The following is a 72,089-nucleotide window of genomic DNA, read 5'->3' on the forward strand; positions in this document are numbered from 1 at the left end:
ATTTTGAACGGAGTTTCTCCGGTGCTTGTCCCTGGGCTTGTTCTGTAGGACCAAAGGACACTTGGTAGTTCTTCTGGCCATTTGCTTTTGCTTTCTTTGAGTCTTTTCTCGATACCTCGTAGCAGGATTCTGTTAGTTATTTCTACTTGGCCATTTCCTTGGGGATATGCCACAGATGATTTCTTGTGCTTGATCCCGCGCTCTTGGAGGTAGGACTTGAACTCTGATCCAATGAATTGGGGCCCATTGTTTGATACTAGGACTCGCGGTATCCCGAACCTCATCAAAATATTTTCCATAAACTTTATGCAGTCTTGTTGATTGATTGTCCTCATTGTTTTTGCTTCAACCCATTTTGTCATGTAATCAATAGAGACTAGTAGGTACCTGAGGTCTCCTTTTGCTCGAGGGAAGGGTCCCATAATGTTAATACCCTAAACAGCGAAGGGGATAGGTGACAGGACTGAGGATGGTAGGACTGGGCTTATTCGGGACACATTGCTGAAGAACTGACATTCCTTACACTTTTTGACGAATTCTATTGCATCCTGATAAATTGTTGGCCAGTAGTAGCCTTGTCTTATAATCTTATGAGCTAGGGCTTTTGCAGACATGTGGTCTCCACATATCCCTTCATGCACTTCTGCCAAACAGTACTTTGCTTCTTCTGGGCCAATGCATTTTAGGATGGGAGATGAGAAGGTCCTGCGGTAGAGTACTCCTTCTTCGAGGAAGTACTTGGCTGCTTTTGCTTTCAATCTTTGAGTTTTTCCTTTGTCTTCTAGGAGCTCCCCTTTGTCCAAGTAGTTTATGAATGGAGTCATCCAGTTTTGACTGCTTTCTATCTACAAGATCTCTTCGGATTCAATGGATGGTTTGTGAAGTTCTTCGAAGTAGACTGAGCAGTCCAGATCTGATAAGTTTCGGACTAATTTGGATAGGATATCCGCTTCTTCATTTTCTTCTCGGCATATCTGAAGGACTTGGTGGCTTGGAATTGAAGCTAAGTAGCTCTGAACCAGTGCTTGGTACTTCGCCAGAGTAGGGTCATTTGTTATGTATTCTCCATTTATTTGCTTGACCACTATCTGGGAATCGCTGTATATTTTTAAGTCCTGGACCCTTAGAGTCTGGGAGAGCTTTAATCCTGCGATTAATGCCTCATATTCTGCTTGATTGTTTGTTGTTGGGAAGCTGGAAGATATAGCTGTCTGAATCTTGAATCTTTCTGGACTCTTGAGTATGAGTCCGGCTCCTAACCTCTTGCTTGTTGAAGAACCATCTACCTTTAAGGTCCAGGCTCCCGGACTCGTTTCCTTTTTTGGCTCCTGATCTATGTCCATTGGTTCCGGATCTTGGTCTGGGAAGTTGCATTCGATTATGAAATCCGCAAGTGCTTGAGTTTTGATTGCAGTCCTGGGGATGAAGCTTAAGTTGAACTGACTCAACTCCACAGCCCAATTAACAAGTCTTCCCGAGGCATCTGGCTTGTGAATTATTTTTCTTAGTGGTTGGTTTGTCACTACTTTGATTTCCCTTCCTTGGAAGTAGTGCATGAGTTTTCTTGAAGTTGTGACTAAGGCAAAGGCAAATTTCTCCAATCTTGGGTATCTTGTTTTTGCATCTTTTAAGACTTGGCTTACATAGTAGACTGGTTGTTGTTTTCCATTCTCCTCCCTGATTAGGGCAGCTCCTACGGCTTGTGCTCCTGCTGACAAGTATAAGTAGAGAGGCTCTCCTGGCTGAGCTTTAGTTAGGACTGGTGGCTAAGAGAGGTAGGACTTGATTTCTTCAAATGCTTTTTGGCAATCCTGACTCCAGTTCACCTCTTTCTTGTTGGTTGCTCCTTTGAGTAAATCAAAGAATGATAGGCACCTTTCTGCTAGCTTTGAGACAAATCTCCTGAGTGTTGCTAGTGATCCTGCTAGTTTCTGCACATCTTTTTGGGTCCTGGGAGCTTTCATCTCCTGGATTGCTTTTATCTTCTCTGGATTGGCTTCTATGCCTCTGTTGCTGATCATGAATCCTAAGAACTTGCCTGCTCCTTCTCCGAAGGTGCATTTCTCCGGATTTAGCTTGAGTTGGTTTTTCCTTAGATTGTCAAAGCACTCCTTGAGGTCTTCCACATGCCCTGGTACGGTTGTTGATTTGGAAATCATGTCATCGACATAGCACTCCAAGTTTCTCCCAATCTGGGACTTGAATATCTTGTTCATTGCTCTTTGGTAAGTGGATCCTGCGCTGGTAAGCCCGAACGGTAGCATCACATAAGCGTAGACTGCTCTGTGAGTTATGAATGATGTCTTGGGGATGTCCTTTGGGTTCATCTTTATCTGGTTGTATCCGGAGAAGGCGTCCATGAAGCTGAGCATAATGTGTCCGGAGGTGGAATCTATCAGTTGATCAATGTTTGGAAGAGGATATGGGTCCTTCGGGCATGCGTCATTTAGGTCAGTGTAGTCCACACACATTCTCCATTTGCCGTTGGACTTCTTAACCATGAACACATTAGCTAGCCACTCCGGATATTTGATTTCTTTGATGATTCATGCTTTGAGTAGCTTTTCTACTTCTTCGTTAATGGCTCTTTGTCTCTCCGGAGCAAAGTTTCTTCTCTTCTGTTTTACTGGTTTTCTGTTGGGGTTGACATCTAAGTTGTGCATTGCTATGGACTCATGTAGTCCTGGCATGTCCCTTGGACTCCAGGCAAAAACATCTTTGTACTCCCGGAGCAAGGATACTAATCTCTCCTTGAAGGACTCATCGAGTCCTGACCCAACTTTCACTTTTTTGCTAGAATTGCTTTCGTCTACTTCGACTTCTTCTGTTTCGACTGCTGCTTCGATTTTTGCTTGTTCTTTGTTTGAAATCATTTGGTAAATTCGGGCTTCAGAGTTCTTCTTCAGATAGATGTTTGCTTGTTCGGGTTCTTTTGTTGCTTTCATAGTAGGACTAGGTTGGTCTGGGACTTGGTTTGTCTTATCCAGTACCATGACTTGGTTCTTCTGGACTTGTTTTGTCCGCTTCTTCCCGTGTCCGGGGTCGGTGCTTCTTCATGTTTTGTTGCTTGCGAAGGACTGTAGCCTTCCTTTTGTTATCTTGATGTGTCTCTGCCATAACTAATCCCTGGTTGTAGAATGTTTCAGCGACCCCATAATCTCCTTTAATCTCTCCGACTCCTGTCGGGGTGGGGAATTTGATCTTGAGATAGGAGATTGAAGTTATTGCTTGCATCATGGTTAGAGCTGATCTGCCAATGATTCCGTTGTATGAAGAAGGAGCATTGATTACATAAAATTTGATGACATGAGTCACTTGGTTATGAGCAGATCCAAAAATGACTGGCAGTTACAAAGTTCCTTGGATCGGGACTAAGTTGCTGCTGAAGGATATCACCAGGTCTGGGAGTGATTGGATTGAGAACACTTCTTCGCCGAAGTCCGGGCTCTGGGGTGGGGAGTAGGATCCACCTAGGACCACATTGACTACATTTTTTCCCCTCTTCCGTGCTTCCCCTCTGTTGTCCCGAACTAAGTACTTGTTCATGTTCCCCTTCTTCACTTGGTCCTTAATGAAGTACTTGAGTGATAAGCAATTCTCAGTTTTGTGGCCATGGGTCTCGTGGTAATCACACTGCCTATTATAAGGCCTGCTTTCCGGAGGAGTTTGCATTGGTTTAGGAGGATAATAGAAAGGCTTGTATTTTACCTCTTTCAAGATTTCCTCCCGGGTCATGTTGAGAGGAGTCCAGTCCTGCTCCTGCTTTGGCTCCCGGGGCTGCTTCGCGGGTCCTGGGTCACTGCTTGACTCTTTCTTAGGACCAAGTCTCTGGAAAACCGGAGTAGTTTGTCTTTCTTGGCTTTGGTTATTTTGCTTGAATTTATTATCCTGATGGCAACCTCCTTTCGGTTGGTCATCAGTGTTTTTGCTCCTGGACCCCCCATTTCGGGTCATCCTCATTGCCTGGAGCACATCTGTTTCCTTAATGAATCTGGCAGCCATGGAATAAGCTGCTGCCAGACTTTGCGGCTCCTTATTGATTAGCTCCACAATATACCTCTCGTTGTGCTCTGGGTCCAGGTTTCTTCTGAAAATGCTTAAAGCTTCCCTCTCCTCCAAACTTGAAACTTTATTTATTGCTTCCTAGAACCGGCGCACGTATGCAGAGAGGGACTCATTGTCATGCTGCCGGATCGTCTCCAGGTGACACATGTGCGTTTCGTGCATTTTGTTTTCCCGAAATCTCCGAAGGAAGGAGGCTCGAAATTCCTTCCAGGAGTGGATACTGCGGGAGGGGATTCTGCTGAACCATCTCTGGCCCCCCTTAAGAGTCGAAGCGAAGAACCTTGATTTCGTCAAGTCATTGTAGTAATATATCTGCGCTATCTGCTCAAAGTAGTTCAAGTGCTCCTCCGGGTCCCCTAGTCCATCGAATGAGTCGAAGTTGTAATGCTTCAAGTTCCGCTGCCGGGGGATAGCTTCCAAGGAGTGGCTGAATGGAGTTAATGTGTCCCAACCTCTACTCCTGAGTCTCTGTCCATCTTTCTCTGCAATTCATAAATCATGTTTTTGAGGTCCTTCTGCCCCTCTTCTTCTTCGTCTTCAGAAATCAGCTCCGGAGTAGGATCTCTCCGGGTTCTTTTGCTCATAGACTTGGCCAATAGATTTTCTTCTTCTAGCTACATTCTCTTTTGGATCTTTAGCTCTAGCTTTGCTTCTTCTTCTTTCCTGATTTGCTCTCGGACTTCTTCCAACTTTCTTTGCTTAGCAGTTTCTGCTTCTTTCTTACTTTGATCTTTTTTGCTTTTCTTTCCTTTGGCCCCAATTCGGTCGAACACAGACCTCTTTGATTGTTGGGAGTCCCCGGACTCCTCCAGTTCCTCCTCTAGTTCGGCTTCTTCTTGGAGCCGGGTCTGCTCCTGCCTATATAGTCTGATTGCTTCCGCTAGTTCATCGCTTGTAAGGTTTGCCATGTGTTCTTCGGCTACCGGGACATTGGTGTACTTGTACTGATTGAGCTCTATGAGGGTCCTGGTATCCCTGATGTTTACAATTCTCTCCATTATAGGAGTGTGTAGTGGCTGCTCCTGGAATGTTTCTCTCTCGGCTCCCGGGTCGAGGGCCTGGGAGTGGTCCGGCTCCTGGACCTGAGTACTAGCAGATGGTCTTCCAGAGGTATTATTTCCTGGTCTTGCCATTTCTCAACAATATCAACAACAAATAACAATAATATGCCACAGAGAATATAGGTCTATGGTTGCTTTATGAAATTTGCAAAAACTACCCACAATAACAACAAAAACTAACAAATAGCTTCCTGGGAGCAGTTCAAACAATTTTATGGGACTATTCAACGATGAAGTACAACACAAATGCCATACTCAGACTAGAGCAATAACGATTAAAACTAACGATAGCTCACACAAACGTGGCTTAAATCAACAAAACGGGTTCACACAAACGTGACCTAAAATAACGAGCACACACAAACGTGGCCGAAATAAACAACATTCATGCTTATGGAAAAGGTTGGTTGGTTGCTCGGGTTCTTACAAATTTGAATAAATGGACTCTTTGAAGAGTTTGTTGATGAAGGTGAATCCAGGGGCACCGAGACCCAAGGATGGAGAGCCCCCTCCTTCTAGCGCCAAATGATAACTCCTGGTGGCGGGGCTGCTCCTTCGTCGCCGTGCCTGGATCCTTCGCTGCTGTGGTGGTGTAGCTGCTGTGGGGCTCCTACAAAATAGCACCGGAAGGGGGGTTTGGTCTCGCGGCGCCTCCGGCGTGAGAGTAAGAACTCGCTTTTGGGGAAGATGAAGATAGTAAGGAATGAGAGATGGTTTTGTGTATATGTCAGTATGTGAGAATGATTAACCCCAAAACCTCACCTTCTTGGGTTATTTATAGCCCAAGGGTAGGGTTTTGAGATTGATACCTTTAGATCATAGCCATTGGTTCTGGGAGCGGAGGACACCTGGCTGGAGTGGATACTTTACACGTGTCAGTGCGGGACTGGCCGAGGAATATTCTGAGGATCCTCTGACACGTGCCCTGATGATTCCCATGATTGGTGTGTGACAGTTGTCCCAATCATGTGCCTGGACCAACATCTCACGTGCTGGGATTTACCAAGGTTAGGCTTACGGGACTGAGCTGGTTAGGAGCGGTAGTGTGCGGGACTACTCCTTCTAGGAGCTGCGTGGAGTTAGGGGCCTAGGAGTAGCCCTCCCAGGAGTCATATGGAGTTAGGAGTTTGGGAGTAGTACTTCTAGGAGCTGTATAGAGTTGAAGGCCTAGGAGTAGTCGTCCCAGGAGTTGTGTAGAGTTGAAGGCCTAAGAGTAGTCCTCCCAGGAGCTATATGTACTATCAGATGATACTTACAACTTGAATAGCTTAAATTTGTTTGTTAAATTGTTTTGTTTATCGAAAAATTGATGAATGGAGAGTTTAAACGAAATATGAATTTTGATTGCATTTGTTATGCAATACAAAAGTTAGCGCTTTTCGAGAAATTTTAATTTAAGCCTGTTAAGTATATTATGGAAAGATGACTATAATTTAATAAAAGTAGAACAACTTACTATATTCACGAGAGGTTATTGTAGTCTAATAACATGCTAATTAGGTTTGATTGTTATCGAAATTTGGTCATGAAAAGTGTGTCTTATTAAGATGCCTTGTTAATTTCATGGCAGTTTAAAGCCAAGTAAATATTTTAAGAGCATTATGATGCATTTTTAAAATGATATTAAAATTTTAAAACTCCGATGGCAATTTGGTAATGATATTATAATTATAAGTGATAGTTTTCTTATATCGCACAAAATTTATGAAATTGCATACTTGCTTTATGTGGCCCTAGTAATTTACTATATGTGTAGTTTATTTATAATAATCCCAAAGTATAGTTTTCTAATTTCCATTTTGTTACTAGTTGAGTTAAGTTTTCTTTAGGATTAATATTTCATTATTTTTAACCACCCATTAAAAGCACCAGATACATGAGTGTATAATAAAATACTAAACAAATTTTCTAAAAACTTCAAATCGTGAAATATGGATTGACATTGGTCATGTTACGACAACTACTACTATGATTTTAAAATATTATTATTCACCCCTCCCCTCCCAAAAAAGAGATCCATATATCTATGGTTTGTGCCTCGGCGTGCTGAATTTTTGGATTATTTTCAAGGTTGTTGTCTAGTTTATTAGCCTTGCAAGGTTTGCTTATGTCTGCTAGATAGGGATCTGGATGTCTATGTTCTTGAATACATTATATTGCTGTGAATATTATCCCAAATAACATACTACTGAGTGATATGTTCTACTATATATGAGGGAAATGTATATTTTATTGGTGAAAACAAAATAAGGAATGACTAGTTGTCTTTGTTGGCTCTGTTTTGATATTTTCAAGATTTGTTTTTGGCAACAAGGGTAGATGGAGAAAGATGGATGAATTCTATTAAACTCGAAGCAAGATGTTACATAGGACAATATATATATATATTGTTATCTTTTGTCTAAATTTTAGGAGGATTTTTTTATGAAAATCATTTTTTCGATTATTATCTATAAATTGGTTAAACATACATTTTGGTTAGACTATAAATTTTTATAGATTAAAGAGACCACTGCAATACCTACTATTATGGGAATTGTATTTCGATTTTTTATCAACAAAATGTTCGTCGTTTTCGCAAAAGAAAGATATGAAACTTTTTCAAAATTATGAGATTTTAAAATATTTTTCTAAATTTAATTTTGATTGAACACAACCTTAATTTAAAATAATGTTTACGATCCTAATTAAATAATCCCGAAAACTTAAAAATTCAAGTCAGATATCTCTAAATTTTAATGAATTATTTAAAATTCAACTATGCATTAAATCCAAATTAAATACTTGAATTTTCATATCCAAAATCTTTCAATATCCAATATCTCTTCTATATATAATAGAAGAATAAGTGGATAATATTTATGAGATTAAAAAGTCTCATTGAAAAGACTAAAATACCCTTATTTTTAATATTTATATAAAAGATGTGTTTTGTAGGAATCGAACTCAAGATACTTCATTCACCTATACAACCTCATACAATTACACCATATTATCACATGTGCTTTTTATCATAAGTATAATATCTAAGTGTGTTAAATTAATATTTTGTTTAACTTTAAAGGTAGTTACTTGAATTTCGCAAAAAAGTAGTTATTTGAATATTAGAACAGTTAATTTTAAACAACTTAATTCCAGATATAAAGTTAGGCAGAGTACATAAATGATTATTATCTTATTTATTAATCATTTTTTAGTTTGAAAATATATCTTATATATTTTTAACATATATATTTTTTATTATAAAAAGTAATTAAAATGTATATATATATATATTTTTAAAAAACATTTAAAATAGAACCGCTTATATACAAATAATCTATATTGGTATTATATATTTAGATAAGTTCGAATTATAATGAGTCAATGCATTTTAGTTTATTTCGAATTTGAAATCAAAACTTGTCCTATAGTTAAAAAAATACTCAAAATTTGACAACACGACCCGGCCGAAAAACATCGTCAAATTCTACGTTTAGTACATTTAAATTACAAGCTCGACGATAATATCTTACCAATAATGTGAAATATTTTAATATCTTATGTTAATATAAATTAATGTATTTAAGGTATTTATAGGATCAAGTCAATTAATTATTTGTATTAAAATTACTAACTTCACTACTAACATATTATTATTTTTGGGAGTTGTCCCGGTTTTAAAAATATTGAAATTTGATATAAGATCTCACGAGATTTGTTAAAACTACGATGATAAATTAAATCTATTTATTATTTATTTTTACCTGAAAAAGACTAGTCTTTTAAAAAGAATTATTTTTGATAATCAATATTTATTGATCAAGAAAATATTGTACACATATATTTAATTATTTTAATATTTTAAAATTTTCAAATAAAAGTTATATCTATGCTATATTATAGCATTTGATTCAATGCATTTTTTACTATTTAAAGAAATATATATATATATATACATATATATTGTTCAATAATTTGAAGGAATTAACCACTTTAACTGATATTTATAAAAATTATAAAATTAAAAAATATTTAATTTTAGAATAATAGTATACAATGTTATCAAATTATTATATAAAAATATTAGAATCGTAATAAAAGAATTTAAAAATAATTTAAATAACGATATAATTACAATTTTTCTTCAAATTCTTGAGAAAAAATCATGAATATCAATAATAAGTCTTTAGAGTTTATAATTTAATTTTATGTTACAACCATGATTGGTACTTGATTGCGTAAAAATATATTTAGCATATAAATAATTAAAACCATCGTAATTTACTAAGAAATGTAGCATACGATAATTTACATGATGTAAGACATGTAACTTAATCTTACTTTGTTAAAAACTATCATTTTTTCATATATGCATACGTTGAATTTTAAAAAGTAACATTTTTTATTAGAATCAACTTTTATATTAACAATAGTGTAAATTAAAAAATATTTAATTTTAGAATAATAGTATACAATGTTATCAAATTATTATATAAAAATATTAGATTCGTAATAAAAGAATTTAAAAATAATTTAAATAACGATATAATTACAATTTTTCTTCAAATTCTTGAGAAAAAATCATGAATATCAATAACAAGTCTTTAGAGTTTATAATTTAATTTTATGTTACAACCATGATTGGTACTTGATTGCGTAAAAAATAGTTATGAATTTTTTGTTAGTGATAATGTGAATACCATAAATAAATTATTGCAATTTATTTATTACATAATTTTAATTTTTGAATAATTATAAATGCATGTTATTTAAGTAATTAATTGTCTCACTAGATGTTAATAATGAATATATATGTACATAAATCATATATTTAGCATATATAAATAATTAAAACCATCGTAATTTACTAAGAAATGTAGCATACGATAATTTACATGATGTAAGACATGTAACTTAATCTTACTTTGTTAACAGTAGTGTAAATAAAAAACTATCATTTTTTCATATATGCATACGTTGAATTTTAAAAAGTAACATTTTTTATTAGAATCAACTTTTATATTAACAATAGTGTAAACTTTATATTATCGTACATTATGATTGCAAGTCATTCGGACTTCAGTTATACATTTTTTATCTTTTTAAAGTGAGTAAGTTAATTGTAAGTTTGTCGTGAACTCAATAATAATACAGAACAGTACATATAGTTTATTTAAATAAAACTCAAAATTTTTGGTCAACTCTATATCAAACATATATGTTATTTTTTAGCTTTTTCTTTGTTAACATAGTAACTGCATTCTAAAGATTAAGTTTAATTATTTAATTTTAAACGTACATTGATTATCATGTTTATATTCATTCATTAAATAGAAATTACACAACACAAAGAAGAATATATATATTGCTTAATGAGTCATAATAGAAATGTTATGTAATTTGGTAATATCTTCTTTGAAAATAATACATGTTGATAAACAATCAACTTGTATTTAATATACATTACACATTATACAACATTTACAAATAAAAAACAACTAAGAACATTATAATTGCGCATGATGCATAATTTTTTTTTAGAAAATGACCGGTGTATCGCACGAGTTATTATGCTAGTTTTAACTAAAACACCTTCACATTTAAGTGACTCTTTCAATTCTAAACTTATTTCACTTGAATTTTTAAATTTAAAAATGCCTTTCAAAATTATAATTGAATACACCTCATTAATATTGTAAACAGAACTAAACTTTTTAAAGTATTGTTTATTAATTATGATTGACTATTTCTAAATTTTAATGGCTTTTTAGAAATTTAAATTATTTTTTTTCAAATTTTAATGGATTATTTAAATTCAACTTAAGTGTAAGTGAATTTTCAAGTCCAAAATGATATTCATAATATTTATTATATGCCGCAATCCACATTTATATTCCGCACAAAATCTATAATGAATTGGTTAAGTCCACCCTGAGTTTATAAAATATTAAAATGTCAAAGATTTAATAAAAAATGATTACCTTTTAATCTTCCAGAGTTTCTGAATACCGCTATTTATGGTTTATATTTGAATATCTCTGAATTTTAAATTTTATTAATATTTTAAAATCTAAATTGTATGTCATCAAATTGTAAAATATTAGATATTTATTTTGTTAATGCATCTAGAATTTAATAATTTCTAAAATCTCAATTAAATATCCTTAAATTTTCCAAATTCAAAAAAAGTCTAATGAAATCATAAATTGAATAACGAAAAAGAATACAGTAATGCAGCTCTATGCTGAGAACATACACAATAATCTGGGAAAAAAGTTATTTTAATCTTATCACTTTAAAATCGAGACATACCGGGCCTTCACCTAAAATTAACGAGGCTTGTAAACACGAAGGCAACGATTTAGTTAAAGCCCAATATCAACCTTGGGCCAGGGTTTAGTGAAAGCCCAAATTCAACCCTGCTCAGCCTCGTTTTCTCCGAATACGATATCGTATATATACGGTGGTGTAATATCCCTACAATTCGCCCCCGTCAATCACGGCCGCCACACTTGCCGGAATTCAAACGTCTCCGGTCTCATCTCCGGCGCTTCTACAGCTACACTCATCCGAATCGGTTCGATACACACACTTTTACATAAATATAAAAATTTCATGCAGTTTCGTATCTTAAATTATTTGTTTAATCGTTACGTATCTTATCAATCAATCATTTGTTTTACGTGTTATTTGTAAGCTGATTAAGTTTATTGATGAAATTTACAACTTGTGTATTTTCAATTGTGTTTGTTACAGTGTTTTGTTTATCCGAAAAATCGATCTCATGTCGGGCCTCCTACAGCTAAAGTCATCCCTAATCGGTACGATACACACTCTTGTATGTATGCATATATAAACATTTCATGCATTTACGTGTATGCTTGTATGTATCTTATCAATCACTTGTTTTAATCGTGTTATTTGTATGCTGATTATGTGTAATTGATGAAAATCACAACTTGTATAACGTGAAATGTGTTCATTACTGTGTTTTTCATCGATAAATCGATGAATGCAGAGATTAAATGGTTTGTAAATTGTGATTGTGTTAGTTTTTAAACTTTCGTTCGTGTTTGTTGAGTTTTTTTTTAATTTAAGTATGTTTAGTGGATAATGGAAAGAGGGCTATGTTTTAACAAAAGTAGAACAACTTACTAGATTCAGACCCTTGGGTGAATAATATTCGTGACTATGGTAGCTTATTAAAATGGTAATTAGGTTTGATTGATACAAAATGAGGGGAATGTATATATACAAAATTGGAAAGACAGTAAGGTTTTTGTTCCCCATGCTAAGGTTTGTAATGTATTCTCCCGTAGATATGCATGGCACAGGCGGAAGTACAATATAACTTACGCTTAAAGTTACTCCTATAACTATTATTATAACATTCATTCATATTATTTTGAACATAATAGCAAAAAATAGGTAATCTGAACCATTGAGCTGTATTCCAAAATCGCAGGACAGCCCCAAAATTTCCTATAACATTAATTTAAACCTCTCTTCTGGTTGTGCCACAAGAGAGTATAATATTACACAAGTTTTCTAAAGCACTTTAGATCGTGAGATTTGGATTAACATAGGTTATTTTATGACAACTACTACTTGGTTTTGAAACATTATTATTAGATTTTGAAGGTTTTTGATATATATATTTTTATTGCATATCAAAAGCGATGTTGGACATATTCATGAAAAAGATAATAAACAATGAATTATGAGTCCCAAGAATAAAATTAATATTATTCTCATGAAAAGCGTGTAATCAAAGTTTCCTAATAATGTGGTGATCACATTACTTATATAGGGATTAGAAACCTTAATAAAATAACCTAATTGACTAAGGTCTATCAAGAATTGGGCTTTATTATAAGTAAAATACTTATTTAATTAGGGTATCTAGTCCCTATATATGTACTTTACTAAGTAGATAAGTAGTAAATAAGTACTTTATTAAATAAGTACCTCACCTATGATAAAGCCCAATTTTTTATGGTCTTTAGTCTATTAAGTTATTTTATTAGGGTTTTCATTCCCTATATAAGTACTATAATCGGCATATTATTAGAAAGTTTTGATTGTACACTTTTTTGGGAATAATATTGATTTTATTCTTGAGAATCGTATAATTCATTGTTTATTATCTTTTTCATAAATATCTCCAACATCACTTTTCATAAGCAATAGAAATGTATATCCTAAAACCCTTCAAATCTAATAATAATGTTTTATAACCGGGGTAGTAGTTGTCATATAATGTGACCTATGTTAATCCATATTTAACGATCTAAAGTGTTTAAGGAAACTTGTGTGCTAGTGTACATTCGTGTATCCGGTGCTTTTAATACATGCTTAAGAACAAGGAAATAGGAGGCCTAAACAAAACTGAACTCAACTAGCAACTAAAAGGAACCTAGATTTCAATACTAAAAGGAATCTAGAAAGCTATACCTTAGGATTATTATTAATAAATTACACATATAGTAAACTACTAATGACACATAAAGCAAGTATGCAAGTACCCACAATTTCTCTAATAGGTTATAATGAAAATTCGTATTAATCTTATACATAATTGTGTAGAGTCTACTATTTGTGAATATTAATCTTCAAACGACATATTTCTTGCAAAGAGTATAAAATTCTCCTAGTCCCTGGAACAGAGTTTGTATCCTCTAGGATTAAAATATTTTCATTTGCAAACAAACTGCAGATGCATGCATTGCGAACCTTCCTCGCCTATATTGTTTTACCTATTTGTATCATATTCCGTACTTTGTTTACGATGTCAAGTGGGGGGGGGGGGGGGAGGGGGGCTGCAGTTCTCTTATCTCCGGCCTCTGAGTGGTGTAAAGTTTATCTGTAGGCGAGCCATTGATCATGCAGATATTTTGAAACTGCTAAAAACCTTGTAACCACTTGATCCATTTTAATTCAGGTAGCATAGCTGTAGGTGATTCAAGCGGGGACCCTCACTCGATTTAAGTAAAAGACCTTCTCAATGTCCATTTGAGGATGATACTAGTGTTTATTTGTTATGCTTAAGGCCTCGATGATTTCCGAGTTAATTAATATAGTTCTGAAACTGCCTTCCCTTTCCCTTTGATGAAACCAGTCTGTTCTTCAAAGATAAAACTATCCATAATCTTATTGGACAGGATATTTGGCAGGAGTTCAATCGTGCAGATAAGTTAATAGGCCTAAAATATTTTGGTCCGTGTGCATCCTATCTTTGAGGTACATGCGATAAAGGGGGAATATGGCTATTTTACTTTGACAAGTCTCCAACTTGCTAACTCCCCCGGTTGATAGAGAAAGCAGACAAGTTTTTTTTTCTTCTTTTTTTTGTGGATCCCCTCTGAGACAATAGGCATAGGGATCCAATTTCAATAGCCGAATTAATCTTCCTTTTGACAACAACGTGATGAATATTTCGATACTCACCCCTTCCCCTCCCAAAACAGAGATACATATATCTATGGTTTGTGCCTCGGCATGCTAAATTTTTGGATTATATTCAAGGATGTTGTCTAGTTTATTAGCCTCTGCAAGGTTTGCTTATGTCTGCTAGATATGGATCTGGATGTCTATGTTCTGGAATACATTATATTGCTGTAAATATTGTCCCAATTAACAGACTATTGAGTGATATGTTCTACTATATGGGAGAGACGTTAGGTTTTTATGTTATGAACTCGAACTCTATGAGATACCGATACAGTTCTTGTGCTGGGACAATGCAAGTGAATACGGAACAAGGCTTCTCACTAGATATGCAGAATGCAGTATTGCATACCTACAGAATAATGCAATAAAAATGAAGGTTTCCGATATACCGGCGGAAGCTTGTATTGCTATGCACTTTTAAGTTTAACTAGGCTATCCTAAAATCTTACCTTCTCAATATTTTCTTGAATGGCATACTTGTAGGAACACCGACAAATTTCAGTTATATCTGCACCACCAAAACCAACAGTATAACGTGCAAGTGCTAGAAGGTCAACATCTTTGGAGATGGGGGACTTCTGCAGGCATGGTTTGAAAATCTGAAGGCGAGAAGCATCATCTGGAAGCAGGATATAGATTAACTGGCCCAGTCGTCCAGGCCTGATCAGTGCTGGATGAATAATAATGTCTGGTCTGTTTGTTGCACCTATGATGAAAACAGTGTTAAAGCAGTACAACCAGCATTTTCATGTTAACTGCTCAACTGCCACGCTGTATAGCGAGATAAAATGGTGAAGGTATATCAGGAAAAAAACTGGAGTCTCCATTTTATGTTTTCCATGGATAGATCCAACCTACATAGTGCAGTGTGTGAGCAACAAAAAAATGGAGTCTCCATTTTATGTTTTCCGTGGATAGATCCAACCTACATAGCGCAACGTGTGAATTGTTTTATCTGATTCTTTTAGTCTGGTTTCAGCACTGAATGGAGCAGACTCATATCACAATGAATTTGGTATTCTGCTAAGCGCTATAAAAGCCCTGGTGAATGGAACCCCTCATCCTGATGATATTGGTTTGTAACTATACAGGTACTACCCTAGGATTTTTAAGTGCTTCCGTGAATTGTTTTTTAGCACTTTGCGAATTGATTAGGTAAGCAACTTATATAATATAAGAAACAAAAATGTCTAGATTTTAGGTGTGTCCTAGAACCAACAAGTCTGGTTAATTTTGCAAATGTTTTCCGCTCTATGTTTTAAATTTTATTACCTGGAAAATGTCTTGTTAAGATAACAATTATGTTAACTCATGTTGTTGTTGATGCTTTGATATATCTACCACAACTGGGATTATGATGGGTGACCTGTTTAAAATTTTGCTCTGATGAAAGGAGAGAGATTGGTGAGAATATCTAAAATATTATTTCCAGGTTTTATAACTATATGTTAGCTGTAGAATACCTAGGAAAAATTTGATTTTTCCCTGGGGCCTGGGTGAAGGGTGACATCCATATATGGAACAAGTAATGTAAAAGCGCACAAGACCGGGAAATCACTAACACGAAAGTTCAAACTGTATGTGTATTTTGTGTGTGTTTGAAACTTCTTGTCTTGTAGCTGCTCTTTTGATGGGGTGGTAAGTCTAGTGTAAACAGGCTTTTGTTAAGTACGACAGCACGTACTTGTGCAAGTCCGTGTATTTACTATAGCAGCTGCACAAAATATTAGTTTCGGCCAAGTTCTTCTTTTCTGATGAACATTGCCATAAGGTATTTAATAAATGAGTAATTGGCAGTTTGTAATCCACTTTTATTTTCATTTTTGCGATTTGGGTCTACATTATTTTCTCTGTCAACTTACACCCCATAAAATTAATTTCGCTTCTATTTGCACCCCATTGACGACTTTCCATCCATGTTGACCGTTAACTTTAACGGAATCGGGGGCATTTCAGTAAATTACTAATTAAACCAGAAGAAAATAAGAGTATTTGGCACTTTGTAACCCATTTCTTTGGGCGTTTTTTCAATTCGGGTTTATATTATGTTTCCTTGCAAGTTGCCCTTTAACTTTGAATTTCGCTTTGTTTTGCACCCCGGACCGTTTTTAACTTTTATATCAGGGTTAAAATCAAAACTTTCTGGTTTCCAAGAACAAATCGCCGGATCCTTAGATTTCCCAGTCCAAACCAACAAATAAATACATGAATCGATTGTAAATAGGGCTGAGCAAATCGAACCGAAAAACCGAACCGAACTGTACTAATTCAGTTCGGTCCTGATTTTTCAGAAATTCGTTCTATTCGGTCCGGACCAAATAGACCGAAATAAAATTCGGTTTGGACCGATTCTTTTAAAAAATATTTCGGTCTGGACCGAATAGACCGAATAGACCAAATCATAAATACTATAATTTTATATTATATATTTACATATATCTAAAAATTATAATCATAGTTTTTAATTTGTAATTATACTCGTACACTCATAGAACTCTACATATCACCTTACTTTAATTATATTTTAGATTTCATATTTTTTGGTTTGAAATTTTTAATAAAATTTTCTTTTTTTAAAAAAACTCGGTCCGTTTGATCCAAAACCGGGCCGAATCGAATTATTTGGGTTTGGTTGGTCCGGTCCGGTCCATAATAAAATTTCAGTCTGGTTCGATCCAAGAAAAAAAATGATAATTCAGTTTTTCGGTCTATTCGGTTCGGTGTGGTTTTGGACCAAACCGACCGAATGCTCAGCCCCATTTGCAAATAACAAGCAAAAGATATTTGTAATATCAAATTTCATGAAAAATGCCCGAAAATCAAACCCCCAATTCGAAATAAGAATCCTAGAATCAAGTTTAATTTTTTATTTAGCGAATATGGACCGGCCTATTAAATATTCAGGATCGAATATTTAATATGCCGATTCATATCCGCTAAAATAAAAATTAAACTCGATAATAGGATTCATATTTCGAATTGGTGGTTTGATTTCCGGGCATTTTTCATAAAATTTATATTACAGGTAGTTTTTACTTGTTATTTGTAATGGATTAGTTTTTACTTGTTATTTGTAATGGATTCATGAATTATTTGTAGGTTTGGATTGAAAAATCAAAGGATCCGGTGATTTGTTCTTGTAGACCAAAAAATTCCGATTTTACCCCTAATATAAAAATTAAAACGGTCCAGGGATGTAAAATAAAGCGAAATTCAAAGTTAAAGGTGCAACTTGCAAGGAAACATAATATAGACCCGAATTGAAAAAACTTCGAAAGAAATGGGTTAAAAAGTGTCAATTACTCTTATTTTCGTCTATTTTAATTAGTAATTTACTGAAATGCCCCGCTTCCGTTAAAGTTAACGGTTATCTTGGATGGAAAGTCATCATTGGGGTGCAAATAGAAGCGAAATTAATTTTTATGGGGTGCATGTTGACAGAGAAAATAATGTAGACCCAAATCGCAAAAATGAAAATAAAAGTGGGTTACAAACTGCCAATTACTCTTAATAAATTAACAAGGCATGTAAATTGCCTCAGTTATGGAAGTTCTCTCCCCCTAGAAACCAAACCTTCCTAGACTTGTATTGGCCCTCTTTCTGATTCTGGCCGCGCTATTAAAGTCCAAACTAACTCAACTACAAACCCACTTTAATGACCCAATTCTACTTCAGAGTTGTACAAGTGAAACCGCCTAGGTCTTCAATAGAAACCTATCACTCTTTACCACCAATTTCAGGTTTGAATGTGAGACATCTTTAAGAGAAAGAGCACCCAGGCATCGGATAGAAATAGGAAAGCAAGGCACAAGTATACAGAATGTATATTTTTGTAGGTCATATTGATCCAGTTGAAATGCATAGGCTAAGAAAACTTGCTGCCTTCTAGAAAATGGCTCCAGAACATGCATTTCTTGTAAGTTTATGCCCACATATGCTACACTTGCTTACTGTAAGTGTGTTGATTGGCCACTTCTAGTGCTTCTAGTTATTCAGAGATGTCATTTGATCATAAGTTGATTAACATTTCATGCACTAACAAGTCTTTCATGAAAATAAATTGCTGTTTTTCTACTAACAAGTCCCTGTAGTTGAAAGAGTTTGTATATTACATGTTCCATTCACCAAACTGAGAATGAAGATGTGATTGGTTCTGTTCTTCTCTTTGGTATTTCACGTGATTTTAAACTGGGCACACCATTCCCACAGTGAACTCGACGTGGTCTTCCTGTTATTAAAGAATGTGAGTATTTATCATTAATGGTTGACCGTTTTATCAAGTTATGAACTTCTGATGCCATCACCTAGAGAAGCTGTAGAATATCTGTGTGAAGTATTTGCATTCTTATGTGATATCTGCCTTTCATATAAATTAATTTTAAAGCAATTTTCTTTGCATTTTGGAGTCTATCTGTGCGGTTGAAATTGGGATGGTCCTAGAAACTTGTAGTTAACATGTTCATTAGGTTTACTAAAAGATAAAGTGATGAAAAGAGTTAAAAATATAGTGTACCCTTTTCAAATTCCAAACCATATACGATTGCTAGTAGGGCATCTGCTATAAGTCCTGGACCCCAACATTACGCTATAAGTCCTGTGAACAAACTGCATCAACAATATTATGTCCAGGATCGGTAACTCAAGGTATAGCAATCTGACACGCTGGCTTCTTTGTCAAGCTATTTTGTTTTCACTTAAACTGATATACTCTTGTCTTATTAGGTTCATATTCATTTTAAAGCCTGGGAAGGATCAGTCCGAGTCCATCGAGTATATGGTTAAAAAGTTTATGATTGTTTGTGGAAAGAATGAAAAGAAAAGGAAGTCTGAGAGAGACGGCGACGAGTCAAATGATGATATATACAAAGCAAAGAAGAACATCAAGTCCACAAAACAAAGAAGAAATCATATTATGTGGTCATCAAGGGTAAGCTTTGATAGCTTGCCGTTATGAAGTGTTTGTAAAGGATAACAATGCATTGGAGAGTTGCTGTGTCGCTGGTGCACCAATAGCTAGACACATCAATGATTATTACGAAGTTAGATTTAACTTTGAGAAATATATGTTTTTTATTTTATTAAATTTGTATATTGGAATGTTTTGTATTAGTTTGATAATGATAATCGAAGTTTTAATATTTTATTTATGATTGAACTGCTTGTTTTTGTTTTTGATTGGTCGGTGTGTGTATACATATATATATACGTATATAATTAAATATATAGCCATAGATATCAGTTTCAGACTGATATCTTAATATGTCTACCACATCGTTGCCATTTTCATAAGCGTTGTTATATAATATATTTAACATCGTTTCTTAAATTTTATTATGTCTAATACATCAGTTACTTTTCTAGAAATAATATATTATATCGTTTTTCACATCATTTCGGAACCGATCTTTTCTAGAAATGATATATTATATCGTTTTTCACATCATTCCGGAACCGATGTGAACAACGAGGATCTTTTACTATATCCACGAAGACATCGGTTTTTTGCATTTTTCATATCAGTGCATAACTGTTGTCTATTGACGTTTTTCTTGTACTACAAACCCACTTTAATGACCCAATTCTACTTCAGAGTTGTACAAGTGAAACTGCCTAGGTCTTCAATAGACACCTATCAATCTTTACCCCCAATTTCAGGTTTGAATGTGAGACATCTTTAAGAGAGAGCACCCAGACATCAGATAGAAATAAAAAAGCAAGGCACAAGTATAAGAATGTGATATGCCTAAGCTATCTTTTAAATCAGAGTTTCCCGGCCCAACATCACTCTAATCACGAAATTTTCTTGCCTTTTCACTTTGACACATCTTGGGCTTAATTTTCTAGTTTGATGTTCCTGATATTGTTTGTCATGATTCAAATTGTTAATATATATGTTTTTAATGGCAGAAGAACTTCGTTTCTTTTGTTATTACCCTGATATCTCTAATGATCAAGTGCAATTTATTTAATTTTCCGACTAAAGTGTGAATTACAATTGGGCTAGAAGGACCTGCGGTGATGTCAATCCCTGTTGGTGTTGGATAACCGGTGAAGCCTGTGTGAAGAAAAAGCTACATGTTAGCTTTTATTGTCATGGATAATGTATTTAGGAGAATCGTGATTTGTTGTCTTGGTTCTTTAGCTCCTGTGTTTCTGATGTGGTCGCATGAGAAATATTTTCTGGAATTTACACTAAGGAAATGACTGGAGTGTAGATTAAAAATTGAGAACCTTTACATAGTGATTCGTTTGATGGAATCCTTTACGAATCATGATGTTTTAAAAAGTGATTTTATATGTTACGAGTTGTTTAGAACTATTGTACACAAGATTTTGAGGATCTATTCTCTTATATTAAACGATTATATTTCTACTTCCATGATCCATTGTGGAGTCAGCTGCTCTTGATATTTTTCAGAGTTGTTTTGGGCTGAATAGATGGAGAAAGAAGAGATAACGCTACATATTCAAAATATTTTTCAGAAACTATGTTTAAAATTCAAATTAAATACTTAAATTTTCGTATCCGAAATCTTTCAGAAATATAACTAAATACTTTCAAATTTTAATAATTATATCATTTTTAAATTGAATACAGTTGGATTTTCAAATTAAAATATTACTTTCAAAATTATAATTGAATTCACCTCGTTAATATTTTAAACACAATTTATACGAAACTTGTTAAAGTATTGTTTAAAATTATGATTGAATACTCCTAAATTTTAAAGGGCATTCTATAATTTAAATTGAGTATATTCACATTTTAATGAATAACTTAAAATTCAAATTGAATGTAATTGAATTTTCAAGAACAAAACAATTTTCAAAATCTAAATTATATACTGCATTACTATTCTACATAAAATATACAATGAATTGGTTAAGTACATCCCAAGTTTATAAAAAAAATTATAATAGAAATTCAATAAAAAATACTATTTTTTAATATATTTCAAAGTTAGTAAGTTTTTGAATTCTGCCATGTTTAATAGATTGTTTATGATTTATATTTGCATATCTCTTAATTTTAAAATTTTATTTATTTTTTTTTTATCGTAGATAATCCGCAGCAGCTAGCCTTCGGGTGTTTAAATTTGAGTTGAATGTCATCAAATTTTAAAATATTATATAATATTTTTCATCAAATGCACCTAGATTTTTTCTAAATTTGAACTAAATACCTTAAAATCTATAAATTCAAAAAAAGTCTAATTTTAATTGAAAAGCGAAAAAATATATCTTTTCTAATAAAAATTCTAGAGGTCTAATAGAATCCTAAATGTCACTTATCATCATGTGATTACACAAAAGTGTGATCGGTTACGAATGAAAACGACCCATCTTTATTCACGTAAAATTATTCTAAGTTGTCAAGTCATCATGTTTATTCACGTAAATTTATTCTAAATTGTCCCGTAACACATCATTTAAGACCTTTGATATCACAGACACATTACTCCTGTACTAAACACAAAGTAATCTGAAACAAATGTTTTTTTAATCTTATTTTTTTAAAATGGAAATATACCGGGTCTTTGATGAGGATCAATGAATGAATATGTTAATTTGGATTTAGTTATGTGTGCTCGTGGTGATATTCAATTGGAGAGGACGCAAACATGGGTTATGCAGCTTACTTGGACAACAAGGAATAAAGGAGCGATGCATGAAGTTGGACAAGCAGCTGATTATTATATAATTATTAATTAGAATTTGGCTTACACGTTTTTACCTTTCACTTAAAAGGGTTTTTCTTATTTTAAGCACTTAGGATTTTATTTTTCTATTTGTATTTGGTTTTTGTCCTTTTTCTATCCGGGTTTGGTTTTTAAATTTGTTTCATGGAAGGATTCAGATATTGGCTTATTCAAGCTGATGTTGAATTTCTCTTGAAATCCTTTTCGGTTTGGGTTATTATCTAAGCCTATAAATACCCCTCTCATGTAATCTTTTAAGGCAGACAATGGATGATATAAAACTTTTGTTTTGAGATAAACTATGAGTACTTTTTCTTTCCTCTAAACTTCAATTACTGGATTGTTTTGAAGGTTAGATTCGGATTACTTAGTTTCTGGATTGATCTAAGCAATTTGAGATTCAAAGTTCACGTTTCTGGATTGATCGTGTTCTTTTGAAATATCATTTTCTTCTCTTCTTTTATTCTTCTTCTTTTCTTTCTTTGTTGAGAGATCCACATCAATTTGGTATCAAGAGCCAAGGTTTTTTCTCCAATTTCTTAATTGTTAGGAGATCTAGATTTCAAAAAAATATATACTATTCACGAGTACTGTTCACGAGTTACTGTTCACGAGTATTGTTCATCGGCGCTGTTCACGAGTTACTGTTCACGGGCACTGTTCATGCACAATATATTCCTTTGCATTATAAATTCGAAGACGAAATTATGACTTGGACATCTCTGAAGAAGAAACTTCGTGCACAATATATTCCTTTGCATTATAAATTCGAATGTATAATGAAGATGACATCCCTCTCTCAAGGTACTATGAGTGTTTCTAAGTATACTTCTGAATTTTCATAGATTGCGTCTTATTTGTGACTTGGAGGAGACAGAAATAATGAAAATTGGAAGATTTATTTGTGGATTGAATTTGCCTATTTATCGAAAGGTTAAATCAAGTCCATATATCTCGTTTAATGATGTATACAATCTTACTTTGGAATTTGAATCTTTTCAACAAGAGGAGAAATTGAAGTCTTTCCTTCACGAGTTCACTCTTTCAGAAGAAACTAAAGAAGAAGACTGTGTCGGTGTGAAGGATGTTGCAGATCTTGTTGTTGATTACCATGTTTTAATAGAAGTAGAACAACTTACTATATTCACCGAGGGCAAGGGATATTTGTGATTATGGTAGCATAATAAAATGGTAATTAGGTTTGATTGATATCGAAAGTCGTTGATGAAAAATCTATCGTATTTAGATGTCCTTGTTAAATTTTACTGATTTACAGTTTAAAGCTAGGTAATTATATGAAAATGCTTATTGGTAATTGTAAATGTGTCATATTTATGTGTAATCAACAAGTATACCGAAATTGGTGATTGTGATGCTAATTCCTGTGTTGTTTTGGGGGTTTGTCTGCTGATTAAGTGTAATTGATGAAACTTATATCTTGTAAAATGTGAATATGTTTGTTACAGTAAAATCGATGAATATAGTGATTAAATGGTTTCTGATTCTGTTAATTATATTCTAATTATAATTATAAGTGATATTTTTTTATATCGCACAAAATATATGAAATTGCTTATCAGTAATTGAAAAAGTGACTAGTTGGAGTGTATTTGTGAAAAAAATATATGAGATCATATCTAATGCATCATATTTATGTGTAGGTATACTGAAATCGGTAATTGTGTGACCATTGTTAATACCTGAACCAGGTAGGCGACACCAGAATCGGATCCCTTAAATCCCTTAAGAGTTAAAATATCCTGACGTGCATATTGTTCACGCTTAAGGTTAGATGTTAATCTTGTGCTATTATGTGCAATAATTTCTTCGGTAGAATATGTTTCAGTGTTGTACTTTATTGCATAAAATTTTTCTTATCACGTTCTCAAGAGAATTTTACACTCCTACGAAATTAACTATTTTAGAATGTGAGACATGCGAGCATTACTATTGTGATGATACCCCAAAATATCGCTCACATAAAAAGATAATATTAAAATTATTATAATTATGTAATAATAAAGTGTAAATGATGTGATAGTAACTGTGCTCATGTATAATGAGACAAAATAAATAAAATTATAAATTTTTAGATTTCAAATTTGGAAACAAAAATCACAAGATTATGTGGGTTTTTATTTGGGGTATATGGAGAGGTTGTAAGGAGTGCACTACTTGATGATTAACCCTAATAAATAGTTAATAATCAAAGCTTTACATGTTTTATGGATATGATCAGGATAATAGTAAAGATATATTTTCATAATTAGTAGCGGCCAGATCATTTGTTGGCTACCATGTAGAAATAACTATGTTTAAAGCGTTTGTTGTAGTTAATATTTTTCTATCATGTTGTTAGGTTAAACGTTAGAGTTTATATACTTAAAATCTTGTACATGCCTGCACATGTTTTACCTTTGGGATTATCTGTTAAAACTGAAATCGTTTGATTTTGATACCAGTATATTTATATTTTATATACTTTGTTTAGTTAATTAACTATGGTCTCTAGCTCCCGGATCTAAATTGGAAGGGACCTTTTCTTTGCAAATTATTGTAATCTGATCATATGTCCGAAGACACGAATAGTTACCATTGCCTAGCTTTTTTTGTCTTTCGATTTTAGGGGAATCAGTAAGATAATTCTGATAGAATTCCCTCTGCTTAAGGAAAGTTGATGGTTGGTTGTCATTGTCTTGACTAGAGTAAGAAGTTTGGTAATATATGTTGAAATGACTGAAGAAGTCCAAACAGTAAGGTTTTTAGTTACTCATGCAAAGGTTTGTAGTGTCTTCTTTGGCGGATATGCATGCCATCTTTTTTTTTGGACTCATTTATTCATTATTTTTTCTTCTTTTAAGTAATCTCTTCTTTTGGGTCTCTCTGTGTTAAGATGAATTATCCGACGATCCTTAAATTATTATGACGAGTGAGAAGAACTATACAAAGTTTATTGTGGTCATCAAAAAGAGATGACTTAAAATATTAAAAGATAAAGAACTATACAAAGTTCATTGTGATCATTGTGGCCTTGAATTATTATGACCCGAAATAAGAGATGACTTAAAATGTTAAGATGAATTAAGAGGCTTGACTTTATATTAGAAAGACAATGACATATAAGAAAAAGACATTGTCATACTATCTGATGCGATGCTACATTGATATTGTCTCATAAAAAAGATATGGACAACTTTGCTAAAAAAGAGAAATATTTTTAAAGGACCTTGAAGATAGGGTGGCGAAGTTGAAGTGGTAGGGCTAGGATGTCAAGCTAGAAAATGAGTTTGATGAAGAATTGGCTGATCCGATGGAGAAGTACATCAATATCAGTTAAGAAGAATGGCACTAGAAGTGTCCCGGGGAGAGTGGAAGAGAGCGACAACACAAGATCTAAAAGCTAAATGCATTCAAGAATTATGAAAACTAATAATTTTTTGATGAAACTCGTGATAGGTGCTTTAGACTTTAAATCAGAACTGTTTACCATAAACTTGAGGTGTAACCTAAAACTAAGTGATAACCAACGACAAGTTTCAATATGCTTTTTGTACGTCTTTGTGATAACAAGTTAATATTCACCTTTTTCATCTCTTAAGTTCAGTATTTTTTTATTCAATTTTTTACCAAATACTTGACATTATCTTGTGCTCATATTAATTTTATTGAATACATATCACACATTCATGTCATGCCAATGTTGTGTAATAAACCATGATGCAAGATAGACAAAATAGGTTATTTTAAAGAAAACCGTTCTAAAGAAAACCTGAAAAAAAACCTTCATCACAAAGACCGGTTTAAGAGAAAATCACATAAAAACCTTTATCATAAAGACCCACAAAAAGCAAATCAAAACTTATCTTGTTTAATCACTTTTGTCTGGGTTTCAACTTTCATCTCAAGTATATGCTAAACAGTTGTGATCTTCAGCCTAAAGTGTCATATCACGAGTTTCATCAAAATTTATCAGTTTTCATAATTCTTGAATGCATGTAGCTTTTAGATCTTGTTGTGCTACTACTATCTTCCAGTCTCCTCAAGACACATCTAGCTCTATTCTTCTTCATTGATATGACTGTACCTCTTCATCAGACGAGCCAACTCTTCATCAAACTCCTTATATAGCTTAACATCCTCTTATACTGTCATCGCTTCAATTCCGCCTTCCTATCTTCAAGATCTTTTAGAAGTTTGTTCCTTTTTTCATCAAATCTTACAAGCTATAGTCCAGCTAGAATCTCGGAGATGACCTACAATGAACTTTGTATAGTTGGAAATAATCATTGTCAAAACCACATGTGTTATGGTAACTAATCTAGAAACTGGCCCAACAATCACTGTGTCATACATCTTGGCTAATATTGCAGTAAATAGCGATAGACAAATATTTAAGACATGTAGAAAAATCCCACAAGAAATATCAAAGTGAGATATTAATTAATTTTTGTTGATATAAATTTTATAGGGATATTAATAGTGTTGATGGAAAATCCGATGGCAATTCTGTTATGATTTTCTAGTGATAAGAAATAATTTTATAGGTTCTCGGAAAGAAATTGGTAGGGTATACTCCAAACAGCTGTTAGGGATACGAAAATAGTGCGACCGCTCATGGTGACAATCATATGAATAAACAACTCGACAAGGATGACAATGGAAAGGTAAATTTTCAGTTAATATGATATTGGACAATGCACCCTTAATTTATTATGACAAATGTAGCTTCGAATGGAAAAGCGACCTACAATGCGATGATCAATTCTATCTCTGTTTATTTGTTCCTTATACTTTATCTTTTTAAAAGAGAGACGCGTGCTTTTTTACGAAGGTCGTAATGAATAGAAAGAAAACTTTGAGAAGATACAGAAAAACAAAAGAGAGAAGATTATAATCTATGTGGAAAATCCTTCATCGGCAGCAGATTGTTAATTCAGGTAAAATGCTAATAGTATGTGAACAACGTTGCTCATGTTTTTGCTTGTAAAATTGTAGAACATTAGACTTCTTGTATTCAGATAAAAAAAATGCATAAACATTAGTAACGCCGTTCATATACTATTTGCATTTCACCTGAATTGATGATCCGCTACTGGAGAAGGATTTTCCATATAGATCATCATCTTCTCTTTTTTGTCTCTTTACATCTTCTCAAAGTTTTCTTCTTTTACATTACGGGCTTTGTAAATAAGGCCAAGTCTCTCTTTTAAAAAGGTAATGCACAAGGAAGAAACAGACAAAGATAAGATTGATCATCACACTATAGACCGCTTCCCCTATTAAAAGGTACATTTGTCACTCTATTATAAATTATTGGTGCATTATCCAATATCATATTAAAAGAAAATTTACCTTTCCGTTGTCATCTTTGTCGAGTTTTTTATTCATGATTATTACTATAGACGACCATACTATTTCCCGATCCCTACTAGCACTTTGATTTATACCCTTCCACTTCTGTCTGAGGACTTCTCCGACACAGATTAGAGAGATTCAAATCCTTGGATTATGTAAGTTCATCCACACTTCAAATAAGCGGTTCAATCTAGAAATTTAAACAGTGCATAAGAAAAGGTCACAAGTTTACTTTGGAGACTCAAGAAATTATCTAGTTTTAAGTATTGTTCAAGTTGAACTAAATTGAAAATCCTCACAGTTGGTGCTCTTCTTAAGAGCAAACTTACATTGCATCCTGTTTTTTAGACTTACTGCTAGGGAAATTAAATGTCTTCGCATTTTTCAGTGGCTTAAAAGATAGACTATCGGAACAAAATTGATCTATTTTAGCCATTTTAAACACGACTGTATGGACTTGGTAGCCAAGTCTACAGTGGAAAATATGGAAGGAATGGAAACATTTATTTTGTGCTGAACTATAATTGGTCTTTAGATATATTAGTATAGGAATAAATTGTTTACTGTTGTTGAGTAATCCTTTAGTTGGTACAAATGGTACCACTCACAAGAAACTCTTAGTTGGCCAACTTGTAAGGAGTAGAGGCTTCCAGAGTGTGGTCAAAATTGTAAGGAGTAATCTCTTAGTTACAAGTGGTAATTTTCCAGTCCTTAAAAAGAAAGTGGTAGGGAATACACCAAACAACTGTTAGGGATACGAAAATAGTGTGGCCGCCCATAATGACAATCATGAATACACCTCGGAAATCCTATTTCAAAACCCAAAAGAACGAATAGGTGTAAACACAATGAATGTAACCAAATATGACTTCAAATATGGAGAACGCAAGCAAATCTTACAAGCAATAGTCTAGCTAGAATCTTGGAGATGACCCTATTGAACTTTACATAGTTAAAAATAATCATTGTTAAAACCATTTCTTATGGTAACTAATCAGACCTGTAGAAAAATCCTACAAGAGATATCAAAGTGTGATCCTCAAAAATTTTTAGTGTACCAAGTTGTGGCACCGGGAAAATAGCCACATCAGAAAGTCATTCAAACTATGGATTTAAATGATTGTTGTTGATAGTAAATTCTATAGGGATATTAACAGTGTTGTTGAAAAATCCGATGGCAAGTTGGTCATGATATTTTAGTTAGAAGTGATAATTTTCTAGTCCTCAAAAAGAAAGTGGAAGGGTATACACCAAATAGCTGTTAGGGATATGAAAATAGTGTGGACACCCGTTGATAGGGGAGGCATGGAATAATCAGGGTTTAGGGGGGTTTCACCGAAAACTCTCGCAAGAAAACAACTCAATATCAAAATCCAATCATAATAATCTGATGAATTACAATAAAAAAAGTCCTATATATAATAAACTACTTTCCTAAACAAACTCAAATCCTAATTAGCTAATATCATATATTCAAAGATAATAAATACTATATAACTAATTGGGCCTCCAAAGCCTATTATATTGTTGCCAAATACTCTCTTTGGGCTTATTGACCCATTGTCCTACATCAACTCTCCTCCGCTGAAAAGAACTCGACTCCGTCGAGTTAATAAAATCACAAGAAGAACTATAGAGCACCAAAGAACCTTGCATAAGTGGTACATGAGAACGATCACCCGTAAGAGTATATCGACGGCCACCCTTAACAACCGTATAAGTGTTACCACGTGCGATATGATGAGCATCTCGATCAACAAGTCATGGACGTCCTAAAATGACATCATAAAGCTTCAACGGAAGAACATCACACATCAGTGTATCATTAAATCTCCCAATTGAAAATGTCACCAAACACCTTTCCCGAATGCGTAACTTTGTATCTTCAATCCATGTTATATCGTAAGGTTCAGGATGCAATTCCACCTTTAAACCCAACCTACAAATTGCCTCCTTAGATATAACATTAGTACAACTTCCAGTATCAATGATAAGAGAACACAACTTACGAGCATATGTAACTCTAGTTTGAAAGATTTGTTGGCGTCGTAGGCGGAGATTACTCGCACCCTCTTGAATAACTCCAAGATTTGCTGCCTTCTCTAAATGATCTTCGACCTCTAAATCTTCTTTAGTCATCTCAACATATAAATCATCATAATTTTCTTTTTCCATCATATTGACTCTTTTCGAAGTGTTCATTTTAGGAGAACGACATTCAAAAGGTTTTTGCCCAATTCCTTGACAATTAAAGCATCTATTGGTGTTAATACCTTGTGATGAGACTGGAGCGCGATTAACTTTGCTATTAACTGTTTGTTGGCCTTGAATGGAATCTGGAATAACATATTCATTCCTCGACGGGCTAGAGAATGAACTCCTTCCCGATGCTCCTTCTCTTCAAATCATCCTCGACAGAGTGTGCAATCTGAATAGTATCCTTCAAAAGAAAGCATCTACTACCAGCTACTTTACCTGAAATATCATGATTTAAGCCTCGACGATACAAAGAAATTAGAACATCTTCATCCCAAGGAAATTCAGATTGTGCTGCCAAACTATAGAATTGTCGAGTATAATCTGCTACGGTCTTACTTCCTTGTACAAGCTCAGTGAACTGAAGTGAAGCACGTTGTTTATAATCTGCAGGCTTAAACTGACGAACCAAAGCAGCTCTCATGTCTTCCCATCTTGCCACATGATGATACCCAGATCTTTGATGTTGCTCCCACAAAATATGAGCAATTCCTCTCAATTTCGCAGCAATGAAAACAACCTTCTTATCCTCGGCAAGATTGTACCATTGAAAAAAATTATCAACACTATGTAGCCAATCTAGGAATACATCTCGTTCTTGATCCCCACGAAACTCAGCAACTTCAAGTTTCACTGTATTAATTTTCTGTTCAGGAACATTAGGTTTAGGTTGAGGCTGTACACCATGGCGGTCACTGATTAGTTTGAGCGTCGCTTGTACATCTTGCACTTGCAAACTCAGACCTGCAACTGTTTTTTCGAGATTCCGTAATCTCGTATTGTTTTCCTCGATAGCGCATCAAGGCGGCTGTTTACTTCTCCGGCGTTAACCATTGCGTAACCGTAAACTTAAGTGCTGACGAGCAGTTTTCAGAAAGTTCAGAACTGTTATAAAATTCTGAAAAAGTACAGGGGCTGTTCTGGAGTAGGGGCTGTTCTGGAGTCCTCTCGAAGATTGCGGACAATTTTGTAATATTCTAGAAGGGCGAAAACGGTTCTAGAATCGGATATAATACACACTAATATACGTGTATGTATATGTATGTATATACGATCCTTTGACAGATTTTCTCTGGCTTTCTTCTCGTCTGCTTGCTTCACAATAGGATGGATGGTGTTGGTTTACTGCTCTGTGTATGGTGGAAGGTGTTTGATTAAAATTCTAAAAGAAACACGTATATATATGGGTTGGAATATACGTATTTTCTGGTGTGGCTAGGGTTTGCAGATGGATGAAGGTTGGTTTCAGGTTTATGGGTTTGATTAGGCGAGGAAGAGGGATAAATTGGCTCTGATACCACTTTAATAGGGGAGCCAGGGAATAATCAGGGTTTAGGGGAGTTTCACAGAGAACTCTCGCAAGAGAACAACTCAATATCAAAATCCAATCATAATAATCTGATGAATTACAATAAAAAAGTCCTATATATAATAAACTACTTTCCTAAACAAACTCAAATCCTAATTAGCTAATATCCTATATTAAAAGATAATAAATACTATATAACTAGTTGGGCCTCCAAAGCCTATTATATTGTTGCCAAATACTCTCTTTGGGCTTATTGACCCATTATCATACATCACCCATGATGACAATCATGAATAAATTACTCGACAAGGATGACAATGGAAATGTAATTTTTCTTTTATTGTGATATTGGATAATGCACCCTTAATTTATTGAATGACAAATATGGTTTCCAATGGGGAAGCGGTCTATAGTGTGCTGTTCAATCCTATCTTTGTCTATTTGTTCCTTGTGCCTTTCCTTTTTAAAGAAGAGACTCGAGTTTATTCACGAAGCCTGCAATGAAAGGGAAGAAAATTTTGAGAAGAAACAGAAAGTCAAAAGAGAGAAGATGATAATCTATATTGAAAATCCTTCCTCGGCATCGGATTGTCAATTCAGGTAATATGCAAATATTATGTGAACGGCGTTGCTTCTATCTATTTATAGATTAAAGCAAGCCTCAAGGAGAATGAATATTCATTTTGATGAAACGGTCACAAAGTTTGGCTTTATTTAAAATGAAGATGAACCATGTGTTTGCAAGAAGGTTAGTGGGAGCCATGTGACATTCCTAGTATTATATGTAGATGACATATAACAAATAAGAAATGTCATACCTTCTCTACAAGCTGTTAAGACTTGGTTGATAAATAGTTTCTCGGTGAAAGACTTAGGCGATGCTACCTATATATTAGGGATCAATATCTATAGAGATAGATTGAAAAGATTAATCGACCTAGTCGGAGTACATACATTGATAAAGTATTACATCATTTTATGATGCAAGAGACAAAGAAATGATAGGTTTCGATGTCTCATGGGATAGTGATCTCAAAAGATAATTGCCCCATAAATCATTAGATGATAAGGGCCGTTTGAGAAAGTTCCAGATGCGTCAGCAATTGGATCTATAATGTATGCAATGATATGTACTTGTCCTGATATTTCGTATGCTTTGAGCATGACGATCAGATACCAGTCTAATCCAGGTGAGGGTCACTTGATAGTTTTCAAGAATATTCTTAAGTACTTAAAGAGGACTAAAGATTTATTTTTGGTGTATAGAGAAGATAGAGAACTGGTTGTAAAGGGTTACACTGATACTATTTTCTGAACGTAATTTTTGGACAGACAAGGATGATTATGAGTTTATGTCTGTTTTGTGTTTTGTCTAAATATAATTAATGTTAGCTTGAATAGTTCACAGCAAGAACATTGATGATTCTATGGAAGCCGAATATATTGATAATTTTTTTGAAACAACCATGGAGACTGTTTAGGCATGTCCTTAGGCAATATCGCCTTATTAATGAGATTAATGATTAAGGAGATATAAATGTAAAGTGTATAGTAATGATAGTGTTGCAGACCCACTGACTAAGGCTTTGTCACAGCAAAAGTACGACGATCATACTAGTTCCCAGAGTATTAGATACAAGGGTGATTGGCTCTAGTACAAGTGGGAGATTGTTAGTGTTTGTGCCCTAGAGACAACACTATGATATTTTAGTTTAAGACATTAGGATTATTAATGTTTATGTTCTATCGATTATTCTCTTTATAATTTATTAATTCTTAATTTACTGTGATATAAATGTTAGATTAATAAATGTCTTTAGAATATTATATGCAATTCTATATCTCTAAGTACGTGACTTAGAAATGAGATTATGAGAATAGTATCAATATTCCTAAAGGTCCCTAGTCGAGTATTATTATTAAGGGACAATAATAATGCATTAAGACTGGTGTGTTTGTTGACTGATGATCGCATCTCATTGATCATAGGTATAGTGATACTAAAGTCAAAAACACAGGCCGATGTCTATGTACATGGTGCTGGACAGACCCAATGTGAGATTCTACATGTCTGTTGTGTCATAAGTAATTCTCACAGTGATAATGATGTAATGGTCCTTAGACCTGAAGTCATTATATTTCTATACGAGAATTAATATACATTGATTCCATTAAAAGTTATCCTTGACCGGGTGATGATAAAAGTGGACATTGGGTATATAATGAATCGTATGAGAAATATGAATGATCTAGATGGGATTTAACCCTCCTATTTTAGGAGTGATATTATTGGCCTCTTGTGTGAGCTAGACTATGAAATGCGTGGCCACACTCAAATGTTGGTTTGATATGATAGTCTACTCATTGATCAAGAAAATTTGGATTAAACTATGATGAGGATGACACATTACATGCCTCTAGTTTAATCTATAATATTTGGTTAAATGGATTATATTACATTGTACATTATTCACAAAAGGTTTAATCGATCACCGATTCAATTATTATTACTTGGGTAGCAATGATGTATTACTAGATGCCGCTCATTGTTTACGATTTTAAATTAGATATAAAATTTGTTTCCAACGTAATAATAACCTATAGGGTCACACACTAAGAATGCTTGAATGATTATTTAATTTAAATTGGATTTAAATGATATTTAAGTAATTCGAATTAATTAGAATATTAATTAAGTATGACTTAATTAATTAGATAAATATTGATATTCAAATTTACTAATATTAATTATGAAATTTATTTGTTCAATAATTAAGTGAGACTTAATTATAATACAAATAGGAATTTCGAATTAATAATAACTCCTAATTAGTTAAGAGTTATAATTCATTTTTCTACTCTATATATAATATCTCTTATGTGGCTGCTTTTGTAAGCAAGACTTTTACTAAAACCCTAGCCACCAAGAGAGAAGATGGAGAGAGCAAGAAGAAATGAGTTTGTGCTAGTACACATCCAATCCTTGAGTTCAAGCATTCGTGTGGATACCGATAGAGCGTAGATCACGAGAGCGGGATGCGTGGTGATTGAACAAGTTTTGGATCTCCATTAGTCAACCAATTTGTAAATCTTCTTAAGGTAAACAATATGATCTACGAATTAAATATCTATTTTTCGTATGGATCCTGCGGTGAGTTTCGAAAATTCTGGTTTTTTACGTTTTTTAATTACTGTTTCCGTTGCGTGTATGTGCTCGAAACCCTCATTTCAGTTTATTCGTAATTGTCCCCGTGGGCGGCAACATTATTTCCCTAACAACACTTCGGTTAATACCCTTCCACTTTCTGTCTGAGGACTTCTCCTGCACGGATGACAGAGGTTCCCCCCCTACAGCTCCTCATCCAACAGTTTAGCAAGTACCATGTGGGACTTTTCCTTTATTTTTTTGCATGGTCACCCCTATTGGGATTTCAAGAACGAATGCAATCGCCGAGGTTTTTCTTAAGACTTTTCTGTATAAGAGTGATGACGTATGCGTAAGAGTGGTGATGTATGTACTTGGCAAATAGAAAGAGTGTCCAAAAGTTCATCTTTTAATGGTAAAGGCTAGTATATAAAATGGTGGGTCAAATGTAAATAAGTTTGTGAAATTGAATCCCTTATATAATTGTATTTGATGTACTCTATTAGAAAAGTATCATATTCCATACTTCGCCTATGATGTGAAGAAGTATGGAGGGTCGCAGTTCTCTTGTCTCAGGCCTCCGAGTGGTTTAAAATTTATCCCTAGGCAAGCCATTGATTAAGGTCGAACTTTTGAAAATGCTAAAATTTCTTGTAACCACATGATCCATTTTAATTCAGGTAGAATAGTTGTAGTTCAGTCAAGGGGAGAACCAAACTCGATTTTGTAAAAGATCTTCTCAATGTACATTTGAGGATGATACTGTTATGTATGGAATTTTGGACATGACGAGAGGAGATCATGACATCTACAAGACGGGAAGAGCAAGAGATCGTCTTAGACAACGTAAGCAAAGAGGTTGACGCCTGGGAATAAAACTCGGTCTAGCAGCTTCCGGATAAGTAGGAGAAAGAATAGGTATGCTTATCTCCACGATTAACAGCCACAATTCAAATGAGAGAAAAATGAGGGGAGGTTGGAGAAAAAGAAGGAAAGCAAAGAGGATAAGAAGATGAGTATGATCAATACAAACACACACTGGCTCACACCCGAGAAAAGGAAAAAGTACACCTCAACTCATGATCAATATTGCTTTGAGTATCTTGTCCTTCATTCTAAAAAAAAACTGTATTCATAGTAACGTAATTTAACCTCTTGTAAACACATATTCAAAATATTAGCGGATCGTATTTTGGTTGGGTACACATTCCCACCCGCGGTTTTTTCCCATTCACGGGTTTTCCGCGTCAACAATTCTCTGTCTCATTTACTTTTATTTATTTTCGTTTTTCATCAAAGTTCATGGTAGAATCAATCATAAACATAATCGAACTTAGTATTTAACCCAAAATTTTTGGTAAAAACATTTGGCGCCGTCTGTGGGAAACTTGCTAAAGATTTGATTAACACGTTGCGATGGAAAGCTGGAAAGAGCAAATCACGAATCAGGAAGGAGAAGCTGAGAATAGCAGAGATACGATATTGAGACAGTTGCAAGAAGAAATGGAAAAGATGCGTTCGGAAAATGAAACATTAAAGAAGGAACTCACTACGGCTAAATCGAGAACCAAAACTACGACGAAGAAAACCATTCCAAGCGTAGTTAGACGTTTGGACATGGATGAAGCTGATGAATACAACCAAAACGGAGGGCCAACGAATGGAACAGAAGATGTTATTGACGTAGAAGACGTGAAGGACGTACCGCATAATGAAGATGACATGGGAAGAAGACGTGACGAGCAACAATATGATGATCGTGATGATCGACGAGGGGAGACTGATAGGAGAAGATCGCGTTACAAAAGTACAAGATCCAGAAGTCAAGTTACAAAAGAATTTAGAAGAGAACTACGAGAAATGAGGGACTTGATTGAAAGAATACCTAGTGTCCCAAAACCGTTGGAAAAGGCCACCCCAACAAGCTACGCAGATTCCCCTTTTCATGACAACATCGCCTTGGTTGATATACCAAAACGTTTCACGGTACCTCCAATGAGACCGTATTATGGAACTAGTGATCCCTTGGAGCACGTTGCACAATACAAACAACGAATATTCACGGTACCAATCACACGTGACTGAAAAGAAGCATGTATGTGTAAGGGTTTTGGTTCTACATTATCAGGACTATCTTTGCAATGGTTTACATGAACCTTCCACAAGGAAGCATCAAGACGTTTGCTGATCTGATAGATGCATTCAACTTAAAATTTGCGAGCATTCGAGTGTTCGAGAAGAGAACCAGTGACCTATACAAGATTGTCCAACGAAGTAGGGAGCCTTTGCGTGATTACTTGTTAAGGTTCAACAGAGAAAAGGTGACCATCACCAACTGTGACGTCCCTACGACTATCGAAGCATTCAGGCGGAGATTAGAACGAAATCTCCACTTTATGAAGAATTGACAAAGTATCCATGTCGAACAATGGATGATGTGCAAGCCAAAGCCATGGCACAAGTAATATTGGAGGAAGACAGAATGGAAGAGGACGAGAAGTACTACAAGCCGTCGAGAAAAATTACGACACCAAGGTCCAGGGAATACAAGCCCTATACTAGACCTAACAGAGATAAAGTACACGTCAACTCGACGCGAGAGTCCAATGAGTGGAAGAGAGAGGAACATAGTGATTGGAGGAAAGATGCCAATCTTCTACCAACTTATGACAGCTATGGCTTTACGATAACGCCTTCAGCCATGGTGAAGGAGTTTACCAAGTTGGGAGGAGTAGTGAAGTGGCCAGTGAAGAGCAATAAACCAAAAGCCAACCCGGATTCCAAACTATGATGTGATTATCATGGAGATTATGGACACAAAGCTTATGACTGTGTGGCCTTGCGAAGAGAGCTACAATTTCTGACCAGGAAATTATACCTCACATAATTTATGGCATCAAAGAAAACATCTTATATTGGAAAAAATACGTCTCCGAGAAGAAACAACGTGACACCATTGAGACAACCACCACCTCCACCACATCACAAGGTGATCAACTTCATCTCGGGAGGGTCAGAAGTATGTGGATCAACATATTCACAGGCCAATAGAGCATCCAGAGAAATAAACATACGAGTCACAGAAGTGGGGGTTGGCAATGACAATATACCATCCTTAATGTTTGGCGAATCAGACAAAAAGAATATACGAGAACCACAACAAGATGGGTTAGTCATCTCATTACCCGTGGGAAACTGTTTAATCAAAAGAATATTAGTGGACAATGGGAGTGCTGCCAACATCATGATGTTGAGCACGTTGACACAAATGGGATTAGCAGAAAGTGACATGATCAAGAAGTCGACAACATTAGTGGGGTTCAGTGGTGAGACAAAACGCACATTGGGGGAGATCACGTTACCAACATATGCCCAAGAGGTCAATCTCTTGGAATTGTTTTGCATAATTGACGTGGATTCAAGTTACAACATAATCATGGGAAGACCATGGATACACAACTTGAAGGCGGTACCATCAACATATCACCAAGTATTAAAATTCCCAACACCATGGGGGGCTCAAGAAATAAGAGGTGATCAAACCATGGCTCAGGACTGTTACATGATGTGTCTAAAGCCTACTGTCCAACATCAGGGAGACAAGACGCCTGTAGCCACGGTAACAGGTCCGGAGCAATTAGCTGAAGTAGATTTGACAGCAGGGGATAAGAAGGTGTTAATTGGTGAAGACCTTTCTCCAACAATTGAAGCCAACTTGATAAGTTTCTTAACCACGAGACTGGACGTTTTTGCATGAGATGATGGAGACATAACGGGAATTGACCCAAATGTCATTACACACAAGTTGAATGTAGACCCTAGCTACACACACGTCCAACAAAAACGAAGAAAGTTTGCGGTTGACAGAAACAAGATAATAAATGACGAGGTGGAAAGGCTCATCAAGGCTGGCATGATTAAAGAAGTTAATTACCCCGAATGGTTAGCGAATGTCGTCATCATACAGAAGAAAAATGGGAAATGGAGAGTTTGTGTTGATTACACGGATTTGAACAAAGCTTGCCCTAAAGATCCTTATCCATTACCTCACATTGACACCATGGTGGATTCAATGGCTGGTCATGAATTACTCACGTTCCTGGACGCGTCGAGTGGCTTCATTCAAATCCAAATGGAACTGTCTGACTGCGAAAAGACTGCATTTATAACAGACAGGGGGATATACTATTATCTGGCCATGCCTTTTGGATTGAGAAATGCTGGAGCTACGTTTCAAAGACTGGTCAACAAAATGTTTAAAGAACAGATAGGACGGATAATGGAAGTCTACATTGACGACATGGTCAACAAGTGAAAGGCATATGTCATAGCCTATTTGTTTATTCGAGGATTTAACTCAACTCAAATAAGAATGTAATAAGTAAATAGTGGATCTATCTTCAGAGAGATCTCACAGAGTAACATCTGTCAAAGGATTAAGAAACATTATTCATCTACAGACTTGAAGACTTAATTCACTGGAAGAAGCTCAAGAAATTGATCAAGCCTCAGTGATATAAATCAAGATTGTGGATTTAATCAAGTGACAGAGATCTCGTCAGGGTATCAATTAATTACAAGGATTTAGTCTGAAGAAAATCAAAGTCAAGACATGAAGAAACGTCACGGAAGTTAGTCACTCATGAACCAGACAGTACATCGAGTGTCAACGTTGAAGTGGTGGAATTGATTCATATATTTCAGTGATTTTCAGAAGATATTCAGAAGAATGGATGTTGCTCAACATTAGTATTAATTCCCTATTAATTAATTAAGTCATATAATTTAATTAAGAGAATAAATTATATATGCAAAGATTAATTTATTTTATTAATTAAATTAATTGATTAATTAATTCAGAATTAATATTAAGGTTTTTAATTGATTTAAAATCTGTTATTAATTCATAAAGACAACTAATTGTATTAGTATGACAATCGGTATGACAATCAATAGTCATACCGAAAGTCATGCTAATTCAAAAGGATTGTCTTATCAGATTTTTTATTACATTAAAATCTATTATTAATTCAGTAAGATAATCTGATTTTGAACTACTATGACAATCGGTATGACAATTGATAGTCATACCGAAAGTCTTGCTAGTTCATTCTGATTGTCTTGCCAGCTCAAAGAGATTGTCATGCCAGTACATTCTACTCGACTGTTGGATTAAAAGAAGCAGCAGAAGACATTCATGCAATTATCATACAGAACAAACAAGTCAAGAGAGAAGCAGAAACAAAAAGCAAGACATATCATTTTTTATCTGCTTTATTCAAGATCAAAATTCTAGATTGTAAAGTTAAATCCAAACCACTAGAATTATTTATCTTGTTCTTGTGTAACAATCTAGCGGATCAAAATCCCTAAAACTTAATCTCAAATCGCTTATAGCATTTGATCTTTTTATTGCAAAAATAGAAAAAGTTCATGTTGAATTTATTCTAGATTTGTGATAATTAATTTGAGATTAATCCCTTGTAAACGATACCGTTATTGTAACACCTTTCAAGTTTAATAATAATTTTATTTAACTTGAATTTTGTTTCACATTTTTATTCCGCATTTTATTCGATTAAACGGTATTGTTTGTATTCAACCCCCCTTCTACAAATATATTGAGACCTAACAATTGGTATCAGAGCCTTCTGATTAACGTACAAATCAAGATCCTAGACTATTGTGTTTCTTTCACTCCTTGAATTTTTTATTCACTCAAAAAATTCATAATGACTACACAAAAAGTTGGAACCGTTAAAATTCCACTTTTCGATAAAGAAAATTATGTTATGTGGAAGAAGAATATGCTACTGTTTTTACAAGTTGCTAATCCCAAATATCTGCAAGTGTTAAAGAAGGGTCCAAAAATTCCTATGGTTATTGAACCAGAGGTAATAGAAAATGATGTGGTGATCACCAAAGCGAGAACTTATGTGAAAGATCCTGAGGATTTCTCTCCTGCTGAAATAGAAGAAGCCTCCCTGGATGCTAGCCTTCAATTAATTTTAGTAGATTCCCTTGATCCCTTGATGAATAGACATGTGATGAATTGTAAAGATTCCAAACATATCTGGGAAACTATTGAGGTTATTAATGAAGGCACAGAGGAAGTTAGGGAGAACAAGTTAGAAATCCTAACCTCTGAGTATGAATACTTTAAATCCAATCCAGGAGAAGGAATCACTGAAGTGTTTGAGAGGTACAATGCATTGATCAACAACCTGAACATTAATGGTAAATACTATTCCATCAGGGAGGTCAACAAAAAGTTCCTTTTAACACTGCCAACTCATCTCGAACATAGAATCACTGCCATAAGAGAAGCAAGAGATCTGAGTGAGATTTCTTTGGATAGGCTCTATGGTGTGTTAAAGACTTATGAGTTGGAGCAGATTCAGCAGAAGGAAGTTTACGGGAAAGGAAGAGTGGTCAGCACGTCTACTGCTCTAGTAGCTGATGAACAACAACAACAACCACAATATCAACAACAATCTCAACAATCAGAAAGAATGGTACAGTCTTCCAAGGTTGAAGATAATGTGATAGTAACATAATTTGATCCTCCTACTACAAATCAATCAGGAGATGATTTTTATTCCTTGGAAGAACTGGAGCAATTGGAGGATGAGTCAATGGCCCTGATTGTCAAGAGATTCTCAAATGTCAGATTCAAAAGGAATCCCAAGTTCAAGTACAAGTCCAACTACAACAGATTCCAGAAAGGTGGATCTTCATCCTCTAACACCAGCAGTGGTGGGTATAAAACAGGGATGGTTGATCGAAGCACCATTCGATGCTTCAACTGCAATGAGTTGGGACACTTTGCCACAGAATGCAGGAAGCCAAAACAAGTTAGGAAGAACTCTTACGATTCTAATCAGAAGAGTAAATCTGAAAGGGCTTACCTGGCAAAGGGAAGAAGCTGGGATGATACTGACAGTGAAGATGAAGAAGTTGGGAATCTTGCTCTCATGGCTAGTGATGCAAACACCTCATCGTCAAGAAAAGAGGTAAAATTTACTGATGCTGAATTAGTTTATCATCTAGGAGGTTCCTTAGATTTTGCTCGTCGTGATAATGAATTGTTAAATCAACAAATCAAAGACCTTGAGAAAGAGGTCAATGAATTAAGACTTGTGCACATTAATCAAGATAAATTAAAAGAACAAGCATCTTTTCTAGAGAATAGAGTTGACTGTTATAGACAACTTGAAACTATTTGTTAGGTCACACACACACACTGTAGAGGGGGTGAATACAGTGTATAGTACACCCAAATCGAACTTAAAGAACTTGAGTAACAGAAAACAAACTTTATTGAAACAATAAACTCTGTTACAATATGGAACTGTTACCTCTCAGTGATGAACAAATATCACGAGAGCTGCTAGGGTTATATATATTAATAACTTCGATAATGATAACACTTATAGTGTAAACCCTATGCCTGTGTTTATATATTACACAGTTACAAGATAATCGCTAATTGATATGGAATATAATTCTGCTTCCTAAAATATATCAATCAGATATCTTCTATTCCAAGTATTCCATTCTTCATGGAATTCCTTCTTCATGCATATCTCTTCTTATGTTTTATCTCTATCTTCTTTCCTTTAATCAGCTACTGTCCTTATCTGATCGTCCTTCAGCACTTAAGTTCTGATATCTATCTTCTGATGATTATCTCCTGATAATATAAGTACTGATATCCTTAAGTCCTGACTTCCAGTATAAGCACTGATCAACAGTTAAGTACTGATCTATCCTGTTCACACAAGATCTGAAAGCTAAACATAAGACATATTAGCCATGACATTATCAAATATATCTAACAATCTCCCCCAACTTGTAAATTAACAAAATATACAAGTTAAACAGATATTTGATGATGTCAAAAACATTAAGTACAAATGCATGAGAAATAGACTAGATAACTACAACTTACAGTCCTTAAAGTTTTATCAATTTCAACTTCTGATAACAACTTCAATCTGCATAAATATCAGAATTTAAGCAGTTGTAGATCTTCGACTTGGCTTCATCAACTTCTGATCTCTCTGATGTCAGGAGTTGTTCTGAGATAGTTCTTCAACAAACATTTCTCAGCATATCTTAGTTCATCAATCATTCTCCTTTTAATACCTTTAAGCTCTGCAGTATCTTCACCAGTTTGAAAGATTACAGCTCTGAGATCATTAATCTTTGCTTTCCTTAACTCCTGGTCTAGTCTTATGACATAAGCTTTGTCAGATTCAAGATTGAATTCAAGTCCCTTAATACCAAGATACGTTCTGATCTGTGCAGTATTAGGCTTCATATCAATAATATCCCCATTGTGATCTCTGTACTTTGGAACATATCTGCTGTCAGACTTAACAGAATAAAGCCTTTTCTGTCTCTGAATCTGTTCTTTTAAGTAGTTTGCAGCAGTCTCTGTTATTCTGTCATCCACTTGAAGTAAGAAAAGTACATGCTCCAATTCTTCAAAATACTTCAAAGGAATGGCATTTTGTCTTATATGATAAACCCTACCATCTGTCATGAAATACAACATGATGTATTCTTTCAAGTAGGTATGGTAAACCATCTGTACAGATTCTAGTTGATTCAATCTCTCGGGAGTTGCTCCAATACCTGGTTCACTCAAGGAAGTTGGATCATCGGTAGTGTTATGTACTCTTCTTTCATCAGCACTTCCCAATCCAGTTTTATCTCTAGCTTCCTTTCCAGTAACTACTCTTGCTTCAAAACCACTTGGAGTAGTCTTCAAAGATTGAGTCTATTTTGCTTTAGTGAATCCTGGTAGGAGTGTTTTAGATCTATTTTCTGATATCAAGTTAACTTGAGCACTGTCAGAGGTTACTTGCTTCTTCTGAATATCAGAACTTACAATTTCTTGACTCTGAACAACTTGAGCCATGTCAGAGGTTGTTTTAAGAACTTTTCTTGAAGTCAGAGCAAGATCATCTTTTCCATCAGTAATTTCTTCTTTCTCAGGAGATACATAAGGCTTGATAGGTTCACCAACCTTTTCTTTACCCTTGGATCTTGGATCTATCTGTGGTTGTGATCTATTCAAAGTTTCTTCAATATGTATCCTTTCTTTGATCACAATGCCTTTAGGTTTTGGAAGTAACTTTTTACCAGAAGCTTCAGATTTAGATGTGATTTTCTCTGATTTAAGTCTGGCTTCTTCTTTCTTTAAACTTTCCAAGTCCATCCCTGGATTTTCTTGAAGAAATAACTGTCTTGACATTTCCTCATCAAGATCTAGAAGTTCATCAGAACTTATCCTTTTACCAGCAGCAGAACTTATTCTTTTCCCAGTATCAGAACTTGTTCTGTGACTATCTTGTCTTGATGTAAACCTTCTACCTTGACTATGACCACTACCCATTCCAGAGTTTCCTTGGTCATCTTTTCCATCATCCTTTCCTTGCAGTGTCTTGTTGGTTTTACATTTGGACTTAATTACCTTCTCCCCCTTTTTGGCATCAGCAGGTAATAAAAGAGAGATAAGTAGTTCCACTGAGGTCTGGATTTCAGTAAGTTGCGATTGCTGAGAAGCTTGGTTTGTCAGAATTTGATCAATCTGAGCTTGTTGCTTCTCTTGAGTTTTCTCAATATAAGCAACTCTGTCAATGGTAGGTTGGAAGAACTTTTTCTTATCAATTTTCCAAACTTGTTCCTGTTTGATAAAGTTCTCCTGAATCTTGTGTAGCTCTGCATGAGTGTTAGAATGAAGACCTTGTAAATGTTTAGTACTCAATGCAGTGACTCTAAGCTGGGTTTTAAAATCATCAGAATGTAACATTTCATCAGCTTTAGTCAAGTGCTCAGCAAGATGTAAAGCATTTGGAACACAGGAAACTAAGTTCCATTCCTTAGTCCACTCCTGACCTGCAGGAGTTTCACTCCAAGGTACTGGTGCATCCCCGATAACAAACTCCTTTACCAGTTCAGACTTTGGAAGAGTCAGTGGAGGAGTATGTCCTGAAGGACCTGCTTCATCAGCATCTACAGTTGTAGCAGCCTCACCAGTATCTCCAACATTTGCAGCATCAGAACTTAGAGAATCAGTATCTTCTGATAAGACAACAGTGTGAGTAGCAATGGAGGCTTCAGCATCCTCTAATTGCTGATCTGATATTAAGTTCTGATCAACAGCCATATCCTGATGCTCACCTTAAATCTGATCATCAGCATCTTGATGCAGAGAAGGTGTGAGTGATAACTCAGGAGTTTGAACAGCATCAGTAACAGGTGTTATGGAAGGATTATTTGCTGTTGGAGCTTCTAAGAAAAGTATTTCAGGCACAACCAGGTTCTGAATATCAATTTCAGCACTTGTGCCTGGATCAACAAGAGACACAGAAGGTGAATTAGCCTTGTCAGATACAGGTTCCTGAGATGGAGTTGATGGAGAAGAAGTGACTGGAGCAAATTCCTTGTTTTGTGAGATCAGAGATTCCTGATCCCCTTCCTTAGCTGCTTCCTCCTCATCATCTGAAACTGGCCTTTGTGCCCTCTGTTTCTTGTACTTCCTTGTTGATTTGGATTCCTTGGGAGTGTCAGGAACCGTCATACGTCTAAGCCTCTTGAGAAGCCTAGAACCCCCAAATGCAGAATCCTTCTGAGAAGTTGCCTTCTCAGCTTCATTGACTACAGGTTCTGAAGAAGGAATCTGATCCTCAGAATCTGATTCATCTCTCAAAGTAATTCTCCTCCTCTTTTGAGATGTGTGAGGAACAGTCTTTGTTCTCTTTGGCGTAGAGGATGTAGGCTTCACAGTAGGTGCTGAAGAAGAAGGTTGAGCAGTCTGTGAAGTGGAGAGATATGATTGGAGATAAGTTCTGAGGGTAGGTTGAGTAGAATGAGAGGTAAGTACTGAGGTTGATGGATTTTGGTTATGGTGAGTTGGTTGAACATTTGAGTAAACAGATTTGTAAGTAGCAGGATCAGCATTTACCAGAATCTGTTTCACAGACTGAGGAATCTGTAATTGTCTCACCATTGATTTCTTTGTGTCAGCATTTATCAGGTCGTTAAAGTGCCTTTTTGCAACCTTAAAAGGTGGGGTTTGAGTGCTGACTAACTGGGGTTCAGCAGTACAATACGTGTAAATAAGTTGACAGAATCTAGCAAAATAAACAACATCTCGATCCTCTGTCATCCTATCCCCAATAAAACCAATTATCCCAGTTGCAAAATCAAAATGAGTTTGATGAATAATAGCATACCCGATGTGCTGACTCAGAATTGGGATGGCATCAAAATTTGAACACTTGTTGCCAAAAGCCTTGGTGATGCAATCGAAGAAGAAACTCCATTCTCTTCTGATATTAGCCCGTTTCAACTGTCCAAGTTTCGTCAGACTCTTTTCATATCCCAATTCAGTCATTAACCCCCGAAGTTCTGATTCCTCTGGTATAGAGAAGGTACAATCTTCTGGAAGATGTAATGCTCTTCGTACTGTACCAGGAGTGACTACATAGGATGAATCACCCACTTGGAAGATAATACTGGGAGTTCCTCGTTTACCACCATCATCAAAAACTCCGGTCCTCCAGAACCGCAGAACTTGTTGACTTGAAAATAATTCAGGCTGAGTTAAGGCGTACCCAACCTCACTATGTGCAAGAAGATCTTGCACAAAGTGCAATTCAGATGGAGCTTCAGCATGATCAAGAATTGCAGCATAGTTGTTTGGAACAAACTTTGCTCCATCAATGATTAAATCCTTTGGAGCCATGTGAAAAAATATTGAGATTCAAGTATGCCTGTTAGGTGTTTGAGATAATATCTGTATGAAAACAACGGAAAAAGTAAAGTGAAGGAGAGTAAAAGTAAGAAGAGAGATAAAAGATGAAGAAATTAAAAAGATTACAGAAATCTTCTCTCTGCTGTACTTATACAAAAAAAATATTACCGTTGGACACCTGTCAGACATGCAGTAATAACGGATAGTTACTGGGCTCGAGAAAACAGGAATGATTACTTACCCAGTTGCCTTGTTTCAAGGAAAAACCGTTCCATTTATCAAGAGACACAATTTTAATTCAAAATTTAAACCGTTAGCACTGATTGAAGTATTTTTCACTGCAACATTAATATTCTGAAAATGAATCATGTTAAAAATGACCGAGATAATTTCGATGAATAAGTGCTGACAAAGAATCAGAACTTAAATAAAGACAAAATTTAAATGGTCATCAGAATATCAAGCAAGATTTAACAACACGAGATAAAATAACTCAGAGACAAAATCTTGAAGTAAAAACAACTTTCATTAATACATCAAGACAATACATTGATGAAATGAAAATTACATCAGTACTTATACAAGATTTTCCCTAAGCTTCTAATCCTAACGTCAACAGCTTTAGTCCTAGCTAAGAAGCCTGACAAAGCTGAGGATGAAGAAGAACAGGAAGAAGATGAGATTAAGTCATCTTCCTCTTCCTATCTTTGACGAACAAGATGGCGAGTCGTATGATTCGCTCTTGCTGACGGATACGACGTAAGGTAAAGGTCTCTTCGAACGGCCACCAGATCACGTTTGATAACCTCTGGAAATTGAATCCAGAGATTGTGAGGGATGTTGGTGATAGGGTAGGGAGTTGGAATTCCATTCAAAAAGACATGCACAGTCTCATCACCGTAATTATAGAACCAGCCAAACTCAGCCATTTGTGATAGTAAATGAAAAACAAGACTGAATTTGTGATAAAAGTTTGATGAGAAGACTAATGTGAAGTGGCTGTTTATATAGGCAAGAGAATGCCAAGAGACGCAAAGATATTTAATGCTGACATGTAGAATGAATTCTACCTCGTCTCCCTAGACTTTGAAAAAGATTAACAGTCATTGGAAAGAGGAAGCATGGTCTAGACCGCACAAGACACAAGAAACAATGGACTGTACAAGTACAAATACCATTAATCCTAATCATAGTGACTATTAATCTTCCACTTCAACATATTCGAGTTCGAACTGAGACTGTTATCAAATTTTATTCACAGATAAGCCAAGTAAAGGATTAGACTGAGAAATCAGAACTTAGACCTATACCAGAACTTAACAGTCATCAGAACATAATTTCTTAACTCGAAAAAGGAATGCCCATCTTAGTAAATACTCATACAAGTTCTGAGTTATGGACGTCAGAACTTAATCATCAGAACGTGGAACTTAGAACTTGTCCTCAGAATTTGTGCAAAAATGACACAATGACTGTTTATCTAAAATAACATAGACCACCACAGAAATTTTCATCATTCAGATGGAGTGATTAGTGTGTGCATTAAGCTAAAACAGACAAAGAGTAAAGGCTGATTCACTTCAGTATATCTTAGAAATAAGGCATAACTAAAATTTTGCTAAAGATCTGTCATTGTCCTGAAACCTACTGATGAATGAGTTCATGCTTGAGTCCACCTCATCTGTTTTGTGCTCATTTTATGCATCTTTTGAAATTCTATTTTACAGTGGCTTCTCAGTGTAAGTGAGTCACGGCTGTTTATTAGAATTTATGCTATTATCAGAGTATTTCTCCAGTAATCATAGAGTGTGAAAAGTCACCAAGAAAATATTTTGCTTTTCTAATGCATATTTACTTAATACCAGCAATGCACTTGGGTCGTCCCTTTCACATTTTTACTCTAGATCTCAAAGGATTACCTGATTTTATTCTTTAATCTTTTTGCTTTTTCTTTTGATAAGAGAGGTCTATCAGCACTTGATGCACTCAGCAGTTTTACTAGTATCAGAACTTAACAGATGAGTAGTATTATTCTAATTTGTGACTTAGTAATAAGATATACAAAGTAAACTTAACTAAGCTCAATTATCAGAATTTGCTAGTGTCATAAGATTTCCATTGAAATAATTACTTCTTTCATGGAGTCATTTGTTTATTGAAGACTACTAGGTCAGTATCTAGCACAGTTATCCTCATAGGATTGAATAGGTACTAAAACAAACATATCACTTATCAGAGTTTAGAAACATATATCAGACAACAGTCAGTACTTAAAGACATTTATCAATTTAGCACAGAATACACAATGATATTAATTCTGTAAATACTGAGCATAAAGTCTGATAACACAGAACCAGTCTAAGCAGATTTAAAGAAAGAACCTGAAACCATTCCAAGTTCATTTACCAATCTTGTAAAAGTAGCTTCACATAATGGTTTTGTGAAGATATCTGCCAACTGTTGATCTGTGGGAACAAAATGCAATTCCACTGTACCTTCATCCACATGTTCCCTGATGAAGTGGTACCTGATGCTGATGTGCTTTGTCATTGAGTGTTGAATTGGATTACCTGTCATAGCAATAGCACTTTGATTATCACAGTAAATAGGGATTTTAAAATATGTTAACCCATAATCCAGTAATTGATTCTTCATCCAAAGAATCTGTGCACAGCAGCTTCCTGCAGCAATATACTCTGCTTCTGCAGTTGATGTGGAAATTGACTTTTGTTTCTTGCTGTACCAAGAAACCAATCTGCCTCCAAGAAATTGGCAGCTTCCACTTGTGCTTTTCCTGTCAATTTTGCAACCTGCAAAATCTGCATCTGAGTAACCTATTAGTTTAAAATCTGATTCTCTAGGATACCATAATCCCAGAGCAGCTGTTCCTTTAAGATACTTAAAGATTCTTTTTACAGCTGTTAAGTGAGGTTCTCTTGGATCTGCTTGAAATCTTGCACAAAGACAGGTAGCATACATGATATCAGGTCTACTAGCAGTTAGATAGAGTAGAGAGCCAATCATACCTCTGTAGTAATATCTACTGATTTACCGGTATCCTTATCCAGTTTTGTTGCAGTGGCCATTGGGGTGGATGCACTTGAACAATCTTGCATTCCAAATTTCTTTAGCACGTTTCTGGTGTACTTGGTTTGACAAATAAAAGTGCCTTCCTCATTCTGCTTGACTTGAAGGCCCAGAAAATAGCTAAGTTCCCCCATCATACTCATCTGATATCTTGACTGCATTAGTTTGGCAAACTTCTTGCAAAGTTTGTCATTTGTAGATCCAAAAATGATATCATCAACATAAATCTGGACCAAAAGTAAGTCCTTTCCATGGTTGAGGTAGAACAGTGTTTTGTCTATTGTCCCTCTGTTGAATCCACTTTCCAGTAAGAAACTGAGCTAAAGTCTCATACCATGCTCTAGGAGCTTGCTTAAGTCCATAAAGTGCTTTATCAAGCCTGTAGACATAATCTGAATGTTTGGTATCTACAAAACCTGGAGGTTGTTCAACATATACCTCTTCCTCCAATTCTCCATTGAGAAAAGCACTTTTCACATCCATTTGAAAGACAGTAAACTTTTTGTGAGCAGCATAAGCCAAAAATATCCTTATGGCTTCTAACCTAGCAACTGGTGCAAATGTTTCATCATAATCAATTCCCTCCTGTTGAGAATATCCTTTTGCAACCAGCCTTGCCTTATTTCTTGTAATTGTGCCATCACTATCAGTTTTGTTTCTGAATACCCACTTTGTACCAACAACAGATCTATTTTTTGGTCTTGGCACTAGGGTCCAGACTTTGTTTCTTTCAAATTCATTCAACTCTTCCTGCATTGCTTGCACCCAATCAGCATCTTGAAGAGCTTCTTCTACTTTCTTTGGCTCAGTCTGAGAGAGAAAAGAATTGTATAGACACTCATTTGAAGTACCTGTTCGAGTTCTGACACCTGCATCAGGATTTCCAATTATCAAATCAGGTGTATGTGATTTTATCCACTTCCTTGCAGATGGAATGTTTTCTCTAGAACTGGATGCTCCCCCATGATCCATGCTATCTTCATTTTCATTTTCTGATGCTCCCCCTGAAACTATGCTCTCTGTGTTGGATTCTTCAGTATTTAGATTTTCAACACTATTAGAACTTGGCTTATCAGAACTTGACGAATCAGAACTTGAAGAGCCAGATGCATGTTCTAATGTTTCTTGAGATGTGGTAGAATCTTGAGTATGCTCCCCCTGCATAGGTGCATCTTCCTTTAACGTAGTCACCACAGTTTCAATAACATCAGAGTTTAATCCGTCAGAGTTTGTAGTATCAGGACTTAGACTGTCAGGTTTTTCAGTATCAGAATATGAGTCTTCATTTTCAAATCTCAGCTGATCATGATCAACGAAATCTTTAAGACCAGTGATCTTCTTGTCATCAAAAGAGACATTGATAGATTCCATGACCACTTTTGTTCTCAAATTATAGACTCTGAAGGCTTTTGTGGAAAGTGGATATCCAACAAAGATTCCTTCATCAGCTTTTAGATCAAACTTTGATAGCTGTTCAGGATGAGTCTTGAGAACAAAACACTTGCATCCAAATACATGAAAATATTTCAGATTTGGCTTCTTTTTCTTCACCATCTCATATGGTGTTTTTCCATGCTTGTTAATGAGTGTTGCATTTTGAGTAAAACAAGCAGTCTGCACAGCTTCAGCCCAGAAATAGGTTGGAAGCTTTGCTTCTTCAAGCATTGTACGTGCAGCTTCAATAAGAGTTCTATTCTTCCTTTCAACAACTCCATTTTGCTGTGGAGTTCCAGGAGCAGAAAATTCCTGCTTTATTCCATGGCTTTTACAGAACTCTTCCATTATCAGATTCTTGAACTCAGTGCCATTATCACTCCTTAGAATTTTCACAGAATTTTTGACCATTTTATCCAGCTGTTTGATATGATCAATCAAGATAGATGCAGTTTCACTTTTTGTATGCAAGAAATACACCCATGTGTATCTGGTGAACTCATCCACTATGACCAACGCATACTTCTTCTTTGCAATAGACATGACATTTACTGGACCAAATAGATCAACATGTATAAGATGATAAGGCTCAAGAATTGATGATTCAGTCTTGCTCTTGAATGAGGATTTTCTTTGTTTGGCTTTCTGACATGAATCACAAAGACCATCAGGAGCAAATACTGTGTTTGGCTATCCTCTCACAAGATCTTTCTTGACCAGTTCATTTATATTGTTAAAATTTAAATGAGAGAGTTTCTTATGCCAATTCCAGCTTTCTTCAATTGATGCTCTACTTAACAGACAGATTGCAGATGCATCAGCACTTGTTGAAAGCTTAGCTTCATAAATGTTACCACGTCTATATCCTTTCAGAACAACTTTGCCTTTAGATTTACTCACAATTTCACAGTGTTCTTCAAAGAAATCAACATGATAACCTCTGTCACAGATTTAACTTATACTCAGAAGGTTGTGTTTAAGTCCTGAGACCAGAGCTACTTCTTTAATGATGACATTCCCAAGATTGATATTGCCATATCCCAATGTTTTTCCAATGTTGCCATCTCCATAAGAAACACTTGGGCCAGCTTTCTCCACAAAGTCTGATAGCAAGGCCTTATTTCCAGTCATATGACCTGAACATCCACTGTCCAGAACTATAATATTCTTCCTGTTGCCCTGCAATCATAAGGACCACTAATTATTAGTTTTAAGGACCCGGACTTGCTTGGATCCTTTGGTCTTATTAAGTTTGTTAACATTTACAGCGGATTTAGCATCAGAGTTTATGTTAACATTTTTCTTATCAGAATTTACATTATCAGACTTTGAATCAGAATTTATACTAGAAGGAACAATGGAAACTTTCTTCAAAGAAGGTTTCATTTGATAATAATCATAGTACAGACTATGATATTCCTTACAAGTATAAATGGAATGCCATAAACTACCACAATGAAAACAAGGATTTTGCGGTTTGTATCTAACTGACTGACTCTTAACTCCTGATTTCGAAGGTAAGGAGTTAATATTCTTATTTTTCTAGCAAAAAGAAGCCAGATGGTTAGAACTTCCACAGTTATGACATGTTTTCCTAGGTGCATCAGGAACAGGTTTATAATCATTGCTTTTATTCACACCTTCCTTTCCATTCCTATTTTTCCTAGGTGATTTTACCTTGTTTGCATTCTTGACATCTTTCAGCTTATGCTTAAGCTGCTTCTTTGTCATTAAGCCTATGTTTACTTCAGCTGTCTTTTCCTGTTTTAGTTTGTCAGAAGTTAATTCCTCTTTAACTTCTGATTTCTCATTATCAGACTTTACAGTTACAAACTTAACAGGTTTTAAATTTGGCTTTTGCTTAACAACAGGCTTAATTTCTTCAGTTCCTTTATCATTCTTATTTTCTCCATAACCTAAGCCCTCTTTCCAATTTTCACTACTTAGCAAATTTTGAGTTATTCTGCCAGAGTTAGTCCAAATCCTGATTATTTCTCTTTCCTTTTCTAACTCAGTTTTTAGAGATTCATTCATTTTTAGCACTTCATCCCTAGCATAAAAAGCATCATCTCTATCCTTCTGAGTTTGATGGAATATGACTAATTCTTTTTCTAAGAAATCATTTCTTTTCTTATATTCAGAAGTTAATCTTTCACATGTTAAAGTTTGATCTCTATAGCTAACAAACATGGTTTTAAGATATCTTCTCAACTCATTAATATCATCAGTATGAAAAGCATAAGTAGTCTGAGGTACCTTTGTTTCAGCAGCTTCAGAACTGCTCTCAGCACTTTCTTTATCAGCATTTGCCATCAATGCATAGTTCTCCTCACTTTCAGAGTCTGAAGTGTCTGTCCAGCTTTTCTGCTTTGTGACAAGAGCCTTGCCTCTGTCACCCTTTACCTTCTTGCAGTCAGGAGATATGTGGCCTTTCTCACCACAGTTATAGCATTTAACATTGGTGTAATCTCCTCTGTCAGACTTTCCTCCTCTGCCTTCAGATCTTCTGAAATTCTTCTTATCAGAACTTATGCTTTTCCTGGAAACCTTCTTTCCCTTCCTGAACTTCCTGTATGCAATCTTTGTGATTCCTTTCACCATAAGAGCACACAGCTTCATCATCTCCTCATCAGCATCAGTCTCAGGCAAGCTTTTAGAATCTGAGTCATCATCACTCTCAGAACTTGATGACTCGGTATCAGACTTTATGAAAAGAGCTTTACCCTTGTCTTTCTTTGAGGAAGCTGCTTTGGGGAATTCTTCTTCAGCCTTAAGAGCAACTGTCCTTGACTTTCCTCCTTTCCTCTTGCTTCTTTGTTCCATCTCCAGCTCGTGTGTCTTGAGCATTCCATAGATTTCGTCAAGAGTTGTTTCATCAAGATTGTAGTTGTCTCTTATTGTCGTTGCCTTCAAATCCCAGCATTCAGGAAGAGCTAACAGGAACTTAAGGTTTGAATCTTCAAGATCATACTCTTTATCAACCAATGACAAATCATTCAAAAGTTTGACAAATCTATCATATAAATCATTCAATGACTCATTAGTCTTTGAGTCAAAGTGTTCATACTCTTGAGTGAGTATTGTCTTCCTGTTCTTCTTAATTGTGTCAGTTCCCTGACATCTTGTTTCCAGAGCATCCCATATCTCCTTAGCAGTCTTGCAGTTGATTACCCTGTTTGACATTACATTATCAATGGCACTATGCAGTAAGTGTCGTACCTTAGCATCCTTAGCAATTGATGCTATGTCCTCAGCAGTATAATCACTCTTCTCCTTTGGTACGGTCATTGCTGCTTCACCTGCAACTACAACAGCGAGTTTGGTTGGTTTGTGAGGACCTTCCTTGATTATATCCAGGTATTCTGGATCTGTTGCTTCCAGGAACATGGTCATCCTTACCTTCCATATAGGATATTCAGATGGTCTCAGTATGGGAACTCTGATGGTCTCATACCGACTCTGAATTTGTGTCTTTGGTGGTTCCTCAGTTGTGGTAGGCTTAGTTGGAGTTTCTGTGTTCGACATGATTGTGTTTGGATCTTTAACTGTATGTAAGTTAACAGATAGGCTCTGATACCAATTGTTAGGTCACACACACACTGTAGAGGGGGTGAATACAGTGTATAGTACACTCAAATCGAACTTAAAGAACTTGAGTAACAGAAAACAAACTTTATTGAAACAATAAACTCTGTTACAATATGGAACTGTTACCTCTCAGTGATGAACAAATATCACGAGAGCTGCTAGGGTTATATATATTAATAACTTCGATAATGATAACACTTATAGTGTAAACCCTATGCCTGTGTTTATATATTACATAGTTACAAGATAATCGCTAATTGATATGGAATATAATTCTGCTTCCTAAAATATATCAATCAGATATCTTCTATTCCAAGTATTCCATTCTTCATGGAATTCCTTCTTCATGCATATCTCTTCTTATGTTTTATCTCTATCTTCTTTCCTTTAATCAGCTACTGTCCTTATCTGATCGTCCTTCAGCACTTAAAATCTGATATCTATCTTCTGATGATTATCTCCTGATAATATAAGTACTGATATCCTTAAGTCCTGACTTCCAGTATAAGCACTGATCAACAGTTAAGTACTGATCTATCCTGTTCACACAAGATCTGAAAGCTAAACATAAGACATATTAGCCATGACATTATCAAATATATCTAACACTATTCTCAAAGACAAGATCACCGGTCTTGAGGCTAAGGTTAAAGCTTACTTTAATTCTTGTTCGAAGTCCAAAGAGTTTTACAATAAGCAAGCTGTTAATCAAACATCTGGAATAGGTTATGATTACAATGCTGCTATTGGAAAATTAGGCATAAACTCTCCTCCTCATGTCTGTGCTAAAGGAAGGGAAGTACCACATGTGCTTAAGGGTGTTGATGAACCCCTCTATAAAGAATCAATTGCTGAACCATTTGATGAGACCTCATTTATTATTCAAGAAGAAATCCGTGCTGAAGATAATGCTAATGAGAAAGCTGTCTCCAAGTCAAGTTTGTCAAAAGTTCCAGTCAAGGTTGTGAAAGCAACTGAGACTAACTCAGACACACATGAGTTGGATAACACAAATGCCATGTCTACCATACATAAGTTGCCTATTGTTAATCCCTCTCATAAAGCATGTGGTGTTCCTGATTGTATGTCTTTTGCTTTTAATCTGATGTATGCTTATTTTAATGGTAAGCATGTTTCTAATGATAAGACTACTCCTCGTCAGCATGTGAATAATAGAAAGCATGATAGGTCTAAGACTGCTAGTCCTCCTAAAGCTAGAAATGAGACATTTGTGCCTAAGCCTAAACAGAAATTTGTCAAGGCTGTTCACAAGGTCAAATGTTCAGTCATTGAGAACGTTGAGAATATTAAAATTAAGAATGTTGTTTTGCCTGATAAAGGCCAATTTTACAAGTATGTCGGACCCAGCCAAGCTTGGGTTCCGAAGAAGGTCTAATCCATTTGTACTGCAGGGCATTAAACAGGTACAACCGGTAGTGTGGATTCTTGACAGCGGATCGTCAAGACATATGACCGGAGATAGAGCCCTGCTATCAAATGTGGTTGAGAAAGCTGGCCCAGTGGTTACCTTTGGAGATAACAACAAAGGTTTAATGGAGGGATATGGCTGTTTGCTAGCTGGAAATGTTATCATTGAAAATGTGTATGTTGTGCAAGGACTTGAACACAATCTGCTTAGCATTAGTCAGTTCTGTGACTACGGCTATAATGTTTTATTCGACAAGCTGAAGTGTCAGATTCTGCACAAGAAAAGTGAAAAACCCTCCTTAATGGGAATCCGGAAAGGAAATCTGTTCGTAGCTGACATGAACTCTGGAAGCAATCCTGAAGTCAATTGTTTCTATGCAAAGGCATCGTCAGATGAGAGTTGGCTATGGCACAAGAGACTTTCTCATCTCAATTTCAAAACAATGAATTCTCTTATAAAAAGAGAATTGGTAAGAGGTCTGCCTCAGCTGGAATTCTCTCCAGAAGGACTATGTGAGGCTTGCCAGAAAGGAAAATCAAAGAAAGCAAGTCACAGAGGCACTGGCACATCTTCCATAACTGGTGTTCTGCAATTATTGCACATGGATTTATTTGGACCAGTTAATGTCCTTTCGATGTCAAAGAAGTGTTACTGTCTTGTGATAGTTGATGACTATTCCAAGTATACGTGGTTTTATTTCTTCACTCTAAGGATGAAACACCACAAGTTGTGATTGATCATATCAAGATGATTGAGTTAGATTCTAACGTCCCTGTTAGAGCAATAATGTCAGATAATAGAACAGAATTCAAGAATTCACTTCTCAATGAATTCTGTACAGACAAAGGGATTACCAGACAATTTTTAGCTCCTAGAACCCCTCAACAAAATGGAGTGGTAGAAAGGAAGAATCGTACATTGATTGAAGCTGCAAGAACGATGTTAAGTGAATCAGGTCTTCCAATGTACTTTTGGGCTGAAGCTGTCAATACTGCATGTTATACTCAGAATCGAACTCTAATCAACAAAGACTTCATGAAAACTCCTTATGAGATTTTGAATGAACAGAAACCTTCTATCAAATACTTTCATGTATTTGGTGCCAGATGCTTCGTGCTCAAGGATGGAGATGATCGTTGTGGTAATTTCGAGGCAAAGGCATATGAGGGTATTTTTGTTGGATATGGAAGAAGATCATACAGAGTGTATATCATTGATCAACATAAAGTAACTGAAAGTGTCAATGTTACATTTGATGACACTAAACTCCCTAGTATCCAAACTGAAGATCCTTCTGAGAAACTGAAGTTTGATGATATGTCAGATTCAGAATCAGAACATGGTCAAGAACCTGAGGTTGTTGCTGGTGAAGAACCTGTTAATCATGATGATACTCAAGGTAATAGTGATGGAAACTTTGGCAACAATGGAGATACCACTGCTACTGACGGAGAATCTTCAAGTCAACATGGCAACAACTCAGGGGGAGATGCTGAAGGATCATCTAGTAGGACACAACATCCCAATGAATTTCAAGGCGAATCATCAAGATCAAATCTTCCAAGACAGACTGTCTGGAATAAAGCTCATCCTTTTGAGTTGATTATTGGTGATCCAGATGTTGGAGTCAGAACTAGACGTGCTACCCAAAATGAGTGTCTGTTCTCAGGATTTCTTTCTGAGATGGAACCTAAGAAGATTGAAGAAGCACTAACTGATCCAGATTGGGTGATTGCTATGCAAGATGAACTCAATCAGTTTGAAAGTCAACAAGTCTGGAAACTGGTACCTAGACCTACACACAATAAAGCTGTTGGTACTAGGTGGGTATTCAGGAATAAACTAGATGAAGATGGTGTGGTTACAAGAAACAAGGCAAGACTGGTAGCAAAAGGGTATTCTCAAGCTGAAGGCATTGATTATGATGAAACCTATGCTCCAGTGGCTAGACTTGAGGCCATCAGGATATTTCTGGCATTCGCAGCATTCTCAAACTTTAAAGTTTATCAAATGGATGTCAAGAGTGCCTTTCTGAATGGAAAGCTGGATGAAGAGGTATATGTAGAGCAACCTCCTGGTTTTGAAGATCCAGATCATTTGGATTTTGTCTTCTTTCTTTTCAAGGCTATCTATGGGCTCAAACAGTCTCCAAGAAAATGGTATGACACTCTCTCTGAATTTCTTGTTGAAAATAACTTTATTAGAGGTGTCATAGACAAAACTCTCTTTTCTAAAAAATATAAGAATGATACTATATTAGTCCAAGTCTATGTGGATGATATAATATTTGGGTCTACTAATGATAATCTCTGTAAGAGATTTGCTAAGTTAATGCACAACAAGTTTGAAATGAGCATGATGGGAGAGCTGAAGTTCTTTCTTGGATTACAAGTAAATCAAAGGTTAGATGGAACATTTATTTGTCAATCCAAGTATCTCAAGGAACTCCTCAAAAAGTACAATCTAGAGGATTCTGCATCAGCAAGGACTCCATCAACTATAGCTGTCAAGCTTGGACCATGTGAAAACTCCATTAAGGTAGATGTCACAAGCTACAGAGGTATGATTGGCTCGTTACTCTATCTTACTGCAAGTAGACCAGATATTATGTATGCTATATGCTTATGTGCAAGGTTCCAAGCGGATCCTAGAGATATTCATCTCGTTGCTGTTAAACGAATCTTAAGATATCTTAAGGGAACACCAAATCTAGGTATTTGGTACCCTAAAGAATCTGGTTTTAACCTTGTTGGATATACAGATTCAGATTACGCTGGAAGTGTTGTTGATAGGAAAAGCACCTCAGGGAGTTGTCAATTCCTAGGAAGCAGGCTAGTCTCATGGTACAGCAAGAAACAGCAAACAGTTTCCAACTCAACGGCCGAGGCTGAATATATTGCTGCTGGAAGCTGCTGTGCTCAGATCTTGTGGATTAGGAACCAGCTACGAGACTATGGCTCTGTATTGAACAAAATTCCTATTTTATGTGACAATACAAGTGCAATAGCCATCACCAACAACCCTGTGCAGCACTCGAGGACAAAGCACATTGACATCAGGTATCATTTTATTAGAGAGCACGTCATGAATGGTACTGTTGAACTATTTTTTGTTCCAACAGAAGAACAAATAGCAGATATTTTCACTAAACCACTTGATGAATCCACATTTACCAGATTAGTTGGTAAATTGGGCATGTTGAATAGTTTTAGTGATTAATTTAATTAATATCTGAGATCTGTTCTTGAATGAATTTACAAATGAATTTTTCATAAATGAAAAATTCATTTGCAAATTTATTTTATCATTGTATCATATTTCTTGCTTATTTCTATATAATTTCTATTATCTTATCTTATTTATTTACTCAACTTGTTAATTTTAATGTCTCATAATATTTTATTTTCTCTAAAAATATTTTTCTATGAATTTAATTTGTTAAAATTCAAAAGAAATCTATTTTTGGACTGAAAATATTATTATCTCTGAAATATTTTAATTATTTTATTTATGTAAATATTTTCTGCAATATTCATTTCAGTTTTCTGAAATTGAAATATTTTATATATTCTGTTTTTATGTTAATTACTCAGTATATGTAAATACTTATTTATCTTATACTAGAATGACAATCGGCAAGACAATTGAAATTGTCTTGCTGAAATTCATTTTAGTAATAATGATTGGTTATTTTAAAATCAGATTAATTTTATAACTGGCAAGACAATCGGTATGACTATTGATTGTCATGCCAGTAATAAAATTAATATCAGACTTATTATGTTTTATTTTGTACTGGTATGATAATCGGTATGACTATCAGATTGTCATACCAGTTATTTATTTTTATTTGTTTTGTTTTGTTTGTTTTTTTTCTGTCTTTAAGCTGGTGTGACAATCGGTATGACAATCGGTATGACAATCCGATTGTCATACCAGTTATACTACTTAACCTGTTTTTGTGTGTGTTTTAAGTTTCATCAGTTCGTTTTTTTTGGTTTTTCAAAAAAAAAAATTCCAACAGTTTATCTCTTCCTCTCTCTCTCTCTTCGAACAAAAAACACAAATTCAACCGCCATTGATCTCCTTTGCTCGAGTTTTTACTCAGCAATCTAAATCATCACTCCTGTGATATATACTTACATATATATACATACAGGAGTGCTGCCAAAATTTTTTCAAATTTTTTTTTCGAATCATTGTGTTTGTTGATTTTGAGTTTTTTTTTAATTTTAATTTCAATTTCTGTTTTGTGTCTTTTGGCTTTTCAAATCCGTGTTTGTGAGTTAGGAATTTTAACGAGATACATTCCTGTCTAAATTTTTCGATTATAATTAATTTAATTCGAATTATTAAATTAATTTAATTAATTCGAATTTTCTTAATATTATTCTTAAAATTTGAAAGTGTGTGTCTTATTATTATTTTAAATGGCTCTCAATTTCCAAATTGTCGCGCATAATCAGGTTGGTTATTTTAATCCAGAAAAATGTGATGTGGAAAAATTTAAGCCTTGGATTAGATTTTTAAATGACCATTCGATTGTTAGCTCTGCTATTAAATCAAATGTGATTTTAAATGTCGATCTGCTTAGACTGATATGCACAACCTCTACTGTGGCCGATGATTCAAAATCTTTTTCATTCACCGTGGCAAACACACAGTATGTGGTTGATGAAACAGTTGTCAATCAAGCGTTAAATTTTCCATTGGACAATTTCTGTAATTTACGTGATCATTCCACAAATCGTAGGGTATCATGTTACTATGCTCGTTTTCTCATGCTTATAGCATATCATCTTCTCACACCTGAGCACAAAGCCCTTTTTGCTAACTCTGCAGTAACCGAACCCCCTCCAGTAAGCAAAAAGATTTACACCCGCCAAGACACAACCTTCAAATTCATGCAAGTTCCAGTACTTGTATCTGCTTTCATGGCCACTTATATTCCCTTACCTATTTTCAATCTTCCCGGTCATGAACAGCAACCTCAACCTCCAGTGGTTCAAGCCACCCAGGCTCCTCCAACATCAGATGCTCTTCCATTACAGGTAGTCATTCCTCACTCTCACTCCATTCCTACTTCTGTTGAAAGACCCCCAGTGGTCGATAGGACTGACCATGAAGTTGTAGAACCACAGCTTCAATCCCAGGTCATAGAGCCAAACACAGAGTCACAACCTATCTCAACCTCTCCCCCACTGTCTAAAATGTTACCCAGAAGGTTAATAGGAAGTAGTGCATTGTTAAATGTGAGTGAACCCTCAGCTCTGCCTCCTCCAAAGAAAAGAAGAACTTATACTGAGGCATCTGAAAGCCCATCCTTGTCCTCCCAACAGGACATGGACTTTGAAATGGCCAATGAACAGTTACTAGAGACATTCTCTCAACAGGATGAATCTATTGAAATTCGCCATAGGGCCATGGCATCTTGTACCGAGTCAAGCACAATTCCATTACTCACAATGGAACCATACATACCCACAGATGATACTCAGGACACAGAGCAAGGAGTGCACATAGAGTCTGTTACAGTGCCTGCCATAGTTACGGCAGAAGAGCAGTCACATGCTTCTGAGAGAAAATCTGACTCTCAGCCACCCTTAATAGAGTCATTTTCTCCCCTCCCAGATCAAACACCTCTGGCTCCCTCACGGGATTCTCCACTCGCAGATTTATCTGGAGAAAGTGGAGGGCAACTCGGTCAATCTATCCCTGAAGCAATTCAGACATCTATTTGACATGAAATGATAGGTTTGACTGAGGATCGGGACTCGCGAATTCCCATTGCACCACCACTGACCTCTCTTGAACAGGCTAGGGTGATTTTAACTGCAGGTACAGAAGAACAGCAACAGGAAGACTCCTCACGAGCAATTATATTGAGAGAAACACAAGCACGTGAGGTGAGTGAACCAAACACGAGTGAAATTCAGGTGAGAGCACACACAGACACAGATACTGAAAACCTGTTAGCTCAAATTGCTGCTCTAAAAGAAGAACTTGCTAAAAGCCAAGCTGAAGCTCAAGCATTCAAAGCACAAGTGGTTGAACGGTCTTCTTCTTCCACCTCTGTCAACAATCAGCTGGCACTCATAAGGAATGATATCTCAGATCTCAAGAACACTGTCACACCAAAGCTCAATTCCATTCAGGAAACTCCAACTTTATCAGTTGATGACATTTCTAACTTCTGCTCTCTACATACAAGGATGACTTCTCTTGAAGATTTGGTTGAAATGAATCATTCACTGGATTCCTCCAGATTTCTGAAGATAGAGACAGGTATGGAACATCTGAATGAAGGGATGAAGAACCTGTACTACATGATCAAAAATTCTCACTGTCCCAATGAAGAACAAAGGACTTACTTTGAAGGGCCGTCTGGTGGAAGCTCATGCTCGGGAGGTGATGGAGGTCATGGAGGATCTAAGGGAAAGGCCGTAGAGGATCCCTTAACTAAGGGGGAGAAGAAAGAGAGTAGTGGAAAGGGGAAAGAAAAAGATACCTCTGCTGGAGACAAAGGAAAGGCTGATGATGTCTACTACAGTGGATAACATGATGCCTTTGATATTTTTGACATTCCCACTGAACCAGTATTGGAAGATAAAGATGGTTTATTTGAAGCTGAAGAGGAAAGTGATTTTGGAGAATGGGAAGAGGAAGCTACAGTGGATCCTATCTTTGAGAAAGAGTTTCAGCAGCAGCAGTCAGAGATGAAAAGAAAAGAAACTGAACTCAAAAAGGTCTCCCAGATCATTGACATGAGGAAAGATATACAGAGAACAGAAACTCTTCAAAAGCAACGTCTTCATGACATTAAGGCTCAAGAAAGGAGAAGAGATGTTGTTGGGTCCCAATGTGTTTGTAGAAGGGGGGGTTGAATACAAACAGCACCGAATAATCGAATTAAATGCGGAATAAAAAATGTGAAACAAAATTCAAGTTAAATAAAAATATTATTAAACTTGAAAGGTGTTACAACAACTGTATCGATTACAAGGTATTAATCTCAAATCAATTATCACAAATCTAGAATAAATTCGACATGAACTTTTTCTATTTTTGCAATAATTAGAATCAAATGCTAAACGCGATTTGAGATTAAGTTCTAGGGATTTTGATCCGCTAGATTGTTAAACAAGAACAAGAGAATGATTTCTAGTTGATTGGATTTAACTTTACAAGCTAGAAATTTGATCTTTGAATTAGCAGATAAGATGAAATATTTGGCTGCTTTTTCTCTCTGTATGTTCTTGACTTCTTTTCTCTGGATGGATAATTGAACTGCTGCTTGTCTGCTTCTTTTTAATCAACAGAATAGAATTGAACTGGCAAGACAATCCTAAGCTCAGCAAGACAATCGGTAGGACAATGGATTGAACTAGCAAGACAATCTGAATGAACTAGCATGACAATCAGAATGAACTAGCATGACAATCAGAATGAACTAGCAAGACAATCCTCCTCCTAGTGTAACTTTCGGTGAGACTATTGAAAATGGCCTAGCATGACAATCGGTATGACAATCCTGATTGTCATGCTAGTTCATTTTCAATTGTCTTGTTGATTTAATGCAGATTTTAATCCAATTTAAATTCTGAAAACTCCTAAAATTAATTCAGAATTAATTAATCAATTAATTCAATTAATAAATAAATTATTCTTCACAGATATAATTTATTTTCTTAATTAAATTAGATGACTTAATTAATTAATAGAGAATTAATTCCAGTCTTCAACAGCACCCATCTTTCTGCAAATCTTCTGAAAATCACTGAAAATTATGAATCAATTCCACCACTTCAATGTTGACACCCGATGTACTGTCTGGTTCATGAGTGACTAACTTCCGTGACGTTTCTTCATGTCTTGACTTTGACACTTTGATTTTCTTCAGATTAAATCCTTGTAATTAATGATACTCTGACGAGATCTCGGTCACTTGATTAAATCCACAATCTTGATTTATATCACTGAGGCATGATCAATTTCTTGAACTTCTTCCAGTGAATTAATTCCTCAAGTCTGTAGATAAACCCTGTTTCTGAATCCTTTGACAGATATTATTTTGCGAGATCTCTTTGACGGTAGATCCACTATTTACTTATTACATTCTTATTTGAGTTGAGTTGAATCCTCGAATATACAAATAGGCTATGACATATGACTTACAATCTCCCCCTATTTGTTTGTTAGACAATAACACACAAATACCTAGAGGATAACTCAACTAACAAATAAGAAAAAGATATAAAAAGAAATGCAAAGTAAATAGTAGAAAAGTTCTGGACTAGATTTAACATTTTCCAGATTCCAAGTAGATGTTCCTCTAGACTGAACATATCTTCAAGTAGTTCCATCTTCATTTGTACAACTACATTTCTTGTTGAGAAGCCCATATCTCTCTTACTTCTCCCCCTATGAGAATCAACTGATTAAAGAAGATCACCTTCGTTTACCACCTCTCCCGTACAATAGGATCCGCAGATAAAAGCCAATGGTACTCCCCTTTTGAAAACAGCTTCTTCCCTTACTAGAAAATCACCTTGTGTTTACCACCTCTCCCGTACAATAGGATCCGTAGTTAGAAACAACAATGGTGTGGTGTAGTGTACATTTTTAGGATCTTTTTCTTCCTCCCTGCTATTTAAATTTAAAATTCATTTAAATTCAGCAAGTCAAACTGATTGTACTAGTATGACAATCGGTATGACAATCAATAGTCATACCGAAAGTCATGCTAGTACAAACAATAGTCTCACCGAAAGTTACACCGGGAGGAGGATTGTCTTGCTAGTCCATTCTGATTGTCTTGCTAGTTCATTCTGATAGTCTTGCTAGTTTATTTGATTGTCATACCGAAAGTCTTGCTGAGCTCAGGATTGTCATTCCAGTTCAATTCAATTCTGTTGAATGAATTAAAAAGAAACAGAAACAGCAGAAAGCATTATCATCAAATATACAAGTCAAAAAAAACAAGAACAGAGCAGTATCATCAAATATTTTATTCTTCTCTGCAAAACTTCAAGATCAATTTCTAGATTGTAAAGTTAAATCCAATCAACTAGAAATCTTTATCTTGTTCTTGTATAACAATCTAGCGGATCAAAATCCCTAGAACTTAATCTCAAATCGCGTTTAGCATTTGATTCTAATTATTGCAAAAATAGAAAAAGTTCATGTCGAATTTATTCTAGATTTGTGATAATTGATTTGAGATTAATACCTTGTAATCGATACAGTTGTTGTAACACCTTTCAAGTTTAATAATATTTTTATTTAACTTGAATTTTGTTTCACATTTTTTATTCCGCATTTATTCGATTATTTGGTACTGTTTGTATTCAACCCCCCTTCTACAAACACATTGGGACCTAACAATTGGTATCAGAGACTTCTGATTAATGAACAAATCAAGATCCTAGACTTTTGTGATTTTTCAACTCCTTGAATTTTTATTTATTCAAAAATTCATAATGACTTCACATAAAGTTGGAACCGTTAAAATTCCACAATTTGATAAAGAGAATTATATCATGTGGAAGAAGAAGATGCTATTATTTTTACAAGTTGCAAATCCCAAATATTCAAACTTGTTAAAGAAGGGTATAAAAACTCCGATGGTTATTGAACCGGAGGTAATAATAGATGGTGTGGTGACTACTGAAGCTAGAACCTATCCAAAAGAGCCTGAAGATTTTACTCCTGCCGAGAAGGAAGAAGCCTCCTTGGATGCCAGCCTTCAATTAATATTAATTGATTCCCTTGATCCGTTGATGAACAGACATGTGATGAACTGTAAAAATTCCAAACACATGTGGCAAACTATTGAGGTGATTAATGAAGGCACAGAGGAAGTTAGGGAGAACAAGTTGGAAATCCTAACCTCTGAATATGAACATTTCAAATCAAATCCAGGAGAAGGAATTACTGAAGTGTTTGAGAGGTACAATGCGTTGATCAACAACCTGAACATCAATGGAAAGTATTATTCAATCAGGGAGGTCAACAAAAAGTTCCTTTTAACACTGTCAGCTCATCTTGAACATAGAATCACTGCCATTAGAGAAGCTAGAGATCTGAGTGAGATTTCTTTGGACAGGCTCTATGGAGTGTTAAAAACCTATGAGTTGGAGCAGATTCAACAGAAGGAAGTCTACGGGAAGGATAGAATGGTCAGCACATCTACTGCACTTGTAGCTGAAGGTCAACAACAACAGCAATCTCAACAGTTAGAAAGAATGGTACAGTTTTCCAAGGGTGAGGAAAATGAGTTAGTAGCAGAATATGATCCTCCTACTACAAATCAATCAAGTGATGATTTTTATTCCTTGGAAGAGCTGGAGTAATTGGAAGATGAATCAATGGCCCAAATTGTCAAGAGATTCTTCCATGTCAGATTCAGGAGGAATCCCAAGCTTAAGTACAAGTCCAACTATAACAAATTCCAGAAAGGTGGATCTTCATCCTCTAACACCAGCAGTGGTGGGTACAAAACAGGGATGGTTGATCGAAGCACCATTAGATGCTATAACTGCAATGAGTTGGGACACTTTGCCACAGAATGTAGGAAGCCAAAGCAAGTAAGAAAGAACTCTGAAAGGGCTTATCTGGCAAAGGGAAGAAGCTGGGATGATACTGACAGTGAAGATGAAGATGAAGGAAATCTTGCTCTTATGGCTATTGATGGAAAAGCTTCATCGTCAAGAATAGAGGTAACACTTTCTGATGCTGAAATGGTTTATCATCTAAGAGGTAACTTAGATTGTGCACGTCGTGATAATGAACTGTTAAGTTTAAAGATCACAGACCTTGAGAAAGAGGTCAATGAATTAAGACTTGTGCATATTAATCAAGACAAATTAAAAGAACAGGTATCTTTTCTAGAGAATAGAGTTGACTGTTATAGAAAACTCGAAACTATTCTCAAAGACAAGATCACCGGTCTTGAGACTAAGGTTAGAGCCTACTTCAATTCTTGTTCGAAGGCTAAAGAGTTCTACAGTAAGCAAGCTTGTTAATCAAACATCTGGAATAGGATATGATTACAATGCTGCTATTGGAGAATTAGGCATAAACTCCCCTCCTCATGTCTGTGCTAAAGGGAGGGAAGTACCACATGTGCTTAAGGGTGTTGATGAACCCCTCTATAAAGCATCAATTGCTGAACCATTTGATGCGACCTCTTCTGTTATTCAAGAAGAAATACGTGCTGAGGATCATGCTTATGAGAAGATTGTTTCCAAGTCAAGTGAGTCGAAAGTTCCAGTCAAAGTTGTGAAAGCAACTGAGACTAACTCAGACACACATGAGTTGGATAACAATAATGCCATGTCTACCATGCATAAATTACCTGCTGTTAATCACTCTCATAAAGCATGTGGTGTTGCTAATTGTATGTCTTGTGCTTTTAATATGATGTATGCTTATTTTAATGGTAAGCATGTGTCTAATGATAAGACTACTCCTCGTCAGCATGTGAATAACAAGAAGCATGATAGGTCTAAGACTGCTAGTCCTTCTAAGGCTAGAAAGGAGACATTTGTGCCTAAGCTTAAACAGAAATTTGTTAAGGCTGTTTACAAGGTCAAATGTTCAGTCATTGAGAAAGTTGAGACAATTAAAATTAAAAATGTTGTTTTGCCTGACAAAGGACAGTTCTACAAGTATGCCGGGCCCAACCAAGTTTGGGTTCCGAAGAAGATCTAATCCATTTGTAGTGCAGGGCATTAAACAAGTATAACCGGTAGTGTGGATTCTTGATAGTGGATCATCAAGACATATGACCGGAGATAGAGCCCTGCTATCAAATGTGGTTGAGAAAGCTGGCCCCCTGGTTACCTTTGGAGATAACAGCAAAGGTTTATCTGAGGGATATGGCTGTTTACAAGCTGGAAATGTTATCATTGTAATTTTGTATATTGTGCTAGGTTATTATCAGGAAGCAGTATCTAACATATAGCACTAGTGACGAGACTTGAGAATATTACGACATATCAGGCACCTGATGCACATTACACTTGGAATTGGACTCTAGTAAGATGTGTACAAGTGTACTCCTGGTTGGTGAGTCAAAAGAGGAAGCCAATGCACCACAGTTCATGGACTTTGCAGCTGCAGATCTATTGGACTATGCAATTTCTTCTTCACAATCTCACTTCAGGTTGGTATGAACTAGTATACTGCTCAAGCAATCGTCAAGGACATGGTATGGCACTCTAACAGAAGTTATAATTTTATATGAATAAGTAGAGTCGTCATATTAATAACTATCTTATCACTAAGCACAATCATATTGTTTTATATGTGCAGTGGTATATTGATTATGCAACATAACAATTAGTATCTAAATTACTTGACAAGTATCGGTCAATGATATGTTGTTAACATTATGTTGCAGATATTTGTAAGCTTTTGACATGAATGAGAATTACTTAGACTTTACCCTAAGTGATCAATGTTTTATCAAAAACTCATTCATTTTGAAAAACAAAAATTAAACTTCTTTCTGCATTAGTGATTTCTTATTTCATGTAAAATCTTTTGAAATCACTATTGTAAATCATTTTCTCTCTATTACCATATGTTCTATGATACAGGTTCAGTCTCCAATGACTTTCTTTCATTGACAGTCATGAGGTTGAAAACCCACAACGTCTATCCCAGACTGTAAAGACAAACACAAAAACAGAACCAACCAACACTCTCTTACCACTAAATATAGTATGAATGAGCGTGAGGGAGATAGTGCCTTAGTGCACCACATAAGGAAGGTTCTGTAGTCAACCCAGTAGCTCTGTCTCCTAAATAGATGAGTAGTATTTAAACCGAGACAACTGCTAGCCCCCATACATCTTCTCAAAAAGATGTAATGGCTGAAAAGGCACAAAAACAGTTACTAGATTCATTCTCTCAACAGGGTGCGTCTATTGAAATTTTGCCTGTCGGCCAAGGTATCCGATGTAGTGTCACCACTTCAAACATAATCAATTCTTGATGCATAAGGAGAGGTTACACACACAAAGGATGAGTTGACGGAAACAAGAGTTTCGACCATTTTAAGGTCAGATTCGATTGTTCAAGGTTCGTTAGTGGAGCAATTGCCTTTACAGGTGTTAGGAGAGGATACTGATCCAAAAGCCATATGTCAGTGGTCAGTATCTACCTCCCCAGGCTTAAATCCCCTGGATGCATCTGCGGATAGTGGATCTGACATAGGTGCAGATCGGCAACTTGTTGACAATGATTCAGATATTACCTGATAAGTCACAAGGAAATGTCTTCACAGACATTAGAAGGGAACTTTGATCTTTATGCTAAATTCGTTGGATCATTGTTTACCTTCCCAGAATTCAAATCTGGAACCCTAAAAGGGAAACTAGCAACTTGTAAATTATGACTCAGATTCATCTGACGAGTTTAATAAGGATGGGGATTTGTGAACTCCCATTGCACCATCTGTGACCTCCTTAAGGATGGCTAAGGTGATTTTCCTTGCAGGTACAGCTGGATTATAGAGCTATGAGAGAAGAGTGATACACTTGTGAGAATGAGTGTAAACACGAGTGGAGAGAAGAGTGAAACACATGTGAGGTACACTAAACAGAATCACACACTCACAGTGAGGTAGAAAAAGAAACTACTTGTTATTTCTTTTCCAACCAAGTGAAATATGAGAACTCCTTCAGACAACAGCATACATTCCTTCTCAAAGGGGGAGATAAAAGCTTAAGAAATAGTTTGGAGGATTCCTCAACTAAGGGGGAGAAATAGCAGGGAGGAAGAAAAAGATCCTAAAAATGTACACTACACCACACCATTGTTGTTTCTAACTACGGATCCTATTGTACGGGAGAGGTGGTAAACACAAGGTGATTTTCTAGTAAGGGAAGAAGCTGTTTTCAAAAGGGGAGTACCATTGGCTTTTATCTGCGGATCCTATTGTACGGGAGAGGTGGTAAACGAAGGTGATCTTCTTTAATCAGTTGATTCTCATAGGGGGAGAAGTAAGAGAGATATGGGCTTCTCAACAAGAAATGTAGTTGTACAAATGAAGATGGAACTACTTGAAGATATGTTCAGTCTAGAGGAACATCTACTTGGAATCTGGAAAATGTTAAATCTAGTCCAGAACTTTTCTACTATTTACTTTGCATTTATTTTTATATCTTTTTCTTATTTGTTAGTTGAGTTATCCTCTAGGTATTTGTGTGTTATTGTCTAACAAACAAATAGGGGGAGATTGTAAGTCATATGTCATAGCCTATTTGTATATTCGAGGATTCAACTCAACTCAAATAAGAATGTAATAAGTAAATAGTGGATCTACCGTCAAAGAGATCTCGCAAAATAATATCTGTCAAAGGATTCAGAAACAGGGTTTATCTACAGACTTGAGGAATTAATTCACTGGAAGAAGTTCAAGAAATTGATCATGCCTCAGTGATATAAATCAAGATTGTGGATTTAATCAAGTGACCGAGATCTCGTCAGAGTATCATTAATTACAAGGATTTAATCTGAAGAAAATCAAAGTGTCAAAGTCAAGACATGAAGAAACGTCACGGAAGTTAGTCACTCATGAACCAGACATTACATCGGGTGTCAACATTGAAGTGGTGGAATTGATTCATAATTTTCAGTGATTTTCAGAAGATTTGCAGAAAGATGGGTGCTGTTGAAGACTGGAATTAATTCTCTATTAATTAATTAAGTCATCTAATTTAATTAAGAAAATAAATTATATCTGCGAAGAATAATTTATTTATTAATTGAATTAATTGATTAATTAATTCTGAATTAATTTTAGGAATTTTCAGAATTTAAATTGGATTAAAATTCATTTAAATTCAGCAAGTCAAACTGATTGTACTAGTATGACAATCGGTATGACAATCCTGATTGTCATGCTAGTTCATTTTCAATTGTCTTGTTGATTTAATGCAGATTTTAATCCAATTTAAATTCTGAAAATTCCTAAAATTAATTCAGAATTAATTAATCAATTAATTCAATTAATAAATAAATTATTCTTCGCAGATATAATTTATTTTCTTAATTAAATTAGATGACTTAATTAATTAATAGATAATTAATTCCAGTCTTCAACAGCACCCATCTTTCTGCAAATCTTCTGAAAATCACTGAAAATTATGAATCAATTCCACCACTTCAATGTTGACACCCGATGTACTGTCTGGTTCATGAGTGACTAACTTCCGTGACGTTTCTTCATGTCTTGACTTTGACACTTTGATTTTCTTCAGATTAAATCCTTGTAATTAATGATACTCTGACGAGATCTCGGTCACTTGATTAAATCCACAATCTTGATTTATATCACTGAGGCATGATCAATTTCTTGAACTTCTTCCAGTGAATTAATTCCTCAAGTCTGTAGATAAACCCTGTTTCTGAATCCTTTGACAGATATTATTTTGCGAGATCTCTTTGACGGTAGATCCACTATTTACTTATTACATTCTTATTTGAGTTGAGTTGAATCCTCGAATATACAAATAGGCTATGACATATGACTTACAGATGTCAGACTGAAGATTGGTGAAAAATGGGATGAAGCTAGGAGAGTACTTGATATGCCTCAGCTGAGCACTAACAATGATAGGCAGTTCCTACATCTTCTTGACAAGCTGGAAATCTCAAATCCTAACAATGACATGTACATGAATGCTATCAAGACTGAAGTCTCAAGGATCACAGCTGCTTTTGACAGATCCCTAAATGAGATGAGCATTTTTGTATATTGTCAGAGTGAAGGATCTTTCAAGGTGTCACTTCATCTGTTTGAGAATCGTTCTTTGTCAGAGATTTGGGTTCTTCTCAACAAAGTAAAAAGAAGCTAAGAATTGAATGAAGTTCTTCGAGAAAGGCTTAAAGAGTTTGCCAGCAGGGCTAGTCCTCAAGTGGTCAACAATCCTCATCAGGTGAGATTCTTTAAGTCTGATTGTCTTCAAATCTGTCAGCTAGATGTACAATCTCTTAAAGACTACTCAGCTAAGCATCTGGTCTGGATGGAACATCATTTAAGAACTGCTGGATACTCATCCATGTTGAAGACTCAAGCTGCTGATTTGATTCAAGCTTATTGTGAAAAGAATATTAAAAGGTACAATCAGATCAAAAATAAGCTGAAGTCAGTTGAAGTTCAACCAGTCAGACCAGCAAGCTTCACTTCAGAAAAGGATCGTGTCTTTGACAAAGAGTTGCTTTAAGATTTAGAAGAAGGTGAAGTCAGAAGAGAAGACAATTGAAGTCAATTAGCTCAAAACTCAATGTAATATGATTAGAGCTTTATGAATCAAGATAGTCTAATGTAGTTATATGTTCAGGCTAGAGGAACATCTATCTTGTATTCACTTGTAAATTTCTTTTGGAATCTGGAAAATATTAAATATAATCCAGAACTTTTCTGCTATTTACTTTGCATTACTGTTTATA

The 72,089-nt window shown here is 35.5% G+C and overlaps 1 protein-coding gene and 1 long non-coding RNA gene across 3 annotated transcripts; both read left to right on the plus strand.

The window, feature by feature from the left end:
- The first annotated feature begins 11,529 nt into the window (after positions 1–11,529).
- Positions 11,530–19,713, plus strand: LOC141717678 (uncharacterized). Of its 2 annotated transcripts, XR_012573722.1 has the most exons (5): positions 11,530–11,685; positions 11,865–11,929; positions 15,042–15,355; positions 15,538–15,649; positions 19,281–19,713. It is a non-coding gene; the product is annotated as an uncharacterized LOC141717678 (long non-coding RNA). The 2 variants fall into 2 exon arrangements; XR_012573721.1 differs by having other exon boundaries at positions 15,042–15,649.
- Positions 19,714–37,213: 17,500 nt separating this feature from the next.
- On the plus strand, positions 37,214–38,638 carry LOC141718291 (uncharacterized). The gene is made up of 2 exons (XM_074520676.1): positions 37,214–38,045; positions 38,139–38,638. Exons 1-2 carry the CDS (start codon positions 37,214–37,216, stop codon positions 38,636–38,638), a joined length of 1,332 nt encoding a protein of 443 aa, XP_074376777.1.
- Positions 38,639–72,089: the final 33,451 nt, after the last annotated feature.

Source organism: Apium graveolens, chromosome 4, assembly GCF_009905375.1.
Source record: "Apium graveolens cultivar Ventura chromosome 4, ASM990537v1, whole genome shotgun sequence".
In the NCBI taxonomy this organism is placed as follows: Eukaryota; Viridiplantae; Streptophyta; class Magnoliopsida; order Apiales; family Apiaceae; genus Apium; species Apium graveolens.

Coding starts and splice junctions, on each gene's coding strand:
- LOC141718291 (XM_074520676.1), top strand. CDS start 37,214: ATGGCATCAAAGAAAACATCTTATATTGGAAAAAATACGTCTCCGAGA. Junction 38,046..38,138: donor AATTGAAGCCAACTTGATAA/GTTTCTTAACCA, acceptor AGTTGAATGTAG/ACCCTAGCTACACACACGTC.